The sequence below is a fragment of the Lipophrys pholis genome, assembly GCF_963383615.2.
Source record: "Lipophrys pholis genome assembly, chromosome: 4".
Taxonomy (NCBI): domain Eukaryota; kingdom Metazoa; phylum Chordata; class Actinopteri; order Blenniiformes; family Blenniidae; genus Lipophrys; species Lipophrys pholis.
Window position 1 is genome coordinate 14,149,029 of NC_137637.1, and position 60,948 is coordinate 14,209,976.

Consider the following 60,948-nt stretch of genomic DNA (forward strand, 5'->3'; position numbering starts at 1 on the left):
TCTGTTTAGCCCTGTTGTCATGTGTCTCAGCTACTGTGCGTACACACTAATGTTAAGTTTAATTACGGCTAAACATCTTTCATGTTGTTTCAGGAGGGCTCACCCATGAGTCTGACTAGTTGTGGCAACACAATAATTATATATCATAATCCCCACATTCAGGATATGACCAGCTGTTAACATTTTTAGTTTTTTTTACTCATCTTGCCTTGGTTTTTGTTGTTTTGTGTCTTTGTTTCCTAGCTGCTTACCACCAAATGTGATGCGATTCTAAATTGTTGAAGTGAATTATAATGAATCATCGGGAAAATGTTGGGGGTTTTTTGTTTGTGTTTCTGACAGTGACCAAATTTTCCCCACTGGCATCTCTTGGTTCAGCTTAACACAGCTTTTTTCATAAATAGATCAGCAACACTGCTGTTTATTGTCAGTCTGAAACGTGCATCTTGTGTGAGCATAAGCACCATGAAACTGTAAAGGCGTGACCTGCCGCTGCTTGAGGTGTTTCTCCAGTAAACAGGATTTTAGTGAAATTGTAAATCCTGGGAAAACAGCCTGGGAACTGCTAATGCTAACAATTACAGTAACTCTGCATCTGTTTTATATAAGTATGTGATGGACAAGTCCACACAGTAAAGTCTGAAGGTGATGCCATTCACACTCACTTCCTTGTTTGTTTTTCTCAGACAGCCACACCCCAAACCGTTCATGTCTACATCACACATTTGATTTATTCATTTCATTTATAATTTATTTTTCCTAGTCTCACACTGTTTAAATGGAGTGCACACATTTTCACATTAAAAGACTATCATTACCACAGTTCAGTTGTACTAATTATGTTTTCCTATTTAAGTTATCTTGCCAGTGGGAGGAGTCATCCTGCAGCTGCAACAGATCAGAGATTCTTTTATGCCCATGCCCAAGCAATCAGCCATACCATCTTTTACCATGGCAGAGGGGGTTTTTGAGTTCAGGCAGTTTTCTCCAGCATTAGTTTTGTGTAGTGTCATTTGTGTTTCCCTCTTGTGTCTTAGCTGGTTTTGCCCAGCCACTATATATACTCCGTCATGGCTCATTCTGCCAGATCAGTTTGTTGAGTTAACGCCTCAGGTTGTTAGTTATTTTGAGTTTGTTTTGTTTGACCTCTTTTGTCATCAGATAAACTTAAGTTTGTATCTTGTATTGTTTGGGTAAATACACACTCCTATATGGCAAAAGTAACTACCTCACAAAAACATCAGTGATTGTAACTTAATATTTAACGTAACATTAGAAACACTGAATGTATCAGCATAGACAGGAAAACAACACTGCAAAAATTATCCTTTTTATTGGCACGTTAGATGTGAGCTGAACCTCGTCTTACTTACTCGTAGGGGTAAATCCAGTTAAACTATCCCTCAGCTGAAACTTTGGCAACATCTGATAGCGCTTGTGTCAGTGCTCAAGTCACATTAAAGTGCATGATAGGGAGTCTCCTAACAGAAATACAAGCTCGTCTGATATCTGTGTTTTCCCGGTGTCACCACAATGAAGGTAATAAAAAAGAAAATGAAACCATGATGAAGAAAAACAAACTGGTTGGAAACTAACTCTTATTTATTTGGATGGTGTCCAAGTGCTGTTCATCAGTTCCTGGGGGCCACTCGGTGAAGGGAAGGGGGGCCCACTTTACAATGCAGATAGAAACACTGGGACGCCCATGTGTTAGTACACATTCAACACTATTTCTACTAAGATTAGCTTCTTCATTTCAAACAAAAGAGTACTCCTTCTCTCTCGCTATCTGTCAATCTCTCTCTATCTCTGTATATGCGTCACTGTCTCCCAGCATCACGCTGACTGATTGCCAGTCCTGACACCCGCCTGCTTGTACCACTAACCCACCCAAATGCCCAGGAAATGAAATGCTCTGCCGAGGTAATAAAGAGAGTAAATCCTGGTTGTGTTCTCTGCCGGCAGCCGGTGTTGTGGGGGTTAGGTATTACCATATTAAGCCCAGACAGAGAGGGGATCACAGCTCAGCGTTCCCTCATTACACCTCATGTAGAGGGGATTTAACTCTTTTCCCAAAAAAGCTGCTTCTCTGCAGCTGGAGTCGAGGCCTCTGTGTTAGCGGCATGTGCTGGGGCAGTTCATCCTGGAGCTTGGATATTCTCACATAGGAATTTTGTAAAAGGATTTCTCTCATTTCATTTTAACTAGTTGGATTTGGTGAACAGCTTTGTGGCTATAGGACAGAAACATGGTAAAAAACAATTGCTAGTTTGCGTCATTTAAACAAACTTATATACTATTATATTTGCTTTAGGAGTTCATATCTTCAACCTTGTGATCCAAAAGTAATCATATTTAGTTATTTTTTTAATTGTCATATAATTTTAATAGAGCTTGTCACACCGCTGTGGGTTGAGAATTAGTGAATGAACCATATGAACAGCTTGCACAGGGACCGCAACAAACACAATAAAAACTATCCATACCAAACAGATTTTCCCTCCTGATAACAGCTGCCAAGGAACAGATTAATAATGAAGGAGAAAATGAGAATATGCTGAGTCATTAAGTTTATATCTCTCAGTAGAAGTGCATAATCGTTCTGGAAGTGATCATAAACGTTGGCACACAGTCACCAGAATGGTTGATTATGAATGAAGTCAGTCAAATCTTCCATGGCTGGAAGCTGGATAACTTCTTTCTTTCTTTCTTTCTTTAATTGAAAATGTCTCTTTATGAGTTACCAACAGTTGTTTGTCTATTAAAAACGTTAAATTCATAAAGGGTAGAAATACCTAAAGGCAGATAATGATAATTTAGTGCTACCCTTAAGATAAGAAAACTGAAAGACATGTTGAGTTTAAAATTTTATTATCCCATTTCAGTTACTTTATTCTGTTTAGTTTTATTTATTTATTTTGTTATTGGGCTCTGTCCACCATGACCACTTGAAGATGTTCAACCTCATTGAGTCACATGGTAAAAGTTTCCTTTTGGGATGCTCCCCAACTTCAGAATGAATCATGTAGATGATTTAATGTTATTTTTCACCTTTTATTATTGAGAAGTGACATCACTCATGGCTGCACACTTCTGTTCAGTTAAGAAGAGAGAGGTGAGTGCACAAGGCAACATCATACAAAACAGGAAACATGATAATCAGAGCTGAATCCAGAGTCTTTAATCCTACAAAACAAACGCATGTTAATCAGTTTGAAATCAAAGGAAACAGGGTGATTTGAGATGCAATATCGACATCAGTTTGAGACACATCAGACCTCAAAGAAGGGATCCGCTGTCTATGACTGATGCAAATCAAGGTGTATGTACCCAGAAGCCTGAGCCAAGACAATAAATTCAAACTCAAACCACAATACCTCCCATCCACTATTAGCACCTTGGCAGAAAACAGAGTGCCAGTACTGAAACATGGCCGACAATTTAGTTCTGAACATGGATTTCCTCATGAATTGTCACACACAGCCCACAGGCAAGTGTCTGCATAGTGCTCCATCACGGTTGTCAAGAAGAGGATTTAGCATGTGTGGGTGGTTGATGGAGGATCAATACTGCTCCATCAGGGCTAAGCCATCCTCTCCCCTCTAATAAACACAAAACCATTCACTACTTTATGATGTTCACAAATAAACCGAACCCAGCACACGGCAACAACCCAGATGAATCTGCCCACACATATCCTGGTGATCGGTCCTGTATGTTTTCCACTCTGTTTGCCCCTGAAGCATGTCCATTATTGTAAGTCTTGCTTTCAGCTGATAACAATGCCGTATCACCGGCTTGATGTGTTAAAACAGAACAGCCTCTGCTATTGTATGAGGAAAACAACAAACATGAACACAGCATTTGATGAGAACGATGAGAAACAAACAAGAGCAATAGTTTCAATATTTTTCCTTGTGAAAACAAAATGTCTATGTCTGAACATGGAATCCCAACCTGAAATATAGTGACCCTTGAGATGTTGGGTGGAGCCGTTCATTTGTCTTGGCTATATACTTCCCTTGGTGGCATTAAGGATGAAAAATTATACCGTCTTCCAGAAGAAAAGTGATAAAAACATAAATGGAGGTGGAAAGAGAGGGATCCTTGTTCGGAATTTTCATATCACAGGAAATCAGCAACATAAACAAAGATCCCCCTGAGGTTTTCGAGGGAGCATATGAGATGCTTATGCTGTGTATAAGTCCTCTTCGATGGGCTTCCAGTCGTGCCTGTGGGGTCCAACATCAGGAGCATTAGCACAACATCAGTTTTGTTCCTTGGTTCAAAGCCTATACAGCCAAATATTTCCACAGCTTTACCGCAATGGTGTAAATAACTAGTATTCCCTTTAATCAGTCCTCCCCCAAAAGCCTTTGAGTGTGAAAAGAAGGTGAGAGACGGAATGAAAAGAAGATGAGAAAAAAAGAAAGGTGCTAATGAGATGAGAAAATAAATTAGACTCATGTATTTTTGAAAAGAGTGGAAGAGAAGGTGTGTGAGTGTGTGCATGAGTGATTAATGTGGTAGTGAACAGTTGCACAGTTGTGAATGTGCATGTTGACGCGATCACACGCGTACAAGATCACTGTGCATATGTGCTGACGGAGGTGGGATGTGAGAGGCTGGTGCCTCACAGGAGGTGTTTGGAATTCACATCCTCTGATAGCGCTGCTGTGTTGGGCTGTGGAAGATCCTAGAACAGTTATGAGGGGAAAAAAAGGCTTTAAAACCACAAAATGAGGAAATACTAATTTTGGATCAGATTTATGGCCCAATACACTGTGAGCATGACATGTTGATGGCTGTCTGCTGTGACGCTGCTTTGAAGTTGCTTTAGTGCTCGTAATTTTCAGCCTTTTTCAGATATTCACAAAAAAATGTAGTCAGTATTTTGACATAACTTTTCAGGCAGTTTCAAGGACCACAAGTTTTATACAAGATGACTGTGCACAGTGGGACATGTCGGCATGAACATTGTTTTATTGTTTTTTTTAAAACACCACATTCAATGTTGTCTGTCCATGTGAAGTTAGGCTCTAGTTAAGATTGAAATATGGAATAAAATGTATTGTGTTATTATAGCACAAGAGTAGTTTTCCTGAAGCTTCGAAGTCAGCAGGAAGCTGTCTGTCAGTTGATGTTTTAAGAAAACATCCCAGTTAGATTACATGAGTTTTCCATGATACATATAACTACATACTCCTCAGATTAGACTGAAACACATTTTACAGTAAGGTTCACAGAACGTTTATGGCAAGGCCAAAAGCAAAAACGCCATGTCAATGTTATGGAATCCACAAAAAACTGAAATCTTTCTTAAGATACATTTTCTCTCTGATCATTTGTTCTCCATTCATATATCAAAGGGATTTTCCCACCTATAACCCATCGCAGCAAAGTCTTCTTTGTGTTTGTGTTGCAACTCTAGTTTAATTATAGTTTCATGTCAGACCTATTTGCCCTCTAACCTTGCATCGTTAAACACTGGATTCTCAATAATTTCCCATTTCATGCTGGAAGAAAATTGTAGTTTCGCTGCTGTCTAATTTGTCATCACAGAAGACGCCCCATAGGTCAGTTTAATCTGAAATACAGCGGGCCACTTTACATGTATGTGATCTGAAAATGTGTGATTCCGGCTAATTACATTTGCTGACAAAGTGTAAACTCAGAGTTGGCGTGATGTATTGTGACCTGACTAATTTTCCCACCTCTCATCCCATGCATCAGGGTGATTGAATAGCTTTAGTGGTATCAACAAAATTCACCAATCATTTGTCTGCCAGTAGTGAAAGTCAATAACAGCATGTCTATTTATGTGTTTTGATTAATTGTTGGGAATTCGGTGCCATCTTCCTCACACTCAGCGGAGTAGCTGCTGGCAGTCATTACCATAATCATGTTAGTGTTTGGCTCTGTCCTTGTGGTGTCTCTGTCCCATTATAATTCTGCTCAGTAATGGATGCACACCAAAGATGAAATGGTGACAGGCTTGTCCTCTGCAGGTTGGGACTCTGCTCACAGCCAGGCATAGCTAATCTCTTTTCATAAATGTACATTAATCTCATCAAATCAGCAAACGTGAAAACACCTTAGCGATGGAAATTTCTGTTTACAGGCCCCCCTTTAGCACAGACTTGCTGATCCGTGTCGCCAACAAGTGCAAATGTGTCCCGTCTTATGATTTACGTCGCGCTCCGCTAACGATCTCTCCAGGAGCTCGGTGCCTCTGCTGTTTGATAGCGTGCCGTTATCCATCTGACTGAGACATCTCTTGTTCCATCTCAGCCGCCACCTAAAGCTTCATTTCCCCGACTGTCACCACTCGCTCGGCTCGCTGTCTGCCGCCAAGGACGTGCTGTTTTATAAAAGCCACTCAGCCACATATTACATCTCATTTCACTGACAATAGTTGTGCGGCTTCGCTGAGTGGACCTCGCCTCTTGACCTCACCTCTTGAGAGTAATGAAAAGTGCTTCTGTGTGTGTAAACGTTGGCCACTTTCCTTGCATGCTCACACTCACACATCCTTTAGGTGAGAGAGGAGGGTGAATGCCCTCCAAAAAGTGATAGAAGAAGCAAGGCTTTCTTTATTTAGCACAATAAGCATGTGTCCATCCTGAGGACAACAGGAATCGGATAGGGAGATTTGCCCCCAAGGATGATTCTACACATTTTATAGCTTCTTTATGTGTGTGCCGGTACAAACTTTGTAATGGAGCTCATAAAATGTGCATATAGCTTGAAGCAAGAGATTTTCTCACAGTAGGGACCCTGCAGCTGGAGCAATGGAAAAAGCACTAATGCATGTACTTTCTGGATGTTATTTTTATCGCTCCCATCTTAATATACTGTGCGACAAGGTTAAGCTTTCAGTTCCGATATTCTTAAAGGTACATTTGAGGATGAGATTATTCAACAAGAGAGATTAACGTTCTGTCAGAAAACCGACATAATTTAAACCAACGTTAAATCACTATAAAGTAGCATAGCTGTTACATAAATTAGGGGTGACGAGTAAGCAAAAACCTTTAAAAGCATGCAGCCAAATTAAAAATCTCAAGACTTTCATATTCCACATTGTGGGAGGTTGTCATCTAGCTTCTGTTGGGATGGAGCTGATCTCAGCTTAAAATGGACAGAAGGCACATGCTGAACAGATCACCAGTCCGTCACAAAGTCTACAGTCCCACACACTCACATGCAGCACCTACAGTCAGTAGCGAGAGACTGATTAACACATTGTACATCATTGTCTGGTCGGAGGAAACTGGAGCACCCACAGACCAATATCCAGTAGAACATAGAGAACAAAGTCAATACAGAAAGCCCCACCACAGTCCAGAATATATGTAAGGATATTTTCACTGTGAGGGACGAGTGCTCACAACTTTACAACCATAAAGCTCCATGTTTCTTTTTTTTTGTTTCTTTTTTTTGTAATTCTGGAGTTTTGTGCAAAACAAGACTGAATGACTGAATGTAAAAATGTGCTGCCATCAGAAATACATGAGAAACACCTGTAAGTAAGCATGTGTTTGTGAACCTGACCTTCACTTTGAAGCCATTATACAATGGGGTCCAGCGCATTTCTTTCAGCTGCAAAAACATTAATGCTGAGGTTATATCTTGTGGTTTTGATGCTTTTGTTAGTAACATATTGAAAAGTGTTTGTAATTTTATTTCATCTATGTTAAGAAGTTTGCAAAAAGTACTTCTCACAAACAGGTGCATAAAATTTTAAATAGCATACAAGCAGCATGAACAGCCGCTGTGATGAAAGGGATGATAAAAAAGATATTATTAATTAATCTGTCCATACTTGGGTGCCACTGACCTTTACCTTAACAGGTGGAGAATCTCTAAACATGACAGTGAGAGTTCATGGCAGCCTGGATTCACGACACCATCTCCAGAAATCTAATTAATGTGATTAGGCATACTTCATTAGTTTAGTCTCAGTTGTTGCTTCTATTGCAACAAGTATTTCACAATAACAGTCAAATTCAGCTCTTTTGCAAAGGAAGGACCTAAATTTGATAAAACATGACAGAAACGAATTCCCCAAATTATTTTGCCTGATAGTCTGGATATGACCTTCGCTGTGCTGCACCTCTGGGCACCACTTAACCTGATTAGAGGAGAATGAAAAAGCACAGGGAAAATCTATTCATGCACACACACACACACATAAAACATAAACAAATATTTCAGTCTTTATACTGGCGATAGTTAAAAAGACACTTTCTCTGCAGCAATATATCTTTATTACCTACTTAAGTTTAAAGTGGCTCCATCACCTGACATTTAAATCCTGGTTATTGCCCTGGCGCCACAGCGCAGGATTCATAAAGCAATACGACGCAGCAGAGTCGGGACCGGACTGAAGAGGGTGAGTGTGGGCAATACAGACAATGGCCAGTGGGTCAATGAGGGGTGAGGGAAGAAGTGAGTCCCGTGAGAGTGAGAAAGAGGGATTTTTATTGCACCGAATAATGACAACACAATATCAACCTGCCAATGTGTTGTGACGGCAGTAAGGATTGATTGCCGTTCATTGTATCAAAGTTGACCTCTTTGACCTCTGCGTTGCCATAGAAGCACATCATCCCTGCAGGAGTAATAGAGGCTGATTGACACCAGCTGACACGGTGTTGAGAATGACACCCTGGGCAGATATTACTTATAGATAATACTATTTTAAGTGGCCTCTCCCCCTTCCCTTCGTCATTAAAAGCAATGTTCTCTGCTATAAATTAGGTTCTTGCATTACTAAACTCCTCTCGAGTTAATTGGACTTCTTTCTTGAATGATGATGTCTTACAAAGAAATTAGATTAGCAATGTTCACTTTAGTCATAATAACATAAATACAACTTAATGCCTTAAAACTGTTTTTTTTTTTCAAAGTATTGGGCAGGCCTCCTATAAGGGATGCACAAAACTAACACATATTTAGTTGAAACATATTTATAGAATTTACTTCATCAATTATATTAGAGGAATCCAGAGACAGTTATAAACGACAAAAGCATCAGTCCAACAGTTATGATAGTTTCAAGCATAATTGTAGAGTAAATGTAAAGACCTAAAAGCCTCAGTTAGCATGACAACCATATATTCTTTACAATGCCTCTGGAGCCTAATGGGGATAGACAATAATATCGAGAAAACTTGGATCTTGGGATCTGAAAAAAGACAAAAAGAAAAAGGGAGGTAAACTGAGGATTGGATTGGGGGTGCACTGTAGTTCATGCTTCTCGACTGTCATCTCTAAAGCCATTTTCTCATTGAGACAATCAAACAATCATATCTGGTCTCAATATTATTAGAAGGCAGTGTCTCCACAGGAACCACCATCCTGCAGCATCCTGCAGAGCCATGCATTGCTATTTGGATTTTTTTCACATGATCAAATTTACATGATCAAGCATGTTCCACACCTGGTTGGTTTTGCAGTTTCCATAAATGAAAATTGACTGTTCTTTTGTGCTGATGTTGCAAAAAAAACAAAAAAAACCCCTCTTGTTTGTGTGTGAGGCATCCTCCCCCAACACACCCGACACACCCCCTCATCCCCCGAGGCGAGCTGTACAAGAGAATGGACATAGCCCGACACCACCTCAGCAAAAAAGATTCTGACCAGAAACAGGACATCGAGACCACTCATGTCCCTGCGGTTTATGTTCATGAGAGAGAGTTTTTTTTTTTTTTTAAGAGAACAAAGAGGATAAAATGGCCCAAGAGAGGATGGCATGAAATAGGGAGGAAAACATGGAGAAATACCTCATTCTAATACATTTAAATAACAAATAACCATAATAACCTTATTTTCTTTTTTATGAATGGACATTGATGCTTTCCGGGGAGAAAAAATGTCTCTAAATGAGGAATCATAATGATGGAAATGAGCAGAATGTATAGGGACCAAAGGGAAAGGACCGATGGATGGATGGATGGATGGATGGATGGATGGATGGATGGATGGATGGATGGATGGATGGATGGATAGATAGATAGATAGATAGATAGATAGATAGATAGATAGATAGATAGATAGATAGATAGATAGATAGATAGATAGATAGATAGATAGATAGATAGATAGATAGATAGATAGATAGATAGATAGATAGATAGATAGATAGATAGATAGATAGATAGATAGATAGATAGATCGATCGATCGATCGATCGATAGATAGAAGCCATAAAACCACAAGTCAAATGTTTGGTGTTTCATTCGTCGTTGCAGAAGAGAATTGTGAAATAATGTCTGTGTTTCTTAAGCATGACTTCTTTTATTCCCTGATTGTAAATATGTTTCATTTGTCTCACAAAATACCTATAATAAAGCCAAATCCAAAATGCAAATAATTCCATCAAATGAGTCATGACAGGAGCCTCCTGTTATAGGGTTTCTCTTAGGAGGTTCAGAAGTGATAGTGAATCAGTAGTGACCTCATTACAAAGATGGGTTAAGACAGGTTAGAGGAGGGTTGTAATACCGAGAGATATACTGGGATACTTGTTGAAGAAAATCTTTTGAGATCTTTTAAATCTTTAAATCTATCTTTGATTGGATTATTAACTGGAGGGTGTTTTCCCCAAGTCATTCTTTTAATTGGAATGCTGCACCTTTATTGTGCATGATATCCTATTAAAAAATAACACCTTTCTCAACAGCTATAATTGTCAAATCTATAGGATACCACCGCTCGTGAGGAAAGCCACTTTCTGTTAGAAGCCACACACAATCCTTAGTTTGACCTTTTTCAAATCACTTGAAGACTATGATGAAAGAGAAACTTGCACATTACTGTATTTCTTGCTATCATTGTAGAAAAAATAAGGAACAACCTTTCAATTTTAAACTAACAGTAAAGGAAAAGACATGTCACTGCCACATTTCACCTGACTGAACACCTTCTAACAGGACATATTAGAAATAACAGATGGATCACAGCAGAAGGACCTGACACACCGTTGAAGTCCAATCTTTATATTATTTTGTGTCCTCTGCAGTTTGTGTTTCTTTTCACTGGTTTCCACTTTCACTGTTAACGTGTTTCGTTACATTTTATGCACAACACACTGCTTTGCCTTCGTCCATATTTTCACAGACATTTGTCACTTTTAGATGAATAATAGATCACTGATGATGACTTGTTGCATTGAGGTATGATTTTGAGGACAATGGTAATGATTTGCGAGCGTTAGAGTTGGTCTGGATGACATGAGAGTAACTCAATGCACTGTGCTGAGGAGACGATTAACTCACCACTTTTCTTTTAAATGTTATCTATTATTCATCCACCACCTTCTTATTTAGTCTGACATTTAATAGAACAAAGCACCTGCATTGTTAACACCTGTTGGGGTCGTATTGTTTTTATACAATATGCACATTATGTGTCCTTTTGTATGAGATGAGCGTTTGATGCAGGTTGACTTGATTTTAATTATACGTGTAAAAAATGTCACACATGAAGACAAAACCATCCATTTATGAAAAACATATATTGATGCTGTCGATGTATAGAGTTGCACTGTGTGAGCAAGAATGATAAAATCACGCAAAAACAGGATGATGGAGCTTTTAACCAGCAATATGATTTTGATGACTTATTGAAATGCCATGTGGACCTCACATACTAAAAATAATGATGACTCTTATCCTGGCACAAACGATGTATACATGACCTGATTGTCTTTATCTTTATTGACTACGCACCCTAAAAAACAAATCCTATTAGAATGCCCTTTTCTTATTTCCTGTCCAACAAGGACCTGTCTTTGATTCGAAAGAACCAAATTACTCCAAAACAAAAGCCTACTGGAGACACAAAGAGGAAGCTTGTGGCGCTGGCTGTTGATATTGTTCTATCAGACAGCTTGAAGGGAGGAAGTCCTCTGTCTGAGCTGCCAGGCCTGCTCTGTTTGTTGGGATGGGGGAGCTGTGGACTTGTGAGGGCGGGGGAGTTCTGGGGATAAGAGACCGCCCTGTTATCTTTGTGTAAAAGGTCACACAGGTCTGGCGGAAGAAGCAAAAGCAACAGCCATTCGTGGTTTCCACACACTCTGATGCAGCTATCTCGACCACGAAAGGCCAAGCTGAGTGAATGACACGCAGGCACGCACGCACACATGCGCGCGCACACACACACACACACACACACACACACACACACACACACACACACACACACACACACACACACACACACACACACACACACACACACACACACACAGATCACATTGTCTACTCGTATCATGAGGGGGAATATGAAACATGCATTGTCAGAAGGAGCTGGAAACCCCCTGGATTTGTTATCTTGTGCACATAATGTTTCCAGTGTACATACACTGTGCTTCTAGGAATTAACAACACTCATTTTTCAAAGATGTCACTTATGGTTGATGCATGCAGGCATTGTGCACAATGACTGTTTTTCATTACTGTTGTGACAAACCTGCAGGAAGAGTATCCCATTGTATGTCTTCAAAGTCACAGAGAATTGAAAGAGAGAAAGAATTTACATTGTAAAATGCAGCTCTGCTGTTCTAGCTGTCACATTAATAACAAAGTACACATACTCACATTACTGCAATAAAACAGTATTTTGGGATAATTAATTCCAAGTATTTAATTTCCCTCACACGTCACAACTTTTAATCAGAAGTTATAGTGTAGTTCTACCATTTGAATTCCTATTAAAACTTTTCTCCATTTTTCTCACCATATAGAATTAATGCCTTATTTATTTATTTATTTAAAGTAATTTAAAGTTTTTATCCACGGCATTATTTATCAGATGAATTCAGATATTTAATGGAGGTAAATTGAAATAAATTCTTAATGCAGGAAAAAAGAAATTGTACTTTTGCTCCCAGAACAACTTTTATTTTTGCAATTAATATAATTAAACAGCAGTTTTAATTTCAGTACTCCAGTAGACTTTCTACTAAATGGTCTCTCCTTTTCCTGGAGCAGGTGGTTACATAAGTCATACAGTGTGCCTTTACCTAATGACAGACTTGCGTGAGACTTTAAAAAGCTTTGCCAAAGACAAGCGTCTTACTCGCACAAGTATCTACATCCTTCCAGTCTCCTTTGGCTGAGAAATGCGAAAACACTCACAGGAAGAGTAAATTGTGGTTCGGGGGTGTGTGTGGGGGGGGGGGGGGGGGGTTCCTTCATGATCCTATTGTTTTCACCGTTCCCCACATTCAGAACGGTGGCTGTGAGGAGCACATAGTTTCACTGTTTTCCCTCATAAACAGACCTGTACAGAATGTATCAGCATAAACATTCAGCACACTTCAGATCAGATCCCATTCAGGCAACTTGTGCCATTCTGCCACATGGGACCTCGGAGCATTGGAAGCTATTAAAGTGATAAATACATGCATACTGTGCTGATTAAGGATGTCTATGAAGCAAATTAAAACCTACTGAGATGCAGACCCTCCCAGCTCATCAATCTCTTGCAGTGAAAGGACATAAGGACATAAATGTTTCCTTTTAACAGAGAATTGCTTCTTGAGGATTGTATTTTTATCCAGTGAATGGCTGCTTTTACAGTGCAGCTTGGATGTTTGTCTCAGTTGCAAAAAAAGGACGAAGAATAACAGTTTGATCTGTTGTCAGACTCCAGCTTTGCTCTGTAGACTTCAGTTTAATTAACAACAATATGGCAGCCATTGTGCAAAAGCCATGGTCCTATTCAGCTGCAGTAATACTTATTTTCTTGTACTCCAGTGCGCTACACACAACACAAAATACCCTGTATAAATAAATCAAGTTAGCATTTGGAATTGTTTTAATCATGTGCATTTGTCCATCTAGAAATGTTTTAGTGAATTAAAGTTTTGTTTGCTCCTTTATGATAAAAAAAAAAAAGAATTCTGTGGTGCAACTGTTAACTGTAAACCTCTTGTGTATGTTTATCATATGTGTCAGCACTGTAAAACATAATCTGAAGTCTAACCAGTTGACTTTCCTATGCCATTTTCAACCAAACACTAAAAAGAGGAATAATTCTTGGTGAAGTAAGCCGCCTTATTTAAAAACAGTGTAAAAAGAGTCTACTCTTGAACATGCAAATATATGCAGGTTTTCTTGTTTTGAGAGGTTCTTCCTCTCCATATAAGTGCATGAGTGCCCCAAAATAATGTTTGTTTATGAAAATAGTCAAATATTTTTTTTGCACAAAATTGTGATACCAAATGTGAGATGGTGCAATGTGCATACGTACCTTTTTAGTTTGCAAAAACACATATAGAATTGATTTATTGTGCATAGAACACAATTGTATAATCTTTAATAAAGATCCAGTAAGAAATGTTTCCTCTCTGTTGTATACATACTTTCCAGTGGACATCTGTCATTAGAAATGTGTGTGGGATGGTGATCATTTTCACAAAATTTGAAAATGAAGAAGCCAGATCACAAAAAAAGTTGAGACAGCCTTTTTGGTTTTATAGTGTGCGTGTGCAGAAGACGAGGGAGCGGTGTTGGGATGGAGTGACTCATTCTGGGAGAACACAGTATACATTGCTGACAGCGGCATTTTCTTTTTGCTCACTTTACAAAAATAATATTTATTTCTAAAACTCATTCTTCAGCATGAGTGGTGGGTGTGGAGGGTGTTTAATAATACATTGTCTTTCTTGTCATAGTTATCTGTCAAAAATAAAAAATGCAGACTCGAGTAATCCCAAAATGATGTGCGCTCTCTTCAGTTTTCTGACATCTTAATAAAGTCCAGTGTTCTGTTATACCAGTGTCATTTGCTGTGAAGTTTCTTAATCAGGCTCTAAAGCTGGGGGCAAACAGTCTTGGAGGAGTGCTGCCGTCTTTACTGTTTGTGCACAGCTGGAGATCAATAAAGCATGTCAATAGCAGTTCGATCCATTACAGCGGTCAAACACTTTGCCACCCAATTACAAAGGTGTGCGAGGTCACCTCGGGGAGCGAAAGACCTCTGCCTGATTGTTCTTGAGTATCACATAAATCGATGTGTGAACTTAATACAGTACGACTGGTTTGCACAGGCACATGATTCAGTGCCTCTTTTCAGAGAGAAGAATTAGGTAGAAAACTTTCCAGTGGTCTATATTTTTGCGCCACGCTGTGCCAAATGAGGCCTGAATCAAAACATGTGCGTTCCAGTTAGTTGCCGCATTTAACTGTGAAATCACATAGCTCTATTCTCAGGGGGGGGGATGAAAACAGTCAGCGTATACATCGAGCCTAGATTCCAGTAGTGGCTGGTAGAGCAGGTGTTATGGATTGTCTCAGCTCTGGGAACAAGTTGCTGACCCCTTCCCCCGATCTCTTTCCTGTTTGGCGTTGTGTGTGCAGGCGAGTGAAGGGGGAGATAGAATCAGCCCGTTCACGGCTACTACAGTATGTTTTTCCTAATATCTCCATTCCCCCTTTCCCGGTCAAGTTGTGTTCCAGGTGGGGTGACAGAGCCCGGCACACAGCTACAGGCTGTCCAGGAAATTTGCGTCGTCCGTCCAAAAACATGTTTTGACCGTCTGTGCCACATCTGCGGGGATATTTACTCCCAAAGCCATTCTTTTCAGTAGCAACATGACACAATAATCTTGACAGGTTCTATTTGCACTCCCTGTGAAAGCAAAACATATTATGCTCAAAAGAGAGCAAGAAAAAGAAAAGGTCATCATTGCCAATTGTTAGTGAAATACTCTTGAGAGCAACTTACTGTGTTTGGCTTTGCCAAAAGACCATACAGGGGCTATCTTTAGACGGCCAATTTGAAAACAAAAGGATACTTTATGGCAGCAATAAATGTGCTACTACTGACACATAAAAGCTGTGCAGGCTTTGACACAGCACAATGATCATTACGGCATCACCTGCAATACGTGCAAGCAAAACAACTGAGTCATTGAAATTGTTTTGATCGAGGCAGCATGGTGATGTTGTAGTTAGCAGATGTGGGAAAGATGTGAACAATGAGGCCACGACATTTGCCAGTAAAGCGAACAGATTAAATTTATTTAATCAGTGAACTTCACTATCTAACTGAGCCCAGTAACTTAATGTAATTTATTCATTTAAGATATGTACTGGGAGGGGAAAAAAAACCATGAGTTTAAATTACTTATTTGTTATAGTCTCCATTAGCTAATGTATTTTTAACTTTGTTGAAAAAAAGTTATCTTAAAAAACATAATTGGCTTACATTTGCTTAAATAATTTAATAATTGAATGTGTTATTCAAGTTGAGTTAAGATTGTGAAGTTTCAATGGATTGGTTTAAGTTGGAGTGACTCAATAGGTATCGCAGGGTAGTTAAAAATACTGGGGCATCAGTGAGCTTGTGACAGCATTTTTAGAGCTCCAGAGGTGCTGCGCTGTTCACTGAGCTGACCATGAACAGCTCACAGAACTCCTGTTCTGTAGAGGTTTGCCTCATCCACCCTCAGCTATGAAAACCAAACGAAAGTTGCATTAACTTGTAACCTTTAAACCGACATTAACCTGCTGGTGGAGTGGGTGGAGCAGGTCATCTTCCAATCACAAGGTTGATCCCAGAGTTTGCCCTGTCAATGTGTACTTTAGCACTAAACCCCGAACTACCCCCAGTGGAGATAAAACACCTTGAATGGGTGTCATCCCCATTGCTGTGTGAATGGGTGAATGTATAATGTTATAAAGCACTTTGAGATTGCTGAAGCAATAGAAAATGTGGCATATTAATGGAGTCCATATAAGAGATGTCCGTAGAGGTTGGTCGTCGATCCCAGGTATTTTGTCGATGCCAGTTCATAGATTAATTTTCAAGAAGCTCTAATATCCAGATTATACAGCATCATGCTCCCACCACCTGTTCTAAATGTAACTGAACTTAAACTAGTCATCAGTACTGACTTCTTACAGCAAATCCAATATTTGAGCTACAGTATGTGCACATTATGATAACATTAGAATTGACAAAAACAATTCATACTAACAAGTAACATTACAATTTAACCAAGTAACTATAATCTATGATGAATGAGTTTTCTCCAGGTGCTCTCAGTTTCACCCACACTCTGAGACATGCCTGAGGAGTGGGTGATTGATTGTCTTTAATTTAGCCCAGCAATGGACAGGCAACATATCCAGGGGTGTGGCCAGCCTATTGCGCAATAACAGCTGGCATCAGCTCCAGTTTACCCCTACCCAAAATAAATTGGATTAAGTGGCGATTAAACTTCAATGAATAAATATTGCAGAATGCATTGCATAGCATTATTGCTAAACACAGTTTTATTACTTCAGCTAACACAATGTTCACATCTTTGTATATAAAAAAAGGCAAATGAGGTTAGTGTCATACTTAATAATTCCTAAAATGTATTATTACACCAGAACTTTTAGTCACTAATGATGTCGAAAGACCTCATTCCAGTGTGAAGAAAACATAAGGTGATTCTGACATGAACAGTCTCATCACCTTCTGCTGAAGGAGTCTGATAGCACTTTGCACCTGCAGCCAAACCTAATCCTTCCTGCACCAAACCATCTGGACAGGGAGCCTTCCTGTGCTTGTAATGTATGAGTCTGATCATGGCTGTAGCAGCCGGGACCAGAGCCCTGTGGTGATTCAGATTCTTTTATTGTGCTTCTCTGCTCCATCACCATCCAACGCTGCTGCAAAAATCCCTGAGGTCTGCTGCATTGTTTGACCTTCAAGTGTGCAGAAGAAAAGAAAGGGGGGCGGGGGGGTATGATAGTCCCATCTCAATGTGTGGGCGTTAAAAACAGCATTGGGGCTGTCAAATCAAAGACCCCAAGTGGGATTGGTTCCAACCTATCTGTGTTACACAAGGTGTCTCTGCCCTTCAAATCTCACCATGAATCCCAGTCCTAACCTCACCAAAGTTTCTGTTCCTTGAACCAACATGCGCCACACTGCACCAGTCAATCAGTTACATTGCAGGTTACCTAAGGGGTTAACATAGCCAACCTTTCCCATCTGTTGCTAAGGAAGTGTTGCCTGTTGTGCAGGAAACAGGGAGAGCAGTTTCCTGTTATGAAGAGAGGTTTTTAAAGGGGTTGCATTCATTCAATAGTGCAACAGATGCCGGGCCAGGAAGCCAAGCCAATAGCAAAAAAAAAAAAAAAAAAAAAAGCTTTGGTGTCCTAGAGAAACTGTTTTTGGAAACTGTTTTTTAGGAACCTTTCTATGCACTGCTCAGCTGCAGGAAACTCTCCATGATCAAAACATGCTGCAGAAAACTGTGAGAAGAATCCCTGAGAATGCAATGCATGGTGCACAATCCACCATACACCCACCATGAAGTGCCAGTGTTTTAAAGGCATGACAAGTACGTTATGGCACAGCTGAACAGCTTACAGATTGTCTGCATGGGTCTTCACTTATCATCGGTTGTATTTTACTGAAGAAGCATATTCCCGAACAAATGATGGTTGAACAGATTTTCTTTTTTTTTGGTAAGGGAATTATGCTTTGCACGTTGGCAACAGCTGTTCATTTCGCAGATTTGAAGCAGTTGAGATGATTTGTGGCTTATGGTTTATTATTTTATTTCCACATGTCTTATATTTGGCACAGTTTGCGCATGCATCGTGAGGTGCAGTGCTTTCGCACAATGCATGAACAGGTTTAAAAAAAATACAAATAAAAGTCGTTTACTGCAAAAAAGAAACTTCATTAGCAGCTAAAATGCAATGAAATCAACATGACGAATATGCAGTGTGGGATTGGTCCGCGCCTCGCTGTGGTCCAGCCTCAGGAAGCGCGCAGCAGCACCTCCCGGTTACGCAGGAGCGCACCAGTTTACTGAAGCATCGGCTCTGGAGATGAACGCCTGCTGAAAGCACAGCAGCTCAGGCACCTCTACAACACACCCCGAAGAGGACCGACATGACACCCTCTGCAACTCTTTTCACACCGGCCGGTCTGTGCGCGATGTGCCTCCTTTTGGATTAAGTTTGGAGGACACCGTCGGTGTTTCTGGACGGCGCCAGAATGAGGTTAACAGTGGGTTTCCGTGGATGATGGTGCCTCACAATGAACGCAGGTGGGTTGTAATAGTTTAAAAAATCGCGGTAACAGGTTAAAAATAAACTTTTATAGTGTTTAAAGGGTTATTGCGTGAAGTCATGTTATTGTATATTTGGATGATGTCAATTAACTTCATAAGGTCGTTCAGCTTTTAATTGACTTTTACATATCAGATCTGTGTATTACAGTATATTTGCAGTAGACAACATATTCATTATCGGATAAAATTAACGCTTGCTTTGTTTGATCACACACTTCGATAGTGTGACAGGAATTAAACTACATCTTCCCTAAAACAATTCTAGTCGATTATATTCACACTTTTGGGAGGTTCAAAACTACAATGTAAATTTGATTTAGATGGGCTGCACTCACAGAAAGCCCACCAGGGAATAAATGACCTGTTTGAGGATTAGTAAAGGGTTAGAATTAGGATTATAATCCACATCTGTGGAAGTAGATAAAGCTATGGCCTTGTGTGTGCAAGGTTACCTATTTTGTGTGTGGGTCAACCCTCAGCTGATTGAAAAGAGCGTCATCTGTTTTTGGGTTCGTTTTGTTCTACAACCGTGTCACTTTTATTCAGGCAGGTTGTTATTCGTTGAGGGCATTATGAGGACAGAGTCTGACATCATATCCTGTGAGTTTGGATAAATCAAGGTCCCAGCGTCTATCTCTTCCTTTGTTTTTCAAACATTTGTTTTAATTGAATTCTTGTTGCATAATTCATATCCTGTTTTTTGCAGTTGGGTGCTTTGTCAGACTGGGGTCCTTGTTTTTGCTCCTTCCTTTATTGTTCTTTGACAAACTCAAAGGAACTTTTTCAGCAAAAAATAAAAAAAATAATAATGTGTGGGTGTGTGTGTGTGTGTGTGTGTGTGTGTGTGTGTGTGTGTGTGTGTGTGTGTGTGTGTGTGTGTGTGTGTGTGTGTGTGTGTGTGTGTCGTGAGAATCGGGGAAGAATGACGAGAAGGAAGTCCATTCGTGTTGTGAAATGGTGTGCTCCTAGAGGTTTATGGAGGAGTGATGGGGGGCCATGCTGTTAATGTCCTTCCCCTATGGACATCCTGTGTGGAGTCATTCCGGGGGTCTCTGCTGGGCTGCTTAATGAACGTGGCTTTCTCTACAGCAACACTGTTGAGAAATTAACTCCATATGAAATATAAACTCTTTGGTTAAATTGATATACAGCAATGGATTACAGTTTCCTTGTAGAAATACATCTTAGGAGAGAGACAGACAGACAGAGGCGCTGACAGAAAGCAAGACAGAGACACTGAGAGATAACCAAAGTGCACACAGGGTTTAATAGGATGTGCGTCAGGGCAGGTACTAAATAACAGGAAGAGACCAGGGGTGTATACACACTTTGTTAAGTATGGGTGTGTTTCATGACAGCTCTAAATTTCATAAGCAGCACCTTCTACTCACGTTACCTTTTTATTTTAATGCTTTATTGTGGGGGTCAGCATTATGACGATCCTGATCTTTAACTTCCTAACTATTAATGTCTCCATTTCAGTTTATGTCAAGCTGTTTGTCTGCAATAATCATCAGTACTTATTATTTACTTTTGATTAAAATAATAATTCCACAATTGATTATTCATGCACTCCTCTTACTAATGACCGTACTGTATCAGCATTTCCCAGACGGGAGATGTTATTTTTCCTTCTCTAAGTACCCTGTGGCTCTGTTGTTTTTCCTGCTGATAATGTCCCCTGCAGATTTCTGCATGTCACTACTACAGGACTGGACATGACTTCCTCTTAGTACACTAGCCGGGCTCCACCTTTTTATTTTTATATAACAATAAGCAGCATGTATGTAGTACAGTCAAAACCAATTCATGAATAACATCAAACATTTGTATTTGTGTTGATATTCCTTATATTAACTTGCTCCCGTTCTCTTTGTTCAGATTTGCAAAGTCCATTAGAAGTTCCCCGACCGAAGGTCCGCAGTCATCTCACCATCAAAGTGCAGTCCAAGCTGATGTCAAGGCCTTGTCCCACTGTCAATGGTCCAAGACCTCCTGTTGCCCCCAAGCCCCCTCAACCCCTGTACAAGGCTCACCTACAGGGGGAGCCATGTCCTCCAAAGAGATTCAGTAACGGAGACCTGGCTTCCTCCAATGGTAACCCTGGAGATCCCCATGAAATGACCGAGGAGGACCAGGACAAGGAACAGAACAGTGAGGCAGATATTGTGAAAGAGAATGACACAGGAGACAGTAAAAACGAGGAGCAACCAGAGGGAGAAACTGACAAGGGAATAGATAAAGAAAGGGAAACATCAGATAATGATGGTGATATAGATAGCATTTGCTCAGAGGACACAGTCAAGGCTGATGATGGCTACACCATTGATACTACTGAGGATGAAAACACTGACAATGACTTGGATCAGGCTGAAGGCAGCAATCACACTGATGATGAGGATAGATCGACACGTCTCCTGCCTCTAAAGGAAACTAAGGATGGAGTAGGAGAGCAGGAGACGGAACAGAGTTTTAATAAAAAGAGTGAAATACATTCTTGCTCTTCAGACAGACCTTTACGGGAACAAAACCTGGATCAAACACAGTCACTCAGTCACACCGCTAAGGACAGTGATAGTGGACTTAATGAAGCTGACAGTGAACAAAGCAGAGACTGTCTGCACCGTGACCTACTGACAAATGAGACTGAGCTTGAGGCTGAATTTACATTTGGATTTAGTGTGCTTCCGACTGTGACTGAGGAGTATCCCTACGATCTGATTGGCCCCACGGATGACACCAGTGACACATGTGAATCCTGTGATCCAGCTGAAACAGGGGATACGGAGGTGTGGCAACCAGAACGAGCTACCAAGGACCCGTCTGGCTGTTTTCGATTCACATCTAGCACTGAGGACGTTTTTGGCCCTTATTCAGTCATAGAAGCTGTTCCTGGAGATGTGAGCAGCACTGCTGACCCCGAGTGGAGTTTAGATGATGCTGACGACAAACCGTCAAGTGCAAATGAAACACAAACCCCATGTGCTTCACACCAGGAACCTTACTATGTATCATCAGATGACGTGGACAAGTTGGAGGAGAAACAAGCCCTCTCAGGAGAGGATCATACCGATGAGAGCACTGAGCAGTCAAGTCAGCAGAAAGATAACGCAAAGGATGCTGAATCAGCAGATGAGTATGCAGACATTGATGATTCCTTTGACCCCAAAGCAGATGATTTAGAGCAATCAGAATGTGTTTCATCAGAGGATTACGTTGAGATAGGCGATGATGATGAGGAAGAGGAAGAAACAGAAAAAAAACATATTAGAATAAAAACCGCTAAAGAGAGAACCGCTAAACGAGACCAGGCTTACCACAGCCAAAGGAAAAGCTGTCAACCACGCCTCAGGCTGTGCAATATCACAGTGCCAACAGACCTAGACCTGGGCCCAACTCCAGAGCTTACCAACAGAGTGGTGTTTGCCCACACTACCGAGGCCTTTGAAGAAGACATTGAGGAATTGGATTGCCATATTGTGCCTTACTATGAAGACACAGACTCAGACAGTGAAGAGCATATATACGAAGAGGCTGGGTTCGACTCTGACGGAGAGAATTTTATTCCCTTTGATCGGAAGACAATTGTCACCCGATCACGATCCTATTCTGGAAAAATTCCTGGTTATGTCCCAGAAACTGTACCAGAGGAGACAGGGACAGAATACCAGACACATGATTACTGCACTGTGGCCTTGGATAAGAATGGTGAACCACTCAGCCATTCGCCACAACCAGGAGTCAACTGTGGGATTCCTTCTGTGAAGTCTCGTCGTTTCTTGTTATACTCCCGCTCTGCAGAGGGTCCTGAATTGTCCTTGACTACCCCGACAGAGACTGAGCGATCTCTGAAAAATGAGATCAGGTTGAAGAGAAAGGATGACACCCTCTCCCTGCCATGTGTTATAACATCGTCAGGAAGCTTCTCTCAACGCAGCCATCAGTCTTCCAGTGGTGTTTCCACACCAACCTCTCTTGTGGATATACCTCCACCTTTCGAGCTTGCATATATCACCAAAAGACCAGTTACCAAGAGTTCACCATCTCTCCTCATCCAGCATGAACCCAGTGATGTACCGAAGAAAAAGAAAACCTCCTTCAAAAGGTTCTTGGCACTAAAGTTCAAGAAGAAGACAGAGTCCAAAGGTTTCAGTGATGGAAGTGTCCGCTCATCACGTTCGTCGTCCGAGTCCAGCCACCACGGTCCGGCGAGAGTGATAGAGCTCGATCGTCGAAGCACTGGCAGCTCTCCTCAGCTTCAGTCCCGGATGGTAAACCCTCAGCAGCGCCATTCAGACCTCCCATCCACCTTCATACTTTACAAGGACCTCCAGAGGAAGAAAGGAGACCCCAAAGCTTATGGCAGGAGCGTCTCTCGAGTGGAATCCTTTGAAGACCGCTCTCGGCGCACCATCATGCCACTGCCTTTGACGAAACCTCGCTCCATCTCCTTCCCCAGCGCAGATACCTCAGATTATGAAAACATTCCAGCCATGAGTTCAGACTATGAGAACATCCAGATCCCAGGAAGACCCACCAGATCCCACACGGTTACAGAGTTTTTCGAGGATCCAAAACGCACGACAGTTCCATGTAATGAGAATGATGGCTATGTGGATATGAACAGTTTTCCAGGAATTGACAAGCCCCAAACATCAAAGGCTGACACTGAAAGGTAAAGTAATATGTTCATTGCCTTTGAAATGATTGTTTTAAATCATGTAGACGCTTGTAAGGGTTGACTAATCCACGTCTGAAAGGACACATGTTGCTTTACTAGCATATTTCTTTTTGTGTCTCGTCAAACGTGTTTTTTATTCACCAAACATCAGCTTCAGATAGTTAATCTTTCTGCTCACAATAGTTGACACAAAATGCTGTAAAACTAATACAACCTTCCTATAATTTGCGTTTCTAATAACCTTTTTACATTATCCCATCAAACACAATGAATTTTCTATACATGCTCTCTCCATATCCACTTTTTAACCTACTGATTAAGTGGGTGTTGTTTGTTTGAATCACTTTTAAAGTGGTATAGTTGTTGGGGCCAAAACTATTGACTCAGAAGTGCAATCTTGACCTCAGAACAGCTGACAGATATTATTACACTGCATCCCGAATGAACCGAGGGCACCTGGCTGAGTAAAATTGGGTCCCCCTCTTGTAGGAGAGTGTTCTGTGTGAGAGATGAGCAGCCTGTTACGTCAAGCATCACTGACTTCAAGAAGACGGACAATGCTTGTGGGAGAGCTTACTCCTGTTTTTCATTTGGTGGATTTAGAGGTCACATCTGCTGCTGCTGCTGCTGCTTCCTGTGCAACACTGAGGAGATAAAGCAGATAAAGGCAATTGAGTGCAGGTTATTCACATTAGAGAAAGTCATTATGGAGGCAATTAAAAGTGAAAAAAAAAAATAGTGGCGGGGATTCTTTCACATGTGGTATTGGAGAAGCATGAAGAAATGGTGAGAGTGTGAGGTGTGAATAGGAGGGGCAGATCAGTAAGAAAACAAAGAGTTTAGCGATTAAGTGAGGGGAGGGAAAGGAGGAAGTAAGAACAGGAGAAAAAGAGCAAGAGCAGTTTTGGTGTAATTGCTCTCCTATACCTGACACTGATGGTTAAGTTTAGGAGGGTTTTTATTAAAGAAGCTCTCTCCCGGGTGCTTCTCTTTCATTGGACCCTTGAGGGGCTACAGGATTTACTGCAGTGTGTGATAGAGTGAGGAATCACTGGGATCAGACTGTACCAAATTACCCCAGCTTGCGCCACAGCATCAGCCACTACAGGCCAAAGTCTCCCCGAAGTCTTAATAAAATAGTTGTGTTTGATGACCTTGGTGTAGTCAAAGAGATGGGTTATTACCAAGAGCTCCCTGAAAGGCTTAAGATTATCTCAGGGCAGAGTGCTTCTGCCTCGATTTGCTTTTATTCCTCACAGTCCCCTTTGTTTGTAATTAATGTGCGAAAAAAATGTGGTGCTTATTTCACCATTTTCGTTGACATATTTTTGTCTTACGTAACCATTTGTTTGTGTTGAAAACTTGCTAACTTGCAGTTTATGTAATTCCTAAAATGTTATACACACACAAAGCTTGCTTATCTCTCCTCCAGACATTTTGTGCAGCAATATGCAGTCCATTGTGATTGTTTATTTCTAGTGTAAGAGCAAACTTTGATTATATCTATGCATTAGAAACCTTTCCATTTCCCAGACAATGGTCGGCTGCTGAGAGCTTTTTGTCTGCTCGTGATGTTATCAATGCGTCTCATTGTGCGCTAGAGGTCTCACACTGCTCTCAGTGATGCAAATAAACTATCTGTCCTGTCACCTTGGCTTCACCGTATACCCTCTGGAGACGGTTCTGTTACTATGGGTCGGATCTTTGGTGTGTCTATACAGGCCTGGCTTATGTTGAGCTCTATTACTCTATTACAAAGTCCTGCGTAGTTTCAGTACATGTGTTTGTCCATCATTTTGTATACATATCGCACCAAACTGTGTTAAAATCTTGACACCGCCATCGTCCCCGGCCTCTTGCCGATGACAGCAGTGATTTATTGAGAACACATTCAATAGTCAGCGTGGATGTAGCCCCACGGAGGGAGAAAAAGTGGATATTTGTCGTGAGGAAACTGACCAAATGGCCTCTGAACAGTGCACACAAAGGGATCTTTCCTGAAGAAGCAGACATGCATTTTAAGGAGAACTTACAAAGCTGCTGTCCTACAGGCTTGGCTCGTTTCCACTTGTGTGATTAATGTATAGCGGCATTCAGCTATATTACTGCAGACATTCAAGCTAAGCAAAGAGACAAGTTCATTAGCGAACTAACATAGCGTACAATGGCTTAAGAAAAGGCATGCTAATGAGTCATTCCTAGCCGAACTATGGTGCTTGTTTGCAGCTGTGTGTATATGCATAGATGTGCAAGCACACTAAGTTAAAATTCTGTGCTCCTTTATCAAAAATGAGGCTCCCGTTGAGGTTGCGGTCTCAGCAGAATCATCTCTTCCAAGAAGCCGCACAGCAGCAAATGTGAACTGCGAAGTAATCTGCACAAAAAGTCCAGAATTTGCAATTTTGTTCAACTTAAAGACCATTAAGTGTCTTTCATGTCAACTTTAAGCAGCTCCAGCCGTGATGCAAATATATTGCCGTTCCTGTGTGCACAGTAAAAGAGTTTGATTGTGGTATGTTCAGTAAGGTACTACTAATGTATGCAGGACTGGTTCTCTAGCTCACCCTGCGGCATCATTTTCACTTCAAACTGTTGAACATGAACCTCCTCAAAGCGATGCCAAAGCCCTGGCATGGCCCCTCAAACTGCCTCTCCACCCACTGTTATGTTTCTGTTAGTAGTGATGAGGGAGCCATCTTAAGTGCATTGTTGCATTGGGTGGTGGCTGTGTGCTGAGCTGTGAGGTGGTGGACAGGGCGTGTCGCTGGCTCGCCAGGCCTGGTGCCAGTCACCCTTAGGTCATTGCCAGGTCATCCCCGGGGAGGAAGAGTCCAGCCTAGAAGCTTCCCACCAGCCTGTTTACAGGAAATGCAGGACCATGGTCAGGGCTGTGGCAGGAGGCTATATAGTGAAAAGAAGGGGATCACCGTGGTGAGGTGGAGGTTCGCAGATTTCCCCTTAAAGAACAAAAAGAGGTGTTGGTTCAATCAGCCGTGCCATGTCTACTGTTTAGTCGTAACCTTTGGTTAAATTCTATATTTGCCCATGTTTTTCAAACTACAAGTTATTCTTATTAACAGCTTGGATCTGTAGGCAATAGAAAAGTTTCACTCCCTCATACTAGTTATGCTATATTAGTAATCAGTCTATCTGATGAGTATTTGTGCTACATAGACTGCAGCTGTCAGAACAACACTCATGGTTTTGCACTAAAGTTTATTTGATAATTTTAATTCATTTCCAATACAGTTACATTTTATGAAGCCTTAAAAATGTGTGAATTTTGCATTGATTTAGCCCGCTTTTCTTTCTTTTCATCATAACTTATTCTCTGTAAAATAAAAGGAAAATGAACATCTTACACAGAAACAACATCTGACTGATCTCTGAAAATCACTGCACCGGGGGTAAAAAAACTAATTATACCAAATGGGTGACTGTTTTCAGATTAGGCACAAAACAATTACACTGAGACTGTTGACAACTTACCTGTTTGAAGCAGTCATGCCAGTCCAAGGAAACACATTGTGTTAATAATAAAACAATTGTTCAAAATTCAGAAATAGCAACATGCAATATTCAGGTTTCCATACTTTCACATACTGTATGTATCCCTGAATTATTCATTATGTTTAATTACTTTTATCATATGCCTATCGACACCATTGCAGGGCAGATCGCAGCACAAATCCAGCGTTGTTTCAGCTCACCTCACACAATAGCCACAGGCTGCATGTAATCATCCTCACTAAAAGCAGCAAACACTTTAAGGCTGCTCTCATAATCTTAATCCCCTCCATTAGTATACCAGTCTTCTATACTTAGAAAGCTAATGAGCCCATTCACTTGCGCCGCTTTCTGAGAATAGTGCCATTACAAGTGGGAGAAGACTTGTGTGAGTGGTCCTAATATATTTATTCCAGTTTCACTCAATGGAATTGTGTATTACAAGCATCATCAAATCATCAAATGATTGGTGGAATTGTCTGGCTGATTGTGTGAATAAGTGAGAATGACTGTTTTCTCTGCTGAATTTGATACAGTAGATTGAATTTTGTAGTTTCATTGAGCAGTTTGCAGTCGACCGGTGTAATGGTTTTGTGAAAGGACTTCATTTATTAGCAGAACACTCAGTTTCAGAGTAAGCTGAGCAATGGAAAATATTTCAATATGACTGTTGGGCAAAATAGAGAAGGATTCTTAAAATGGTTATGTATTTTAACAAATGTAATTTTCCTTAGTTTTTTTTTTTTTTCGACAATATGCTCTTTGATTGTCTGGAACTGGCATATAAATTACAGGTGTGAAGCTTAGAAAAGGAGAGCTGAGACACTGTGGTGCTGCTGGTGTTTGAAGGTGAAAAGGTGAAGGTGAGAAAGCACAGCAGAGAGTCTCTCTTGGATTGCATGAAAGAAAGTCCCCTCATTCATACAATTAATCACAGCTTCAAGTGAGTCCAAAGAAGAACCGTCCCTTCGGTTCTCCTTCGTTCACAGCATCACCAAGTGGAGCTCAGACTAGGTTGACCTGTCTTCTCAGGGGTCAACTATGAGTAATGGGCTGTAGGTGCTTTCACCGGCCCACCCAATAGGGCCGCTCCGAGTCTGTGCGAATGTGCGCTTGAGCCGCAGCAGGACAGTAATGAAGTATGAGGATGTCTGAATGGAGACGTAGTCCAGTGAGTAAACACTGTTAACCTTTGTTCTTTTAACCTGCTCCCTGTTCACACATTGGTCAGTTTAAGACTTCAGTAGGAACAATAGTTAGATAGTTTAATATACTCAGTTTAATATACTCAATATCATTTAAAAAAAAAAAAAACTCCACAATAACTTGCAATCTATTCATAACAAAACACAGACAACAAATCAGGCATGGGAAGTAAGGGTTTTTATTATTGCATTCAATATTTTTTGCTCATATCCATCCATCCTCCATCTTCTATACCACTTCAGAGGTCGCCAGTCCATCTCAAAGCAAAGACAGAGAGACAGTCACTCACGCACTCATTCACACCCACGAGCAATTTTACAGTCACTAGTCAACCTCATCCATCATGCATATGTTTGCACTGCGGCAGGAAACCAGAGTACCCACAGCAAAACATGCAAACTCCCAACAGAAAGGCTCCTGAAGCCCAACATGAGGCAAAAGTGCTAACAACCGTGATTTCACTTTGAGTTTAAAGAAAAGGCATTTGGCGTGCCTGTGTACAAATGCCATTTATTGCCTAATATTCCACCACGTTTGTGAAAATACTGGAAGTTTGGCATTTAACCCAAATGTCCAATTTTGCATGAAGAACAAAATGTGTGGTGTGAGTTTAGAGTCAATGTATGAGTTTCACTCTCATTGCATTGGAAGTGACATCTCTGTTGTGAATGCTGCCGAGGGTGAATTAGCTTAGTAAGGAGCATAAAATCCCCCTCAACAAAATGCTTCTATTGAATTTGCATAACTTTTGTCTTTTTTTTTTCTTTTTTTTTTGGAAGACCTTTCACAGTGAAAACAATTTTTGAATCGCTGCTGCCGATAAACATTTTGCGCTAAAAACGCTTTCTGAGAATGTCTTGTCTTTTTTCATATTCCTCACAGTCTTACAGAAAGCATTCATAGTGACAGTAACAAACAAGTTGAATTTAGTTCTTTGGAGCTTGAAACACATTCATTTTTGTTCAAACAACTTTCCCCTTCCAAAGAAGCATAGCTTTCATTATCATAATGACTCCAGGCTATGAACTGACTGAAATCAAATCAGTAAAATTGGCTTTAAATTGGATTGTCAGCTAAATTAAAGAGGTGTCTTTCATTTCACGCTGCGGCAAGAGGTAACAACAAAAGCTGTTATCACGCAATGAGCTTAAGAAGATTACAATGTGGATTATGATCATGTATGTAATAAATACTGGCTGATTCTTTTACGTTTATGTGCTGTATATAATGCAACTAAACATAGCACAAAATGTAAGGAAATCTATATTTGTGCGATCATTTAATTCATTGTAACAATGCTTCATGAAAAGCCCGATCAGTTCCTTTCAAAACGCATCACATTCTTGAAGAACATCCATTTGTGGGATGAACAGCAGAGCTCAGTATGTCAGTTGTGTCCATGAAATATTTGCCAGATGCTCTCTGCTAATGCTCAGTGGGTTGTTGGTTGTTTTTTTTCATTGCTGTTGACTCTTATTTGGTCTGATTGATGTCTGAAGCAACAAGACATATTTATTAATTTCCTCATCTAACACATATGCGCCTGAGCAGCGTATTGAAGAACCACACACACAGCCACAACAGGCTGGCACCTCTTCACGGTGGTTACCAGCCTGGTCTCACGCTGCTGTGGAATACTTTCCCATTCTTCAACCGTTCGTCACGTTGTAATTGTCCCCTCAGGCAGGAACAAGCTGATCCCACAAATGTTCAATGAAGTTGAGGTCAGGACTTCTAGCAGGTCATTCCCATCTTTTTTTAATTCCAAATTCGGGATGTCATAACTAATAAACCTGCTCTGTGGGAGCTTGTCCTCTTGGAGGAAAGCGTAAGTATGAATTTGCCTCGGTGTGCGGAAACTCATCCTGATATCTGTCTGCACGGAGGTTCTCTTGAGAAAGCCTCTTGTAAGAGATTTGATGCACCTGAAATTACTTGAAGCCGGAAGCACCACCAAAACTGGCATTGGAGGAGAAGATGTGCCGAATTTGCCATTAGTGCAAAACATATTCAGAGATACTCAACTCTGCTGCACATCCTTCAAGTCAAATCAACAGACTTCCCACTAGTGTAGGATTTGTTATATTATAGAAGCAGCTATGGCTCAGCTGGTAGAGCAGAGCAATGTTACAGTAAATACATAATATACACACATTTCCCTACTTTTTGTGTTAGATTTAATATAAAGTACATACCATTACTTTGTGCATTGCAGCGGATTGTCAGTCCTGTCAGTGTCATCCAGACTGTAAAATCTCTGTTGCTTTTAAATAGCTTCCATAAAACTTAGCACAGACAGTTTTGCTTTCCAGAAAATCAATCTTGAGGACTTTTCTTTCTGTGCTGTTTTTCACGAATTGTGGAGGTTGTACAGGAAGAAGTCCCAGAAGCACATTTTAAGTTTTTTGCAGGAGTATTTATTGACACACTCAATACTTTGTAAAGCTCTGTCACTCCTGGGTGCAGTTAACTACAGCTCCAGCCCTTCAAGATAAGAACACACGTCACATACTGTATATCCTTGGGCATTCATTAATTATTTTTTTTCCATGGTCATAACAACCTTTGTGTTTTACAGTACAGTAGCACAGATACTCAAACATTTGTCCTTATTTAATCAGACTCACATCTAAGTACATGTACTTTGTTCGTTCTTCCTTCTCCAAAAGTCACATTGATGAATCAAATCAGAGAAACCATTCAGCTTTTTTCACAATAAAATAGTGCCTATGCTCTCACAATACAGTTAAATGAATAACTCGATTTTAGAAAAAATGTTATAGAAGAATATGTGTGCAAAAATAATCTCAACCTATTTTTTGTGGAATCTTCTTTTTAATTATTTCTGACAATGTGTAGCAACATTTTAAATAGCTTGTTAAACAGTTCAGATCAATGTAACCCATAAATAACATTATCAATGTAATTATTTCTATGTATCTATATAGCCAATCGCAAATAATCTCCTGCAGATGCTTACCTTTGAATTAGGAATCCCCATTGTTATACATTTAAAAAAAGATTAGATTTGTTAGTTTAATATCATCACATGATGTATTGTTGTGCTGTGCCAACAGACCTTGCGCCAAAACGTCTTATTAAGTGTCACTGTATCTCTGCATTATACACATTTGGTGGCTCTGTTGCGTCCTGTAACACTTGTGCTATGAAACGTTCCCATCTGGGGTGAAACCTGCCAACAGTCTCTGTGCTGTCCTGCAGCTGTCACGGCGTTGCCTTTCCAGACGTTCCTGTCCTGTCACCTTTGCGGCTGTGCAAACTTGTCGCCACTATAGGGGTCTTTAATGGGCCTGTGGACATTAACAATTAACACAGGTTGTATTTAAAGAGATTACATGTGGAATGACCGGCTCCCTCAAGTATAACAATTCACAGAAGGATTACCGATGAACAGTGTCCGCACACTCGTGCCATCTGTGAGAAGAACAAATCAGGAAAGGGATTAGCATGTGCCACTGGAGGGCTCCATATGAGGACTGAAATGCTGAGAGACACACACAGGAAAAAAGGAAAACAGAAAGAAAACAGGGGATTTGGAGTATTGCTCAGTGCTTTGAGACTTCCCCAACCCTGAACACAGTGGCTTTTTACTGTGAATGTGCCATTTAGAATTTGTGTCCTCCATGCTCCCTCACATTCCCAAATGAAAATATTGAGAGCCTTTCTTTATGGTCAGATCGTTGCTATTTAAAGCAAGCTTTAGTATAGATGCTGTTATTAAATATTCATTTCCAGCACAGTGCTTTTCTTTGTGGTTTTTATAGTGTACTGTATGTATATGCTTTCTTTTTGGCAGTGCCTACACAGAACCTTTCCCTATGAACACCGTCTCCACTAGACTGTCGGCGGAGGAGGATCATGGGCGTACCTCCGAAGAGGAGGAGGGCATTGTCGAGCCAAGCTATGATCGACAGGTGAGCTGATGGATAATTTAGTCAACGGACTGTGTGATCCAGCAGGCATGTTGGAAATCCAGTTTATTTCATTTTCGGTGCCATATTTTTGGTAATACCTGCAAGCGCGTGCAGGCGTTGCCTAAAGTAAGAGGAATTTGTCGGATGAGTAGCAGAGCATAAATTTGAAGTTTGTTTTTTCTGCCAGTCAAACTGGGTTTTCTTTTGCTTGGTGGATTGGAAAAATGAAATATGTAAAAACAAGACTTTTCTGATTTAACGATATATCGATTTATCAAACGAGCGACCCATTAATGAGCCACATCAGCCTGGCACCTCTTCCTCACGTTGCTCACCAGCATCTGTTGCATTTGTCATTTGTCACAGCTCAGTCAACATGGTTTTGTTAGACATGCTGGCATGATCAGCACACCAATGCTCATCCCACAGGTGTTTACTGGGGGTTCCACAAGCTCAAAACAAAGGCAAGGAGGACAATATGCTGTTTGCCATTGGTAGATACGATTTGTAAAGTTATTTCATGGGTGCAAGTTGTGCAACCTATATACTCAGCTCATTCCACAAATGCACCGTCCTCATGAAGGCAACTTTTGGTTGGTGTGAGCCAAGTTTATTGCAAAGACGTATTAATACAATAGATTTACCAAACACAAGTCTTTTACTTTTTGTGTTTAATTCATTGATGTATTAAATTTATTTTGGCCACATGTGGAGTAAAAGGAAGATCGTAGCATCACCTACTCTGTGCCTTTCTGTGGTGACCTGCGTCATCAACACAAGTTAATATTGGCCAAATTGCTTCAGTTAAGCAAGGGATGTGTACAAGCCCACAGAGATCCATTACATAGCTGGAACTTAATATTTGCACCCCCCCCCCCTCCACCACCACCACCACAATCACACACACATGTTTCTGTAAAGTAAGAAGTGGCCATTTTACAGTAGCTCTGACATGGACCCCACCCTAACATTACCCCCCCCCCCCCCCCCCCCCCCCCCCCCCGCATCATGTGACATGCATTTCCTTGTTTTCTCAAACTTCAAATAGCCACAGTATGTTAGAGGGGGGAAGACAAAAAGTAAATAGGAAAGGCACCAGAAAGGCTTGAACTGGCCCCAGGAATAGTTTCATTTAATGGAAGTGTGTTTTGGTTTTCAGTTCTGGGAAATGAGGAGCAGTGTGCCTTTAATGCAGGACTTGTGGAATTCTGGACACAGGAAGAAAACAATAGCAAAGCATAGGAGTTTTACTGGTAAACCCCCAACCCCTCTCACCAAATGCTTTCAATATTATGTTTTGGCTGGGATGTTTCGAGACCCGGTGATTAGCCTGTAAATCAATGGGCAGTATTGTTGTCACCACACACGCAGCCTCTCATACATAATGCATCACAATTTAAAAGTCCCGTACTTGAGAAAGCCCTGATGTCTACGCAGCACTATAATGAAATAATCAGTCTTATGTTGACAGCAGGAATCTCGAAAAAAAAAAAAAAGAGATGAATTCAGTATTTTGTCAGGTTTTCCACGTTGCTTTGCGTAGCTGTTGCTATTAATGTTTGAGAGGCGTAAGTGCCCACGGAGAGCCCTTCAACGTTAACCGTGTACATTCATCTCCCGCTGTTTCCGCGCCCTTTTCACGCAGATTGATGGGCGATCCCGAGCTTTCTACATCGCTAAAGAGTTGGTCGACTCCGAGAGGCTGTGAGTATCTAGCATTCGTCTGTCTCCCTTCACGAGTGTCTTCTCCTGTGTGTCATCACAAACATCACACTGTATTTAAAGGTCTTTTTGGTGCCTTTGTCTTTCCGACTGCATCTTTTCTGTGTCTATGCAAATTCATCAGGCTGCACACAGAGTAACTGACAGCCAATTACACGAGTGTCCTCCACCACTCCTGCTCCTGCCCTGCTGCACACTTAGCCATTCTTCTGATGTAGTTTTCTCATCATGCATAATTTAAATCATTTAATTAGCCCTGTGGAAGAAATTAACATAGTTTGGGTAGAAGTTGTAAAATCCTTTCCACAGTTTAATGAAATCTAATGATTCCCTCTTCTTGTTTTGCAGACACGTCAGCACCCTGAAGTACCTTGAGGAGGTAAGAGAGCCATCACTGCCCCCTCCCCCATTCATCAGCTTAAAACTTCTCCATCTTGAAGGCATATTAAAATTTCTTGAAAACCTTCTGATAACATCACATCCTGTGTGTCTGCTCCCTCGTCTCTGTCTCCTTCTCCCCCCTTCTTGCTCCGTAAGGCACCGTGCAGGTTTATCAGTGTTGTTGCAGTGAGATCTACTTCCTGGTCTTGACAAAATTGACATGCAGTTCTCTGGTGTGGTCTGTTGTAAGATGACGCAGTGTGCGCTCACCAGGCGCTCGCACTGATGCTGTCCTTGTATCCTGACTCACTGAATATGTGCATACTCCCTCAACTGGAAAGTTGCCACACTCAGGTCACTAAAAGGCTGTTAAGGCCTTTTATGGTACTTCTACTAAGTGCTGGGAATGAACTCCTTATTACCATCAAGTGTAGACTCTGTTTTAAAGGTGTGTTAAACACAGTGAGGGCAGGACGGGGAGTAACACCTCATATTAACTCCAAATAATTATCGGGTCATCTTTGACAGCTATTTTGTTGCAAATACTCAATCATTACAAATTATGATAAATCTTCAATTTACTTTAAAGGAGACATATCATGCTTTTAAATCCTTCCTTTTTACATATAAATCATACAGTTGTGGTCTATACAACGCGAAACTGCAATGCTTGGGTCTGAATTCCTCATTATTAGAGCTCCACAGGCCCCTTTTCTACCCCTTTTCTGATGTGCTTCTGAGAGCAACTCGTTTTGGGGCGGTCTCTTCAAATGCAAATGAGACACTTCATACCCCGCCTCCTCTCCAGGTTGCAGAGGTGACACTCGGTTCAACGTCACCCTGTTCGGCCATCTTTGTAGTTTGATAGAACAGATACAATTATCTAGCGGCGCAGAAACTTTATATTCACACATTATTTACAAAATGTCAACAACGGAAGATTTGTCCATCCAGCCATACATGTTGGAGCCAGAGTCGGACCCGGCGGAGCGAGATGAAAATGACGATGATGCACCTACAGAACAACGTCTTCATATGGATGTAACGCAATGGTGTGTTACTATATTTACACTAACTTCTCCATCCATGCCCACTACTACAATACTGCCTGTATTACAACGACTATTTAACACAGAAGTTACATTATAATCTAAAACGAGCACACAGCGCTAACATATGAAGACGGTGCAACTGCTAATGCTAACAAAACAATGACAGGGACGTCTTATCATCACACTTTTTAGCGTTATATACAGCTTACCGAAGTGCTCTGTTCGTCGTCTCCATAGATAGAAGGAACTGACCGCTCAATCAGACCAAGTCTTTCGGCAAATCCTTCTTTATACTGGCGGAGGTTGCTGAAGCAGTCGTCCTTAAAGTGATTCGCGCACACAAAAATGACCTTATCCACAGATGTGGGTACATTTCTGTGAAAAATAAAACTCAACCAGGCACTTCGAAAAGGTTCTGATGCTGGGAGACGGTGTAACGAAGCTTGTGGGTTACTACATCCAACAACCGAACATTTCGACTTATCCTCTCGTAAATTCGGTTAGACTACAAAATCGCAGCGAGAAACAAAAATGGCGGATTGCTCGAAATGTCGATGTCCTAATTTGGCAGTTCCGCTGAGAATACTGTGACGTCATTGTTCAAAAAACGTAATAGAGAATAGAAAAATCGAAACCGATCGCAAAATATGACCAAAACAGAATATAAAGATATCAACGGAGCACCTGAAGAGACTACTTTGAACTTTTCTGTACTTCTAAACACTCTAAATATACAACAAAATGCATTTAAGGGCTAAAAAAGTGGATTTAGCATGATATGTCCCCTTTAACAAAATTAGTATTTGAATGGGTTTATTTAATCAGCATTATAATTCTGCATCATAAATGTATTCTCTGTTTTTCAACAGTAGATGTATACTCACTAACAATACTGGAAGCCCACAGTGTGACAGTCTGTCATATTTCAAAAACTACAAGTTAAAGAAATGGATGACCAAACTGTAACATCTTTAATTGTCACTCAAACCCTACAAGACACACATATAATTATTCAATACATTTGTGAAAGGAGACACTCACATACCAATAACTGCAGGTTATTTGTGGATCCTTTTCCTCATTACGGACAAGTAGAGTACCAAGTCATACAATCATTTTACAATATATTGAATAATTACACTTACAAATCATGTTTTTTGTACTTGAGCATTGACTGAGGACTGCTACCAGATGCTTTCAAATGCATTGGACATATGGTGTTGTTGGTGTAGCAGGTGTTGCATGTAGTAATGGGTCAAAGATCTAACGACACAAATGCTCACTAACTTTTATAGAATGGATATTTAAGAGGTTTTGGACAAATTAAAATATTTGGTGAAATGTAATATTTTTCATATAACTTAAGCATTTTGTACAATGTACAGCACTTGTTTAAGTATTTCCTCCCCAAAAAACTATTCTTTACACAAACTGTAAGATTTGTTGTGTTGCAGGCAATCATTTGTTTTGCTTTGAAATGTCAAAAAGGAAGGAAGAAAATGTATCATTCATATTTATGTAGATGGTAAATAAATTCAAAAGCTCTAAAAGGTCTGTGGATTATAACCAATTATTGTCATTATTTTATCTAATTTCTTATTTGCAGACTGTCAAAGGAAATTCTACACCCCAATAGAATTTAAAAATGAAGATCAGACTGCAAAAAGTTTCTGTAATTATTTTATTTCGATCAAAACAAGGTTTGAGATTGGCGTTTTCAAGAGTGCAGCGAACAAGTGGCCATTAAGGTGATGGTTGCCAGTACAAATCTGACAGGTAGAGTCATTGAAGCCAATGCAGCCCATCAGTCAGCCTGTACCTTATAACCTTGAACAAGGTCAAAACCTGAATTTCTTACACATGCCTCTTCACCGTGATTTATGAAAGCCTGCTGTGAGTACAAAGCAGCTGCTTTGTGTAATGTGCAATTTGATGCCATTAAGCCACGACTCATGTAAATGTTATTCAGTGGACCCCCTTTAATGATCGTAACTCTGCAATGTCATCATGATGTTCAATTAAACTAATAAGTGTTTGCTCGCTGAAGAAAAATTCCAAGAGATCTGCCAATAGACAATATGTCAATATGCCTTCCTTACACTGTTTTCAGATTAATTAGTTTTGGTTTTTATTTTAAATAAGACAGACTAACCTTGGATTGCATTTTCCTTCAGTGTTGCCGTACAACCAATGTTTTTGGCACCTTTCAGAGGTGACATTGAAGGCCTTCTCATCACGCTGTTGCATAATGCATAGGTGTCTTATTATTCTTCAAACTTCAAACTGTGATCGTGTTCTCTGCCTGATGCAAACTGATCGTATAATTAGCTCCAGCAGCACAACATGCACACAACACTCTCAGTGTGGGAAAAAAAATAGAAATAGAAAAAACACAGGAGCAGCGTTAAGTGAGGCACACATAAGCTATTGTTCTATTGTCTGATAAGGAATAACAAGAATACAAAGAATTTCCAGACCCTGTCTCCACATAGGAAGGGAGGCCGTGCTCCTCTTCCAAACGACTTTCCCTATAACGGCTTCAACATATGAGGGTTAGACTTTGTTTTAGTTCTTTTTTTTCGTTTCTGACCAGTCACCACTGAGCAGATCCAACATATGACTTTAAAACAAGGGGTTTGTTGTTGCTTTTCACCTCACATGAGAAAAAAATTCATGAAAGGAGGTTATTGACAACAAAGGAGGATAAAACTCACTTTATTATCACAGCGACAGAGTCTATCATAGATACTGTATAGAGGCAGTAGTTCTTTTCCCAGACTGATGTGATGAATGATAACTTATACGTGATCGATTGTGCATGATGAACGGTCCTTTCTGAAGCGACCACTGTCCCCCCATTATGTCACAGCTCACCGGGACATCTCTATTTGTTTAAGGTCTGTGTTTTTCTCAGAACTGAAATTGACGGACCCTTGACACTCACGGCATACAGAAACACCACCACTTAAAGAAAGCATGACATTGCCACACAACTCAATTCAAAAAGAAAATCTAATTGTGAAATCATGTTGGCACCCGGTAACAATTCACCCGCTTTCAGTAGCGTTCTGCATTTATTTATTCCGCTCGCCATTATTCCTCATAATATTCCCTTTAGTCACCGGCTCTGCAGCGATTAATGTCTTTTCAGCATGTTTTATATGTGTCCTGGAACAACTTTAATGGACAGAGATTTACTGTATGTGATGAGTGTCTACAGAGAAATGAAGCGCTGGGGCCATGTACAAAACAGCACTGTGTCATTGAGTAAGGTCATTATGCAACAACACCTGGTGCGTTAGTGGTTGTGTGCAAACCGGCCACCTTTCCTGAATGCCTGGACAGAGCCCAAGGTACTGAGATGATATGAAGGGAGGGAGGCAGGAAGGATGTTTAGGAGGATCTGACCTTCCTTCCATTTTTCTCTTCGTTCCTCATTCCTCCGTGCCTTTCATTTCTCCTGCTGCTCCCCTCCCTTCCTTCTTCCATCCTCGCAATCATTTCCTCCATTCCTTTTACCCCCTTTCTGCCCCCACACCTTTGTCTTCTTTTAAAAAGAAAAAAAAATATCATTTTTTTTTTTTCTTTTTTCTTCCTTTGCCGCTTGAATAGGACTTCAGGTCAGCGGTGAGCGAGGCGCTGGATGATGAAGGGGAGCCAGTGCTGGCGGAGCAAAGGTTGGGGGAAATTCTGGGCGTACTCCCTCAGGTCTACACCCTCCACAGCAGCATCTTCGCCGAGCTGGAGGAGCGTATTAGCCAGTGGTAAGAAACTCCACCATCGTTACTGTTAGTGCTGGGCTGTGGCCAATAACTGCAAAGTGCAGATGATCCTTTTATTTAATAGAAGGGAGTGTGGTGTAGTTGTAGAACAAAGACACTTTCTCAGTAATTTCCTCTCCGCTGAGGCTTGTATAATTAGTCTATATTAGTTCAATCCTGCTTTAAAATGCACCGCAGCAAAGCGCAGGAATAATAGGGCGAGTGTTCTTCCACCGAAGGTCTCGCTAGATGTACACAGAACTTAGCTGCTCCTGGTAAGCACAGGTTTTGTCATCCATCCATCTATAACAATTTATCCACCTCACGATCACAGGGGCTGCAGTTGGTCCCATCTGATACACCATGGACACAGATAATCACACACTCTAGCAGGTAATTTAGACTCAATATAACCAATAAACCAGAGAAAACCCACAAATGCACAGACATAACATGCAAACCCCACACAAAGCCCCACAAAGCACAACCAGATTAGTGGTACTATCCATTACGCCACAGTGCGGCCCAGGATTAAAACACATAATTACAATTTTCAGTCATTTTTGGTAACAACTTCTGAAATGATTCTTCTGAAAAATACACAAACTATTACTGCCTAAACTAAATACAGATATTTGTCTTATTTCTACTGTCTAAATTTAAATCTACAGGATCACAACCAAATGATAATCCCTAAAAAAACTCCCCACACTACGAAATGGAGTGTGGACAGTACACGGTGGCATATTGTCAGTGAGCAGGTCACAGCCAGTAAATGTTTTCAGATGTATGAGATGACATAAATAATTGGTGTAGGTATTGTCCAGTACCTGCAGCGATGTGTAAACCACTTTTTTTCTCCACTCTGAAGGGAGGAAAGCCAAAAGGTGGTCAACGTGATCTTGTCCCGTCAAGACGGCTTTAGGGTATTTGACACCTACATCTCGGAGTATGATCGCAGCATGTCATTACTGGAGGAAAGCTGCAGGAACAACCCAGCTTTTGCCACCATCGTCAAGAAATTTGAGGTAAAAACCTTGAGTCTATTCTTTTTCCTCAAGTTCCAATTCACTGCCATGTTGGTGTGTGTTTATTTTACTGAATCTGGAGTATCAGTCACAGCTTGAATGCAATGATCCTCCTCAGAGGGAAAGTGGAGATTTTTAATGTCACGTACACAAATCTCAGGTCCACTTCTCATGCTTTTAGACAAAAAGACAACGTCTTGTGATGGTATTTTCAGAGCAAGGATCAAACCCAGTATTTCCCCTGGCAGTCACACAGCAGCTTTCAACTTATATTTTTGTGTCACCCAGCTTCCACAGGGAGATAATGGCATTTCTAAACCCTCTCTATCCCGCTACTCTTCATGTATCTGACCTTTATACTATCACGCTTGCATATTTTACACCCACTCGACACCAAATACTGATTCTGCACTCGGATCCCTTCATCCTCGGCCGACGCTGGACATCAGGGGAGATGGGATTTAGGTGAAGGGATCAGCAGAGGCTCAGTTTAATGCCATCACAGTCGTCACCAAAATTATGTTCCCACTTCATGTCATCTACACTTTATCCTCATCTTGATTCGAAATGTATAAGGTCTGATGTAATAGACAAAACTGTCTAATTTTGAACTAAAACACAGGATATTAAGAAAGCCTAAAGACAAGTCCAAAGAGATACAGCACACTCACTATTTACAACCAGCTCCCAGGTCAACTACCCATCCTCTTTACACGCTTTATCCAAATTACGGTCAATGGACGCCGGAGCCAATCCCAGCTGGCAGTGGATAAATGACCAGAGGGACGAAAAAACCTAACCTAACATGCATAGAGGAAATCAAAGTCATGGAAAAAGCTGATTTATACAAAACACGCAAACTTTTCACAGAACAGCACCTTAGCCCAACATCCTGGAAACCACTCACATCATCACTCTACATGGATCATGCTGAATTGAAGTAGAGTTATTCCTTGATAGTCTTAATGATTTTAAGATTGGCTCTGTGCCGTCCGCTGATTCGCTGTGAGTGGCTGACACGATGCTTCCAGGCGCTTCTAGTTTGATAAGAAAAGCGAATGGACAAGGCACCAACTGTCTCCACTCATGAATATTCAGCAGCAGCTGCCTCATCCCAGGAAAAAAAAAACTTTGGCTCTGCCAGAGTTTGAGCAAATGTAAATAGAAGGGAGCAGAGGTGAGAAATGGAGACTCGCCGCCACAGACAGTAAAGACCTTTCGGATCTTACAGCTTGTTTCCACACTGGGAAACACTTAACTGTTTATAACCTTGATCACAGTCGATAATGTTGTAGCCTCATGAAGTAGACACGAGCCCAATTTTTCACCTCATAGACCAATAATAGCCCTCTGCAGGAGCTGTGAATAGCCTCATTTGCAACTGACAAAAGCATGAAAGACTGTACTTTACAGTTTTGATTGGCCTCAAAGGTTTTTTTCTTACACCTTTAAAATTAACACCCGCAGTCATAGTCAATAGTGTTACATCATTCTGTTGACAGATCTGTTGCATCTCTCACTGCTTCTAGACCCTGCAAATGTTATTTATATCTCCTATATTGCATATAAGCATGTAGCCTGTGGTTTGTCCTGCCCATCCTCTTAACACCAGAACATTATGTGGGCCTGTGATGGATGCAGTGCTGCATTAAAGCACTGCTTTGGGAGTTGCCTGGTGAGTGTGACCCCACTGTAATGAGAAGGAAGGAGGGCTGAGGGAGAGCAAAGAGAATCGTATAGGTCACGGGATACACTCCACTACTGAGAGAGAGATGGCGGTCATTTATCTGTTCCTGATGTGACACTTCATGAGTCATTATACCTCGAAGGAGCACAAGCATTGTCTTCAGTACTTCACTTCACTGCTTACTGTGCATTTTCTTTCTATTTAAACATGTTGATGTGCCATTGCTTTCCTTTGTTTTTCCTCCCCTCATTCCACTCACCATTTCTGAGCACGTGTGTCGTTGCCACAAGCCAAAGTCCCCCAGTTTAAGTAGAAGTAATTTCATTGTGGATGTGGTGATGACAGTGATGAAGTAGCCCCAGACCCTGATCAGATCAGTGTGCGACCCTTACAGGATTATAGCCTCCTCTGAACAGCCAGTTGCTTGTTTACAACACCATCTATAAGCGCTGGCGAGCACAGTGTGCTGTGAATGTGTGTCCTATTTGTGAGCGGGCCGTACCCCTGCACATCTGCGTCTGATTGTTTGTGCTATGACACATTTAGACACAACCTTCAAGTGGGGTTTTGTAGGCTCTCCTTCCAAAGCTCCTCAGCTCAGATTTATATTCATGTCAAAGTCCGATTTTGTGTGAAGCGTCCGTGTTTTCTCCCGTGCAAGAAGCCCCCGGAGGAAAGCAGAGGGCTGTGCAGCAGGTGGACAGAGAGTGATAGAAGGAGAGAGCGATGGAGTGTATTCCTTGTAAAGGCAGCTGGGCAATGAGGCAGACAGAAGCTAATTAGAGAAGCAGCCTCCTTTACAACTCCCCAATTAGATCACTTGCACGTGTGCGTGTGTGTGTGTGTGTGTGTGTGTGTGTGTGTGTGTGTGTGTGTGCGTGGGGCCTGAGCGTGTGCTCAGGCGTCAAATCAGCTGGCCGTGGCAGAGGCTGAGAGGTGTGTTTGTTTGTCCGTGCATGTAGGCGCATGTGTTTATCTCCCGGCACAAGGCATCACGCACACTTCCCCTTCTCTCCCCCTCCTTTTGCTTCGCTCACCCAAACAAACCACATGCTAATTATCATCTCTGGAAAGCCACTTCCTCAGAACAAGTGTCAATTGAATGACAATTTACACGCGACACTTGAGAAGAGCGGATGTTCTGAAAACAAGGGTTTAATAATGAGAGCTGGTGATTGTTGCCTTCAGCGCGCCATGAAGCCATAAGGAGAGACAAAGAGAAGAAGGCAGGCAGCAAAGTTCAAACCGAGGTTGCTGAGTTAAGAAGGCTCGAGTTAAGAAGATTAAATGAAACAAAAAGAGAAATCTCACTCATTAAAAAAAACCTCGGATCTCTGTTTTATGTTTAACTCCTCTTGTCCAGATTGTGATAACGGAGACAAAGATGGAAATGCTTAAGTCATATCACATCCCTCAACTGTGCAGACCCAATCAGTGTTGTCTCCCTGACAGCCTGAGATCTGTGTACGTCTGTCTGCATGGGGGGAGGTGAGAATGGATGTGTAATCAACACCCTGTATACATATGTGAACATGCTTGTATTGGGTTGCTGTATACTATTGAGTACACACTGATACTCAAGGATTGTCACTTGCGGGCACATAAATTGAGGTTATTATTCAGAAAATCCCCCCAAAACTTTTGCCAAAGATATGCTTTTTTTTTTTAGATTTCAGGCAAGTGGTAGTTTTGGTGTGCAGATTGTGAATGTAATATGTGTGTGTGTGTGCGTGCGTGCGTGCGTGCGTGCGTGCGTGCGTGCGTGCGTGCGTGCGTGCGTGCGTGCGTGCGTGCGTGCGTGCGTGCGTGCGTGCGTGTGCGCGTGCGCGTGCACATGCACATGCACTCAGACCCCCATTGCTCTTCCACCGCTCAGGGCATAAATACCTGTCACAGACAATTAGATCTTGATTGATTCTATAAAGCTGTCTTTGATTGTGCCAGTTTCTGTCCTCTTTCACCTGCAAATGACTCCACTGTGAAGAAGAATGGGGGCTGCACAGGTTTTTGTGAACTGGAAAGACACGTGAAGGTCATCTTGTCCAACAAATTCCCCTAGGTCTCTTCTGACCTTGACTCTGTGACATCGAATCATTATGGTTCATCCCAGTTTCAGAAGTTTTATATATCTTGACACAGTCAATGTTTAATTTTATGCAGCTCATTTTCTCCTGTTGTGTTTGCAGTTTATTGACCAGTAATTAATTTGCGATGTCTCTCATTAGCACAGACTGTTGTTTCTGAAACTTAGATTATTATTAAAACCTGATCTCTGTGTGTGTGTGTGTGTGTGTGTGTGTGTGTGTGTGTGTGTGTGTGTGTGTGTGTGTGTGTGTGTGTGTGTGTGTGCATATCTTCGAGCAGACGAAATCTCCAGAAGAGGCTGAAGTCCCATTGAAACACCAGCTGCTGCAGGTTATTGTGAGAGTACTCCAATATCGAATGCTACTTACAGGTAAGGCAGGAATAAAGGCATGCATTAAGCATCTTCTATACTTTAATCTCTGTTCACTGTTGATAGCAACAACTGCAAAAACACTGCAACATTGGTGTAAAAAAATATTTCATTGTCATGTCTTTATGTCTTCCATTTTCCTCAGACTACCTGAACAACCTCTCTCCTGATTCTCAAGAATATGAGGACACGCAGGGTAAATCTGCAATACATAATTCTGTGGTAACAACGTGACTATAACAGATGTTTTTTTTTTTATATGACACACATTTATATGTCTCGCATGCAGCTGCTCGGAGATATAACAGGCCCTCTTTGGTGGTAACTGCCAATGAGAATGTTGTCTTTGATTAAAGCTCTCTTTCTCTGTGTGTTTGTGTTGCAGCTGCCTTGGTGATTGTGTCCGAGGTGGCAGACCAGGCCAACGACAATCTGAAACAGGGGGTGAGTTTCTGAGTCCACACTCACCCCCATGTGCTTTTCATTCAGGCCCTTTACAGCCTACTGAGACTGACGTATTCACGGCCCAGCCTCGCTGTTATTGCGACACTTCTTTAATGGTCGCTTTGGCAATGAAAGGGCTGATTTCCAAGCGTGAAGAAGTTAGACAGCTGAGGTTTGAATCTTTCTTCTAAATGACTTGCTGAATTGAAGGAGAGGTCTATCCTTCTTTGGCGCCGGCTTCAGCAGCCTGTTGATTAACGCGCAGGGGCGAGCAAAGATGATGTCATCAGAAAGTCCCAGGTGTATCATTACAAAGGGAGCAGTGTAAGGTTGGACATGACTTACGCTCCCCCTCAAACATGAGCGGCTCATGGAGATAAATTCACAAACCCTCCTATTGCTGTCTCTCCCGCCTCTCACTGTCAACCTCCCCCGTGCCTCTTTGGCCTGCCTCCTCTGTTTATCACGCTGGGGTTTTTTTTCTTTTTCGCTTCTGTGCACATGCACTGAAACACACACACACACACAGACACACACAGGATGACAGACAGTGAAAACACAGGGTCCCTCTATCTCTGTTCCCCCACTATTCACTCAGTATCACATCCCTTTCCGCCTCTCTGCTTTTCATTCATGAACAAACAGGGATGGTTTAATTCTCTGCCTCCTCTAACATCCATCAATTGATAATCTTTCTCCATCTCTCCGCCTCCCTTCTCCTGCAGGAGAACCTGTTGCGTCTGGTCCACATAGAGTACAGCATGAAGGGGAAGAGGGACCTTCTGAAGCCCGGGCGGGTGAGCACCCCACAACTTATACAAAAAGAAAAATGTCTAAAAGCCTAAAATCTTGTTGAAATCAGCTTTTGATGGAATAATGATATAGTTTGTTTGACAATCTTAGGTTTCTAAAGCTTCGATGTTTTTTTTTTTCTTTTGTCAGATGTTTGTGAAAGAGGGAACGCTGATGAAGGTCTCAAGGAAAAGCCGACAGCCGCGACACCTCTTTCTGGTAATATATGTTTTGTTTTTTCTTCATGTCATAATGTTATGAAATGAGACACGTTACAAGACATCCTCCTTCACTTCAATATACCCTCCACATACATTTGAGTGCTCCTGTCAAGTTGTAGAGGAGAAAGTTAATAGAACGGATTTATTGAAAGGTTAGAATAGTTTAGCATAAAGCTTGAGATCAGAGGGACGATTTTGCCTGCGTTTGTCCAGAGGTTGAAAAATAATGGAAATCCAATCTTGTTGTCAAATACAATGTTGAGTGGTGTCATGATATTGTCACAAAAGTGAAAATTAGAAGACAGAAGATACCCGCCCTCCCCCAAAGAGCTTAAACCACAATTTGTGGTTTCACACTGTAGCTTATTTAATAATTTAAATTAGTTTCATTTATACTTATAACAAATATAAGTATAAATGATTTTTTGATAGTTTTACTCTGTACTTATTTAATTTTATGATTATTTCTTCTATATATTTAAAAGAATACCCCCTTTAGCAGACATTACTGGATGCTATGACGTCTTTCAGGCATCAAAACTGGAGACATAGTTGATTGTTGGGAAATGTGTTCTTTGATACAACATGCTGGTCTCTTGTCTGCATCTTGATTTGCTGAAATAAATGTTGGAGGCGGGGGGGGGGGGGGGGGGGGGCACACATGCATGATTAACGTTGTAATAGACAGGCTGTACCCTGAGTCCAGGTACGGTCAAAGTTCAGTACACTGGAGACAAGTACAAAGGGATAATCCTAAACAGGGAAACACTGTAAACCAGAACTGGGCACTGAACAGAGTGAAAACATAGATGGTACAGCTGGACTGGACACCAGACAGCGCAGGGCATACATCATCGTCAGACAAACTGGCAACTGACAGGCCTGACAGTGGTGCATATATACACATAGCCAGTGGGGAATATAACAAGGTACACCTGATACAATCAAGGGTAAAGGGACATAGAGCTTGTAAAAATTGCAGTACCACACTAGAAAACACCTGCCTTATCATTTAGGCAGTACTGAAAACAAAGCTGGGATCTGCAAGAGTATAAAGGAATGTTGGGCGGAGGTCAATCAGCAAGGTAGATGAGGGTGGGAGAAGGGGGTGGAGGGGGCACGAGGCCAAGGCTGTAAGACCTCCACCAAGCACCACACCCATCAAGCAAGGGCCTCCCTCTCCACTCTTCTCCTCTCAGGACTTGTTTTCCAGGGCCCCACATCCTCACAGGATGTTTGGTGTGGGTCACTGGATGCCGGCTTCCTGTGTATTGGGAGGGGACTGACAGCAAAGTGAAGGCCAGACACCCTGTAGAATGCAGGGAGGAGGTGGCCGAGGAGGGGTGGCGGTGCTACACAAACACGTAACGTGAAATAGAGAAGCCCACTCTATTGTTCCATGCGCAATCAGTGCTGTCTCATGTTATGAATTATACTTGAGCTACATATCCGCAGTAGTGGCATTTATGATTTTGGCTGATCCTGGTTGATCCACACAAAATAAAGCTGTTTGGCTCTCACATTTCGCTCGGTTCCAACAATCTTTCTTAACACGTTTGCTGTTTAAAGCATAGGTGGGAATGTCTGGTGGTTAATACTCAAAGGCTATTAGGGTTATAAAGCTATTTGCTCCCTTCAAGTCGACAGCTCCAGTGGGTCATTTGTTATTTATGGTCTTTTAAGACAAGAGAATCCAAACAGTGAAGATGAAAGCCATCAGTCATTCCAGTAACAGAGAGAAGTGACAACCAAGCTTGGACCTGTAGAAGACAGAAAAGTGGCAATACAAAGGATTAGAAGGAGGATGAAGAAGTGGAAAGCTGCCAGAGGAAGGCAAGAGTGAGTGAGAAGCAGCAGGTGAGGATTAGAGGAGGAGCTGGAAAGAGCTGTCATAGTAGAAAGAATAAATGTCTTAGGTACAAAGGGGTCAAGTGGATGCATGTTGTGTCTGATTTGGGTTAAGTCTGTGGAGTCTGTAAAACTTGGCTCTTGGCCGGGTTTCTGTGGCAGGAATCTTTGAGTAAATGTGCAGCACTGGGTGGAGTGCAAGAACTGCGGTGGCTGCAGCTCAGAGGTCGCAGGCAGGGCTCAGGCTTGGCTATCATGGACTGTTTTGTCTCCAGCCGGTCAAGCCAGTGAACTCGTTACTGCGACTATTTGTCTTGTTGTTGTTGTTGTGCTGGTGAAGGTGGCGGGTTCCACCCTGCCCTGGTTCTCATCGCAGCCTGAGAAGTGCTACTGAGGGGTGAGGGGAGGCCTGGACTCCGGAGCAGGGTGGAGAATTCCTGGATGCTGCCTATACGGCCCCAGCGGATGTTTAGAGCACACATTAGGTGTGACCAATGATGTCATTTCTTTTGTCTGTGTTATGAAATACCTCTCGTAACACAATGGACTCTCGGTGCGTTCAGGGTTTGAGAATACTTCTCGTTTGACGAGCAAATAAACACCTTCTTTACTGTAAAGGCCTGGTTTCGTTGGGCGCATACATGGGAATGCTGCACAGGCAGGATGCAAACATGTGTGAGTCTGTGAAAAGAAACATTGAGTTGTGCCCTGAATGTTGCAATGCACAGTCAAGATAACATTGCCACCATGTGTTGTAATGAGGTACTACATCTTCAGATGCTGAAAAGAGATTTGTTTTCACAGAAAGTAGGAGTTCAAAATAGAGGTTTCATCACTATAGTGTTTTTAGGATTTATTTAACCCAGAGTTCCCGAGTGCTTTAGCTGACTCCAGCAAAAAATGGGCAAAGTCAGGGCACATCTGGACAGGTTGCCAGTCCATCACGGAGCACACACAGACACACACACATGCTCCTATTCACTCCTAAATGACATTTAAAGTCACCAATTAACCTCAAAGTCTTGTTTTTAGATGTTGTTTTTGGTAAATGGGTGTACCCAGAGGAAAGCCATGTATGTTCAATGAAAACTTGCAAACTAAACACACAAAGCCCCGAAGCCCAACCCAAACTCAGAGAATCTTCTCACTATACTTACCACTACCCTATTGTGCAGCAATCTGAGCTGTCATATTCATTTTCATACGTTAACAGTGTTATTCTTTAATTAGTAAAATCGTACATATTATACCTCATGTTTTCTCCTGTGCTTTTCAACAGATGAACGACATAATGCTATACACTTATCCTCAGCAGGATGGAAAGTACAGGCTTAAAAACACACTGTCTCTGTCAGGGATGAAGGTATGTTCTCATTTCCATCTGCAATTGTATTTAGCATTATGAGGAAATCTGTGCTGTAATGTTTTTTTTACCGCTAACACACAGGTTAGCAAGCCCATACTTGACAATGTGCTGAACTGCCTGAAGATTGAGGTTTCTGACATCACCATTACACTCTCTGCCAGGTAAGCACCCGGCAGCCAAAACACTGACACGATCCCTGGGAATCTGTTTACTGTCAGGACTATTTCAATGCCTGTTTTTGCTCTTCGTGTTTAAAGAGTAAACTGTTTCCGAAGCGTTGGATGTGACTGCATGGATCTGAGATGTGTTGCATGTCAGAACAAGTGTAGAGACCCATGATCCATAATCTTCTCGTTTGTTTTGCAAAGTAACCCGAACGTCACCAGTCACAGTTCTTTTTTATCAGTGTCACTATTATATGCCATGACACCAAAGGTCCTCTGATAAAATACTTGGGTAAGAAAAGCTTGTTCCCTGACCGGGAATCGAACCCGGGCCGCGGCGGTGAGAGCGCCGAATCCTAACCACTAGACCACCAGGGAGCTGGTCTCATGTTGTAAAAGCATTTACACTTGAATGACTGGAATCTGTGACGGCTGGTCAGACCCGTGCTTGTATGTAGTGCTAAGCAGCTGCCAGCAGGCTTCAGCCTTGACTTCAACTTCTCTTTACAGTTGTTTAAGCAAATGTTAACAACTCTAGTCTTAAAAAGAAAACTTAAATAAATTTCTATCTCTATTGTCTTTGCCTGTACCTGTATATATGTATCACAAATTTGCCATTTTCCAATTGTCAATACCCTGACATGAGCACTGTGATTCAGTTTTTTCCTCTCATATATCCTGTTTCTAATGAGCTCCAGATGAGTAAATGAAAAGTGTGTCGGGTGTCATTGTGTTTCTCTTCTGCTCTTCAGTTCGGTTGGAGAAAGGGAGGACTGGTTCCACACATTAAGTCGAGCGATAGCGGACCATGCAGCTGGACTCTGCACATTTGGTGGACCCTGCAGTGAGGTAAATTAAAAGCTTTATTGTAATCTGACCACATAATATGTCAAAGTACATTGCAATGCACCCCAGAGAAACACTGATGTGCATTGTTGCATAATGGACAGCAAATAACGGCACATACCTACTGGAAATCTTCGTTTAATATGGAGGGCATACACATGTTGTTTCTTTTATACTTTTTATTAAAAACATAATGCAACTCTGACAGCAAAGCTCGTGAAAAAACAACCCTGAGGACAGCAAGCAAAGAAAGATGCCGTGGAAACAAAGCTCAACTGCCTGCAAAGTTTCCACTTTATTTATGATGGACAAATTCAAGGCTATGTACATATCTTCAGATTCAAGTCATAGACTGCTTCGGCATGCATGATCCATCTCCTGCGTAACCTTGTGGAAAGAGCTTATGCAGGAGAGAAAAGTTTATGAAAGTTAGGACTTGATTTTACTGACGAGTTACTTCTTTAAACAGCACTGCAGTTACTTTACTAGAAACAGGAAATAGAAAGTAAGTAGTTACTTAGGACAGTAAGTTGCAATACTTTTAACAGTTTTTCTGAGTTAGTCCTGTTGGGTTTAATTTTTGTGGCATCATTGTGACACATTAGTTGAGCTGGGTCATTAAGATTCGGGATTTAAGCTTTGCTGAACTTGCGTCAGTTAGTTGATGGAAGATTCATTATAATCTGGTTGTAAGCGGTTCTTCAAAGGAACTGATTTGTGAAGTAATGTTGAGAAGAAGCTGAAACCGCTGAAATAAACAACTCGCATATAGACAGCTATTAATAAACTAATGTCGGATAAATTTAGGGCTGCAAATTTATCACATACATTCAAATGTTATTGTTACTCAGCTTTTATGTGGCTCTCAGGAGGATTGATTTATTTTACATTTAATGAGGCACGTCTTCCCCAGTAAACAGGAATTCGGTGACACAGTTCCACCGATGCAGCGTTCAACATTTGGCTCAGTGAGCAGGACTGAGAGAGACAGCAGCTTACAAACTGTTTTTACAGACTAAAGAGTAACTGGTAACAAGCTCTCAAAAACTTTAATAAAAGTAACGGTCAGTTAAAAGCTGCAATTGCAGTGTTACTATTGTTATTTGATGCTAATGATAGCAAAAAGCATTGTGCAGCCCTTTTTATTGATCTATCAAAAGCATCTGACAATGTTGACCACTCTGTCTTTGCTCACAGATTATATAATGCTGGGCTGTCGGGTAATGCAGGTGGATGGTTTAGAAATTATTGAGTGACAGAACTCAGTGTGTGCAGATAGATGGTCAGTATAAGTGAAGGTGTGCCACCAGGGTCAGTCCTGGGTCCACTCCTGTTCATACTTTACCTCAATAAGATCAATCGCAATACATTGAATGCAAAATTTCACTTTCATGCCGATGATACTGTCATGTAATCCGTCCAACAAAACTTTTATTATTTAAAACTGGTTTCAAATCCAGACAAAACCAAAGTCACTCACATACCAAACTTTCAGAACTACCCTCAATGATCACTGCTCAGGGATCTCAGATTGAACTGGTCATATCCTACAAACATTTAGGAATTTTACTTGACAACTCTCTGTCTTTTACCCCTCTGATTCAGCAGCTTGTTATAAAATTATAACTGAAACTCGGCTTTTTCTTCCGGATAATCTTGCCTTTCTTCTGAAAAAGAGATTGGTTTCTGCCACATTCATGTCTGTGCTGGATTATGGAAATTTTTTGTAAATTCTCATAAAGGTTAATTAATTAATTTACATTATTCCCAACGGTGGCAGTAGCTCATTACAATGGCGCTTTACTGATGCATTTAATGTGGATATACAGTATATTTCACTTTGAGCCTCACACTTTCTTTTAGATTTTTATAAATTTGTATTCAAATATTGTAATTGAGAAATGTTACCCTTCGTTCTTAAATGTCCAAACAGGCCCGGGAGAAACTGTGGATGGCCCTGGGTGAGGCTGCGCCCGTCCTGGTGCCAGTTTCTCATGCGATGATGTGCATGAATTGCACATCTGACTTCAGCCTCACACTCAGACGACACCACTGCAACGCTTGTGGAAAGGTCAGACGCACACCACTGTGAAGACTGAATGTGATCAGTCATCCCTAAGTTACAGTAACTGTATTTTAGTGTAACTTTCCTTGGAAGTCCATTCATGCGTTGTGTTTCTCTGAGCAGGTAGTGTGCCGAGCTTGTTCCAGAAACCGATACCCCCTTAAGTACCTCAAAGACAGAATGGCCAAAGTGTGTGACCACTGCTACGCTGAGCTCAGGAAAAGAGGTGGGTGGGGGTGGGGGGGGTGCAGCTCTTTGTGCAGAGAAGTTCTGAAGTGTCTCTGCCATTCAGATATATTAGTGTGAGGTGTAGTGCAAATGTTGTCGTTTTGTGTGTGTCTGCAGGTGGGAGTGTGTCAGGAGCCTGTGGTAACTCCAGTCCTCGAACCCATCGGGCCAGTCGTCCCCTCTCTGCTGTCTTCCAGAGCCTGCAGCCCCCGAGTCTGTGGAAGACCAGGAAGAGCACCTCAGCTCTCAGCCAGGTGGATTTGTAATTCTTATTTGGAATATGTCCTATTTTTTCACTTTACATACTGAATTTGAACCAAAGGTTGCAGTTCAAGCACTAGTTTCTCTTGTTTGTCATGTAAATATGTACTGTACATATAACCATAGGATATGCTGGAGAGCTGAACTTCTGCATATGTTTACTTGAGTTCAATGCAGTGTATGTGACATTGCAACAGTGGTATAGGATTTAAAACAATATAGTTAGTAAGGAAGGTTTGGTGAGTTTAGACAGCTTCAATCAGTTTGTTTTGAAGCAGACTGTGAAGCAATTTTTAAAAAATCTCAGTCCTCTTCTATAGCCAAGTCAAGTCTTCTTTATTTATAGAGCACTTTAAAACAGCTGTAGCTGAAGCAAAAGTGCTTCACATAATAGACAAAAATAAAAATTACAATAGAAGAGTGAAAACAGCAAAATACAGTAAAATAAATTTTGATTGACAACAATAAAACCAGGCACAGAGCGAGGGAGCGAGGGAGATCTGGCTGAGTCCAACATAAAGGCATTACATTAATCCAACCAGGATGTAATAAAAGCCTGGATTACTGTTTCAAAGTGCTGCTGTGCCACAATGGTCTTCACCTTTGTAAGCCTTCTGAGTTGGAAGTAGCTGGACTTTACCACTTCCCTAATCTGAGAGTCCAATTTAAAATCACTGTCCATTCTAAAACCGAGGCTTAAAACATGTGAAGCCAGGGGACCCAAGTCGAAAAGAGGGGGTTCACAGGAGGTAGTATAAAACACAGCTGGAGAATATCAGTCACTTTGTCACAATAAAAGCTTGTTCCCTGACCGGGAATCGAACCCGGGCCGCGGCGGTGAGAGCGCCGAATCCTAACCACTAGACCACCAGGGAGCTGCTATCTGCAAGCCTTCGCATTGGAATGGCTGGAATTTGTGACAGCTGATGTGATGGACGTCGTGTATGTCGTGCTCAGAAGCTGCCAGCAGGCTTTTAACTGTGTAACTTGTCTATTTGTTTACTTTCTGACAAATTCACTCAGGTATCGCTCGGTGTGGAGGGCTCCACCATGTGTGGGAGCCTGCAACGCAGGAAGAAGAGCAAAAGAAAGTGGAAGCGCCTGTGGTTCCTCCTCAAAGACAAGGTGCTCTACACCTTCACAGCACGTGAGGTGAGGGGGCACAGAGTCTCCCACACCAGCCCCAAAACACTCACACACTTTAATTATCCCTCAAGCGGAGTTTCTGTCTTTAAGTCTTTACATTGAACTCACCTATTTCCCACTTTCTCAGTCTCTTAGAGGGACACTTCATGACTAATGGAGGGATTCTCTGTGCTCTCTCTCTAAGCTGGTCTACCTATATTGAGGTTCTCTTTAAAGAATTGTTTGTAAGTTTGTGCTATGTCTCACTCTGGCTTCTTCAGGACAAAGTGGCCTCAGAGAGTCTTCCCCTGCAGGGCTTCACTGTCAAGCTGACTGAGCGACCAGAGGGAGAGGAAAGTAGCAACGTATTCCATTTGTACCACAAGAAGACGCTCTACTACAGTTTCAGAGCCGATGATGCGCACACTGCACGCAGGTGAGGGGTGTTGATTTATCTTCCTGAATGAAATGTCTTTTAAAATGTGCGTTCCCTGACCGGGAATCGAACCCGGGCCGCGGCGGTGAGAGCGCCGAATCCTAACCACTAGACCACCAGGGAGCTGTGAATGTGTTGCTTAGGTTTTCTCTGCCTGGTATGTGTGACAGCAGGCAGGGAGACTCTCGTGTCATGCATATGACGCGCCATCGTACGCCCTGAAGGCACTCCCATCTCTCCACAGGAGACTGCTGCTTTCACCATAAAAAAAAGTCCATCTATTTGCCTCTTTTTTAATCTCTCTTTGTGTCGTGTGTGTGCCTTTTCAGTTTTAGATCATTTGGAAAACAAGCACTAAATCCCAGGCTCAAGCATTGGAATATTTTGTTTGATGTGCGATTATTTGTAGCTTTCGTTTTTTTCAGCTGTGGCCAGTCAGGATGTCAGCCTGTGTTTAGAAGTTGCACTCGGGTTAATCATAATGTAAGGTAATCATAACGGTCCATGACAGTTTGGAAGGATCAGCTTGTTTTGCTCTTTGAAACAATTTGTGTCCTTATTTCTGTGAAGATGCGCCTACATGTGAATGTAATACACAGTTAGTTATGTTGACTCAATTAATGAGCAGAAACAGCTTTTTCTTTTTTTTTGTTTGGACTGTTTATCTGCCATTTTAATCATGATCATCTTGCATTGATTTGAGGGTGAATCATATCAAGTCTGTGGAAGAGAAAGGACGACAAACCTATTCAAATTTGATAATGACTATAATCCTAAATGGTCTACTTAGTTTAAACCCTATAAAACAATTAGCATGTGAGGACTTTTTATACAATTGTGGTCAATTAATTTATTGATGATATTAAAGTTAAAATATAATTTAGTAGTTGACAGTAATAGGACACATGTATGTCTAGACGAGAGCAAGCTGTGAACGGGGATGTAAAACAAAATTACAAAGGAATATAATTGTGGAAAATGTGTAGATGTGCTTGAAAATAGACTTTTTCAGCGAAAAGCTATCTAATGTCCGCATGCCTCACCTTCACAGAACTCTTGACTTCCACTCTGCAAACACTTGCATCTATTTTCCTCTTTGAAAAGAACAAAACACGTAATGTCTCATCTATTTAAACCTTTGTTTTATCTTCTAATGTATTTTTATTTATATATCTCGGCTCTGGTCTGTATTGGCATTACTGAACAGATGCATATGCACACGATGATGGGAGCAAGTTAGAATAGTTATTTCTATAATTGTTTTGTTTTATTTCATTCTATTTTATTTATTTCACCTACAAACCAATCCAAAATTAAAATGTGTCTCACGTTCCCTGGCTTTGTGTTTCAGATGGGTCAACGCCATGGAGGAGGCAACTGTTTTATAGCACCTGCTCAGTTGCTGGAGTAAGTCCTGCCGTCTGCGATTGCTACAACTCCTCAATGGAGCACAACATAGCTACCTGCTGCAACTGACGTCACAAAACCAGTAAGGAGTCATCCCTCCCAGGACACTAACCAACTGTTTGACTACAGTGTGGATTTTGGACGAGGCTGCTCCGCTGTGGCAGCGAGGTGAAAGTGAGGAATATTAGAAGACGGCTGAATGTGAAGAAGTGAGGGTGGGGGGACTCTGTTTGGAGGATATTAAAAAACTTTTTGGGTTTAGCAAAGCTAATCACAGGAGCCTTTGTTTTCCAGGAGCAGCTTGGACACATGAAGTACAACATCTCAGAGTCTAAAGGACTTTATTCCTGTTTTAACCTTTTTTTCATTGGTTTTTTTTGGGGTTTTTTACGGCCTACAAAAATCTACTTCTTATCCAACATCACTATATTTCCCTGTCTTTTACAGATTTTTCACTGGATTATGAAACCGCTGTCTTTGTTATACAGGATACCGTCACATGAAACCTGTGGTGCTTACACATGAGACAGTTTCGATATTAAAAAAGAGTTTTTGCTCCACCGGAGGAGGATTCATGTCTTATAAGGGGAAAATATTCAACAATGTTTTAGAGAGATGTTTGGTATTCTGAATATATATATATTGTGAAGTACAAGCCGAAAACATAGAAGTGATTTAAATGATTTTATTTGTATAAACATGGTGACACATGGTGGTCTGAGTAAAGATTCATTTTATCCATTACAGTATGTGTATATTATATTTCTTGTGAAGTTTTACACAGTGTTATTCTCGTATTGAAGCTACAAAGCTATGGAATGACCCTCAGCATGTCCCGAATGTTTCTTTGGACACAAACACTTTCTGACATACTTTGTATTTTAATCTGTCGGTTTTTAAATCTCTCTGTCATACAATTCTGAAATTTCCAATGGCTTTCTCCCATTGAATGCAGTGCAATTTGCGATTGATGATGAATGTGCCTGAATTTTAAATGATCTCCTTATTCCTTATGTTATCACAGTACTGTATGGAGAGGCTTTGCTTTCTACCCACACTTTCATACTATAATCTTCTATTCTCACCGTTACAGTCAAGTAACATTAGAATATACTATTGTGCCATTTTTATCGATGCCTTTGTATGCTGTATATATGCCGCGATATTAAAGCATTCCTTATTCCACTTAGATTTTCCTCAGAATCTTTGACAAAATCAGTCAAGCTACCTTTTTCCTGAGTGATCTGAGACCCTTCCCTCTATCCAAGTGTAGAAACATACCCACAGTCTGATGGCTTCATTTAGAGAACAAATGTTACACTTTTGATGCTCCACCTGTCAAACTGCAATATTTCTAATTTGTCCATTAAGTACTGATCGGCTTTTCTACATGCATACCTTGACATGGCTCTCACCTGCAGTGTTATTATGATGTGTACCTCTAGCATATAGTGCATTGTAAATTTTCATGTATATAGAAGCATATTAAAAAATGTTAAACTGCTTTGAAAGGTTTTACTCACAGGCTTTCATAATGATGTCGTGTCCTGTTGGTTTGCTCTTACACACAAATTCATTTACATGAATATTTGTGTTGAAATGCCCACTGTAACGTCTTCTTTCTGCATTTTCCAGTTGGGGTTTGCCACAGTGGATCGTCTTCTTTTAACATCTTTATTTTTCCGTATCCCCACACCTCACGCCAATACCCTGTGTTCTCTCTCACTGCCTCTATGAACCTCCTCACTGGATTCCTTTTTCCCATTTTGCCTGGCATCTCCATCACCAGTATACATTTCCCTCATTTCTACTGCACGTTGGTCTCTTGCTTTCCCACCGAACTGCACAGCAAGATCGGTCCCTCTAAAGTTCTCATTGTTAATTCTGTCCATCAATCTCAGCATCCTCAGCTCTCTGACCTTCACTTCAGCCTGCTGTCTTTTGTTTTCAAGCTTTTCCCCTTGGACCCATTCATCACCAGTCCCTCCTGACACTCATCTCCATCCAGTCCACCCTGGTTTTACTCTTTCCTTTCACATTTTTCACTAAATTGCACAGCTGACCCCAGTTACGCTCCCTGCATTGTCCCTGTTTTATGTCCTCCTTCAGATTCACACACACACATACTCTGCTTTCCTCTTTCTCACCTTCTAATGCATCCTCCTCTTGCAGGTTTTCCTCAACCTGCTCCCTACTCTTTTTGCTGAGAACATGTCACTATTTGAGACACTGTTTAGTTTGACTTAGATGGGTTTTGGTAAACTTTTTTTTATTTTATTTCAAACGCACAAACAGAATGTGCTTTATTCAAAGTATGATGCAGTTTCTTGAATCAGAATTTCATCCACAGAAATGACCATGTAGTCGGAGTACAACAGTGAATCAATAGCAGTATTCACTCAGTGGTTGTTGCTATGGATGTCATTTGTTTGTACAGGTGTTGATGTCTTACTTATCCTGGGCCACTGGTAAATACCTTTTCAGGCTGAAGTAGGTACATACTGTACCTGTATGTGATCTTTGTGCTGTCACTAAAAACAGCCTTACTTAATTTCCCTCATCCAGCAGGGGGCAGCAGCACATCGTACCAAACATACTGTCTCGAATGAAGGCTCCTTTTATGTTTGTACTTGGTTGGTTATGAGCAAGTGTCAAGAAAAATACTTTTAAAAGACAAATTGTAATAAGAAAGTGATTTCACAAATTCACCCGCACAGTATGGCTTCGATACTGTGAGCAACAATGATATCTCAGCTCGGATCTTATTGTTGTGTCATACTAAAAGATGAGATAACAAGTTTTTGATATGCCTGGTTTATTTGAAATTAAGGTTCATGTTTCTGTTGTAAATTCCACATGGTGAAAGGCTGTCTTCAGGCTGCGTGTTTGACACCCCTGCTGTGATCATTTCCCTCTCAACATGAAAAAAATTGTAATTATTGGTCAGACATCTCAAAGGACTTTCATATTTGAATATTTTCTTGTTGATAGCTGTTAGAAAATCATGTGGGGAGATCCCAAAAAATAAGGTGATGCAACTATCCGTCACACTTATTTCTCACTGTAGCTTATCATGCAGCTTTATAATTCAAATTTTAGATCATTACATTTGCATTACATTCACTAATATTTATTTTAATGAAATACAAACTAGACAAATCCATAAATCAAGGAAACGGAGTACTCTGGTTTTTTAAACTTATGATGCTTTGTTTGAAAAGGAGTAACAGCTAAAAAAAGAAGTTGACTGTAAAGAAAACAAGCAATGTTAATGTCAGAATGCACTTTGATATGATGGTTCATAACAACTAGAATAAACCAAGAGGTGTGAGGCAGGGATGAGGTGCAGATCAACTCAATATATCTATAAGCACAATCACCTTTTACTCACTGTTTAGCTAAATTGTTTGCTCCCCTTATCCAGCCAGTTGGTACCTTCCAGAACGTTTAAGTGACTCTCAGCATCTGAATTGCTAATTGCACCTTAAGGGAGATTTCACATTGGACAAGTGCTTCGTTTCTGGCTTCATCTAGTTTTCCAAATTCTTTCTGTCTGTCTCCTGGAGAGATCCAGATCAGCAGCAGCTGAGAAGCGACTATCAAACTGATGCAGGATTAGAAATAAGACAATCAAAGACTCTAAGTAAGTCTGTGTACAATTATTTAATCTCCTTCACAACGCTTTTAATAACTTAAGTGCAACATTTGGCAGGTTTCTGTGAGTTCTCCAGTAATTAAGGGGGCTTCATTATTTGCTCATTAAACCATTAAGTCCTAATGCGGAGTACTCAAGTTCCAGCTTTCTTTGCTGCATTAGGATATTCATTATTTCACTAAAAAACAAGAGATACTGATATTTAAGTTGCTCAATGTTTGTGCCTGTTCAGATGCACCTTTTACTACAACGTATGAGGACAAAGGTACATTTTTGGGCAAAATTCAGGTGGCATATTATCATAGCCCACTGGTACAACACATTAGAACCATTAACTGTTTCCTTGTTGCAGATGATGTTTGGCCAAATATATCATCCACAGCTGCCTGTGCAGAATAAATTTAGCCTCTTCTTTTATTTTTCAAGGCTTTCAACTTTCAAGCCACAGGCAGACTACAAGGGAAACACAAGCCATCTCAGATAAGTTAATTGGCTGTACTAAAGACTTCCACACGATCAAAACAAGCACATCAGATTGTGGTCGTGAACGAAGAAAGCAGGAGCTGACATGAATATTTAAAGACAGAGAAAGAGCACAAAACATTTTTATTCTATTTCTTTTTAGGCTTCTACATTATTAATGACCCTGAGTTAACCAGATCAGGCCCAATGTGACAGCACAGTAGAGAACAGAAAAGGGATATGGTTTTAATAGATAAACTGCCACATGCCCTTTGATGATTTAAAGTTCTTTTTTTTGCCCATTCATTATTTTAAAAATCAATCTGTTTCAATAGCAAAGCAAGGGAACAGATAAGAGAGTTGATCCATGGTCACTGTTATTGAATCCAGAGATGAAGACCAAAGGATGGTTTCCAATTAGTTGACTACGGTGAGAAGATTACATGCTACTCAAAAAATAGGGACAATATAAAATAGAAAGATTGGGGTTGCTCCAGATACATGATCCCAGGAGTGTCCATGACCTAATATTACTTGAAGAGACAGAAGATAGAATGAAGTGAGAACAGCTTTGAAAGTCACTCTTTTTCTTTGAACACCTGAGAGCTACAGACACTTCTCACGCTTTAACTTCTAATACGTTCACATAAACCATTTCCTGAGTTGGTACGGACCCAAAGATGCAGAAAGTCATTGGGTAACTGTGTGTTCGAATCGATAGCCCTCCATTTCTGTCGTGTCAGCAAATTGTCGGAAAGGGGCCTTCTAAAAATAGTAAAAGGACAGTTTCTCCTTGGGCACAGTTTAAAGTTTTCAGTTCTCATTTGTCAGGCCAATAATAAGCCCGAAATTCAATACGAGTGCCTGGATTGAGTGGCCCAAACTCCTGACTTACACAGACACAAATGCCCAGAATCAAACCATCATAATTGATCAAAGTTATACTGTAGTTTAAAGCATGTTGTGGGATTGTAATGAAAGAAAAAGCTGCACAACAGCGAGGCTGCTGAAATTACCGTATTCTTGAATGTATGTCCCTCTGTTTTAAAAGCAGAGAGGCTATCTACATTGTCAAAATGTCCTCTTGATTAATTAATGTTGGTGCACAAGGGTTTTCTAA

At 41.1% G+C, this 60,948-nt stretch overlaps 1 protein-coding gene across 2 annotated transcripts; it reads left to right on the top strand.

Annotated features, from left to right (window-relative positions):
* Window positions 1-18,827: 18,827 nt before the first annotated feature.
* fgd5a (FYVE, RhoGEF and PH domain containing 5a) lies at window positions 18,828-57,219 on the top strand. 2 transcript variants are annotated; one of them, XM_080462433.1, is made up of 21 exons: window positions 18,828-19,069; window positions 20,975-23,768; window positions 32,305-32,422; window positions 34,068-34,126; window positions 34,493-34,523; window positions 39,190-39,341; window positions 40,210-40,366; window positions 44,418-44,508; window positions 44,654-44,704; window positions 44,894-44,952; window positions 45,678-45,749; window positions 45,895-45,963; window positions 49,093-49,176; window positions 49,261-49,340; window positions 50,096-50,192; window positions 52,123-52,260; window positions 52,378-52,480; window positions 52,600-52,736; window positions 53,767-53,895; window positions 54,150-54,304; window positions 55,656-57,219. In XM_080462433.1, exons 1-21 carry the CDS (start codon window positions 19,060-19,062, stop codon window positions 55,690-55,692), a joined length of 4,623 nt encoding a protein of 1,540 aa, XP_080318559.1. In that variant the 5' UTR covers window positions 18,828-19,059; the 3' UTR covers window positions 55,693-57,219. The 2 variants fall into 2 exon arrangements, with proteins under 2 accessions (XP_080318559.1, XP_080318560.1); XM_080462434.1 differs by having other exon boundaries at window positions 53,767-53,868; window positions 55,656-57,215.
* The last annotated feature ends 3,729 nt before the right edge of the window (window positions 57,220-60,948 follow it).

Bases quoted from the DNA above. Each gene is read 5' to 3' on its own strand.
- fgd5a (XM_080462433.1), top strand. The intron at 34,127-34,492 runs GTGAGTATCTAG...CTTGTTTTGCAG, and splicing joins TTGGTCGACTCCGAGAGGCT to ACACGTCAGCACCCTGAAGT. The intron at 45,964-49,092 runs GTAATATATGTT...GCTTTTCAACAG, and splicing joins AGCCGCGACACCTCTTTCTG to ATGAACGACATAATGCTATA.